Below are 60,948 nucleotides of genomic sequence, written 5' to 3'. Positions count from 1 at the left end.
GGTCGGCCTGCTGAACCTGCTGCCACCGCGACCCGACCCCGGATAAGCGGCTGATAATGGATGGATGGATGGATGGATGGATGATAAAATCTGAGTATTAATTTCCTTTCTGACACCATCCAAGGACAGAGGAGACAGAAGCCTGGCTTGATTTATTGACCTTGCACCGTCCATTTTGTTCAGCATTCCGGATTATTGCAGAGGTAAATCATCTTCCCTGCAAGAGGCCCGATCAGTATTTTGGCCAAAGGGGATTAGAGAGGTTTTCTTTGAATCTTATAATGCGGAACAAATAAATAATGTCATAAATCTATTGAGACAGGAAGGGAAATGCCAATTTAGATTTTAGTATGTATTGCTGATGTAAATGGACTTAACACACTGCAGCTGATTTAAATGTTTTAGCGTGTAGGTAGAGAGATAGACAAGTATTATATATACTGTATATGTTCAATATCACCTCAAATAGGCACACCAGATCACACAAGGCCATGTAAAAGGAATATGAACACACCCTTTAAAAAGGACTGGTACAACCAGTTGTTCAAAAACAAAATTACAAATAATTCATTACTAATATCTCTAGTGAGTGCCATGGTTATTAGGAGCCAAGCCCAGTCTATGGAGTCATACCCCTGCTGACAGAGCACTAGAACTGACATGCATATGTCATATAACAAGCTTCTGTTAGGCTTATCAAAATAATGGACATCCTCTGATCTCACACAGGCCCACTGAGATCACCAGGCAGTGACGACACATTGGAAAATACTAATCAGATGTGTGCACAAATGTCCTTTTTTCTACGTTTGAAATGTTTTTCCCAACGCTTTGATTCTTACCTTTCCCTCCCACCTTTTTTATTTCCATTCCTAATATAACTCAAGCCCAACTTCTAAATGTTAAACACTTAACTTTGAAAAGTGTGGATGAGACTAAATCACGCACGCACAGCCCATGTCTCTGTTTCTAAGGAGATGTCAACATTGTGAAAACAGATGAGGGAACACGTGTGGAATTTTAAGACTGTCCACCACTTCATCCTCTCTTCTTCCAGCCTCCATCACTCGCTCTCTGTTACAAACAAATGGCTGCATGCGGATAACAGGCCAGCCTGAGAGATTTAAGGTTCTTGTTTATTATCTGAATGAATTATAAGAGCACATACAGTATCTGCGTTTTGCCCCAGAATAATAATAATAATAATAATAATAATAATAATAATTCAAATAACAAAGGTCCTGCACGGTAAAACAGCGTTGTCAGAAGGCCACATTATACATTTATTTATACCGTATACGTATTTATTGTGTCAGTTTGCAGATACATCAATACTCTGTCAGCAGTTTTTTTATTAAGTCATATATGTTGTCCCACTTACCAAAGCCCTGAGAAAATGTAAAAAGAAAAATGCAATATCTGACTTTTAAGTTAAGTTTTCTTGCATTCTACCTAAAATCAGAAGAAATTGTCAATATCTTTTAAGAAAAATACATTCACCGTCCGACAAGGCATCTGAAATCTATCCCGCTTTACATCAGGTCTCTGCAGACGCAGCCCTGTTTACCACTTCCTCCAGATGACACAGGACCAGCCTGTCAATAATTCTGTCCTTCGATGTACAACATCAGCAGCCATTAAAGAGGAGTGTCCTCGCTGTCCTCATTGTGTGTGCGTAGCTGCGTCTTCCTGCGAGCTGTGATGGCTGCCCAGATTCTACACAGCATGCCCCCTCTGAAACAGACATTTTGGATATAGGGAAATACAGTGTTACAAAACAAGCCATCTCCAAACACAACTGAGGCTTTTTTTTGGTTGACAGTCAAATCTTTACTACACCACCGCCTTTGAGGGCAATCCGCCCCTCACGTTTCTGCATGGACAGATGGTGTGAGGCTGATGTGAGGCGGCAGCTCACCTTATTCCACAGTACATCAAGTCTTCCCTGGAGGCAATGTAGAAGAGACAGTCCAAGGTGAACTTGTGAGAGAGCAACTGGAAAAAAGGTTTGGATTAACAGTGGGTAGATGCGTGATACCAAATAGTCAAAAAAGAGAGAGAAAAAGGCCCGTCTTAAATTGAGTTTACCTTATTGATAGTGTCTTGATCTACAGGGACGGACTTGAGCCAGCGCACCAAAGCCTTCACTTCTGGTTTAGAGCTTTTCTGTGTGGTCAATCCACCATCTAATAATGTACAGAGATTACGGACATTCAGACTGGATGGTTAAAATAACAGACTGTATCTCATGGTTTTAATGCATCGTGTTACCGCAGGCAGACTGTATAATCATTATCCAAACAGAAAATTCAAGTTTAAGCACGTTAGCTGGTGATCTACGCCTCTGACAAGAACCAGTCGGGTAGACATCCAGAGCCGGAAGCCGAGGCGTGGTAGGGATTGACTGGCACAAGTGTGAAGCAACAATAAGGAGCATCACAGAGGAAACTGATGATCCAAAGAGGGCTTGGTCCCTTGATGCAATACTCGTCATGCTGCAGCTTGTGCAGTTAATCATCGGACAACTTACCGACGCTTAGATAAATCGCTCACTCCTCACAGAGGTAGATGCATGAAAGAGCAAGATTATCTATCTATTTGGGCTGAACATCCTCCATGTATTTTCTTAACCAAATATTGTAAGTGGAGGGAATCATAACAAACACATTTACTTTACCTGGAATCAGAGGTTTGACGATGGCGCCTGAACCAAATCAAATAGAGTGTGTGTGTGTGTGTGTGTGTGTGTGTGTGTGTGTGTGTGTGTGTGTGTATATATATACACACACACACACACCTATTATTTCACCTACTTGTATGTAAACAAGAATGACATGCTCAGGTTTACCAAACTTACATTTTGTTCTTGGAATTGTGTAAGAAAATTGAGAGCCACGAAAAAACAAGAGAACAATTATTGTATGTATAAACATACTTTGGCAATGAAATGGATATTGATACTTGATGTGCGACATTGCGTCTGTATATTCCAAACTTGTTTAAAATTCCCTATTTGTGTTTCCTTGGACAGAGTTTCCTCGCTGAACGTATGCGTCCCATTATGAACATTGACTATCAAAATGAAGACGGTGACTTGATTTGGCCTCATCTTCAATTTCGGCAAATTTAATAATGTGTGTTTTTCACAGAAGGAGTACTATGCATGTTTCCTACAATGTAGCTGCGCTACCTTCTCTCTTTGTTCCATAACTCTATCAACATACATTCAAAAAGTGAGCTTTGTATTAAGTTCAACTTAAATCTTCATATTCCATACTCAAACTCACCTGGCAGTAATATCAAAGTTATTGTGCCATCCATGCATGTAACAAAGTGTGTGGTTAAAATACAAACATTACCTTCAGTGATTGCAGCTTCTGTCAGTGCATCTATCTGCTCCTGCTTCCTCTGGACAGAGATCTTCAGTAGCTTCTGATACTCTAGCTCTTTCTCATTCAGCTGACTCAGCAGTCTGAAACACAAACACCCACCATTACGCAGGAGAAAGCAGTGCAACTTAAAAAAATCTTCTTAATTACTGTGCACTGCCAAAGAGAGATGCCATTGTTGGAGGGATTTGAATATTTTCCACAGCAAAAACATTTCATTTTACATCCAAATCTCAGTCCATCTATGCAGCCTTGAAAACTAAACAGACATGACAATACTGCCGTTCATCACAACATCTTTCAAATTTATCACAAGTAAATGAAGCATTTATCACGACCACGAAAGCTTCACGATAAAACAACAACAACTAAATGCTACCTGCTGGTCTCTAGTCGCAGGTCCTTCAGTTTCTCACTGAGGGGGCAGCTGCTGTCGAGGACGAGGTCTGGAGGGGAGTTGGGGCTCGCCGTGGGCGGGATCTCATATATGGATGTGGTCTGCCACGTGTCTTCTGGCGCAAACAGCTGGTCAGGGACGATAACTACAGGAGTGTCTGGGTCCGCAGACTGCTCCTCAGAAGTGCCGTCCTCCGTCTCAAATGAGGACTGCAGCTGGAGTTTCAGCTCTGAGAGGGTGATGGGGAAGAGTTGAATAAGCACACACACACACACACACACACACACACAAGTCATGAATAAATAAGAGGAATCCCAAAGTACTAAACTTTTACTGCATGAGAAGAAGCTGTACCTGGTAGGAGCACAGTGATGGCATCCTGTACTGCCTGTCTCAGCAGATTGTCCAGTGCAAACATCCAGTGAGGTTTCACTTGCTGCTGCCTCAACACCTTCTTTACCTTCGTACAGAGCAGAGAGTTTCACATGATTGAGACCCCACAAAGCCTGTAGCGGACAGGAGTGTCATCACCAGGAATGAAATTGGGGTGTGGACTCAGTAGAGACTCACTGCGTCTTGGAAGCTGAAGAGCACCGCCTGCAGGCTGTTCAGTGACACTGCGGCAGTGAGCAGCGAGGCTCGGAGTTCCAGCAGGCTGCTGGTCAGCTGCTTCCTGTCAGGGGAGCGGATGTTGTCTCGCAGGCAGCTGATGAGCTCCGCAATGTTGTCTGCAGTCAGCGCTGTTCCTCGGTCATGCTTTTAAGAGAAACATTATTGGAAAAAATGAGGATAACTGATAATAACTGAGGTCCAGATGAGTTTTTTGTGAAACACAGTAAAACTGTCATCATTAAAATTGCGTCATTGTTTGCAGACAAAGCAATGGCTTTTATGAAGGAAGTACATTCCAGCTCTCATTCTGGAAGTACTGGAGGCCTTACTCGCTATAGTGCTCTTTGCTTGGATTTTAACAGCCTTTTATTTCCAGCTCATTAGGGTTAGACAATACAAACAATAGTATCCGTAATATCAAATCAACTTTGTTCCTATATAATGTTTTATATTTGTAAGTTTTGAAATCTGCATCATTGCCCTGATGTATTATTATTTTAATATTTATCTAAATCTTGTTCAGCTATGTTGTCCTTGCTTTGAGTTATAGTTTTGTATTTCTGTATCTGTATAATAAGTAACTCCAAAAGTCAAATTCCTGGCATGTGTACTCACACTGGCCAATAAAGCTAATTATGATATTGAACCTCTGCAGTAACAGCTGTGGTGCTCTATGAAAAACAGTTTAGCTTAATTTTTATATTCATTACTCTTTGCTCAAAGCATTTAAGAAATAAGTGCACAAAAATCGTTCTGATTCTAACCTTTTAATCACTATGATATTTAAATTGATATAACAAAAAAACAACCGTTCTGGTTTACATTTTTATCACACAAAATAAATAAAATCTAAGATTTTAGGTTACAGTTATGTGACATAATTTGCTGCATTTGTTCTGGGGGTAAAATGCTTCTGTGCACAAGACATAAAAGCTTTTGAGTGGAAAACAAATGCCAAACCCAGAGTAAAACAAAATGGCAGAAATGCCCTTAGGCTCAAGATTCGTAACTTTAATTAAGCCAACTTTAATATAAACTTTGCACTCACTGCCGGCAGCCATGCCATGTGCATCACACAGGTTCATATTGTTAGTGCTTTGGCAATGCTAACGGTGCAACAACATGTCTGGACAATGTGATATTAAACTAAGAGGGGATCTGCACACATAGGGCTTATTATGTGTTCATTGTCATTTACACGTAAGAGTTTGCCAAGTACAGGGGTCAGCAACCTTTCGTATCCAAAGAGCCATTTTGCCCTTTTTTCCCCACCAAAAAAAAATGTGTCTGGAGCCGCAAAAGCTATTTGATATCACAGCTTATAAAGTTTTATATATAGTCATATTATATGTACAAAAAACTATAGTTTGTTGTATTTATGAAATTATAGAACAAGAATAAAGAATTTGTTTGACATTCTATTGCTATTTTACCTGTTTATAACTATCAAAAGTCATGTCGGCTACATTAAGGTCCATTAAAAACATAACTGTGCAGACCTTTAGTCTTATCTATACGTATGTCTTTTGCTGCATTTACACTGAGCGTCCTCACGACAGACTTTTAGAGCACCGCAAACGGAGGAGGACCGATCCGTCTTTATAGCGGACGCCTCACTGTCTCATGAGCTGACACAAAACCAGCAGCAGTAGTGGAGTTGGAGACGTGATCCACTTCCTGAAAGTATATCTACTTTACTCAGTTTGCTGCAGCAGTTGAGGAATCGCTCTTCTGCAGCTTGATACTTTTCATCAGAGTGTTTGTTCTGGAAGAGTCTTTCAACATTAAATGTTTTGTTATTTGCTAATTTCTCACCACATATCAGCAGATAGGTCAGCCTCAAACTACTTTTCTTCGTGAATTTTTTTCATTTGTTGATAGTTTAGCGAGGGCGGAGCTCTGTGAATCACAAGCAGCCACCTGCAGGGGAAGAGGCTTGACAGCTATACGTGACAGGATGTGATGCACATTTTAGTTAAATAAATATTTAAACATTTATGTTCAGTGACCCAATATCACCTCAAACTCCAAGATAAGGAGTTCCCTTTGAAATATTTTCCACTGGGCAAAAAAAAAAAAAAAAAGAATAAAATAAAAACCTTTTTTTTTTTGGTCAAAGCCTCAGGGAGCCGCAACAGAGGGGCTAAAGAGCCGCATGCGGCTCCGGAGCCGCGGGTTGCCGACCCCTGGCCTAGTAGCTAAGACACTGATCAACAGATCTGTGGAATTTAATAACTGGCCAATAACTATTGGTAAATAATAATCTGATTTACTGAAAGAATTGTTCTGCTATTTGTATTCTGAATCTCTTTGAAAATTGCTTATGTATTGTTTAAACCTTGAAACCTAATCAGACAGAGGGACTGCTATTTAGCTTTAGTTAGATGCCCTACAAAACACAATTAAAAAAAAGATCTTTGTACTGTACCTGTACTGTGTATAAAGTCATGAAGTTAATAGATTTTACAATACTTTGACCTTTGTTGTCGTGCTTTTTCTTCACCCACCTGAGACACAGACTCCAGTATATTATAGACGACAAGGCTGATGTAGTCAGTAAGCACTCGGTGCAGTGTGGCTCTCCTTTCACTGTCCTTTCTCAGCATAAAAAGACCAATATTCTCGTCTGCTGAGGCTGGACTGCTCATGTCGGATATGGCGTCCTCTGGTATTCTGGACAGTAGGGGGCAACAAAGAGATTTATCACACCAGACCAAGATAACAACAAAACCAAATAATGTCTATGTAATCTACTGAAAAGGAAACCCACAAAAAAATGTCAACCAGATATCAATGATTTATTTTTTTGTGTATGTGTGTGTGTGTGTGTGTATGTACCTGAAAACTCTTGCACAAAGTTTGCACAAACATCTGAGTCTGCGGAAAAAAACAACCACTTGTCTGTGGCATTTAATACAGTGGCAATATGCCTGTTTTATGCTGACACAGGATGTAACCTCAAAAGACTATCTGACTGAAACCACCTTGTGGTTTTTCACTGATGTAAGAACCTGTAGAACTGTGGCTGATACAGAGATTATAAAGTGTTTTGATCTTCTGTTGAGCAATATTCTAACTCACGACAGGAAGCTGCTGGTGCTGGGCGGACTCTCAGAGTTTTCATGTGCTGTGAGGGTGGACTGGTGACCCCTGAGGTCCAGGGAACAGGACAGGTCGATCGAACCCGAGTAGGAATCAGTGTCCTCCACAAGGATGGAGATGGGTACAGACAGGCTGCGTTGGTAGTCGGCTGCAACGAGATTGTTGAGATTGTGGTTAGATACGAGTGAGGGTTCATAATTCCTGAGATGAGCCAGGTTTCAGAAAAACACTTGCAATAACAACTGTTAGAATAACTGACAACCAATGTGAGGGAGAAGAGCAGTGTGTGATTTTACAGTGTCGGGAAGCTTCACCAGCAGAAAGGTTGTCTTTCGGTTCTGATTCCTGCGGAGCTTTGGTCCTCTTCCTGGGAGACGACCTGAGGAACGTGTCACTCAGCAGCTTTGTGGCCGTGGCTCGGTCGTCGGGGTCCGGCACGAAACAGATCATGATGAAGGCCTTTGCCTCGTTCGACATGCACTCTGGAACCTTGGGGTGGATCTTAAACATGCCCACCTTGGTAGGATTGTTTAAAGGAAATTGTTAATGTTCGTTTAAACCACTTTACTTTAGGGAGCAGAAAAGAGAAAAGGGCTGGAATAGTCTTTCAATAAGAGCATGCCCGTAGTTCTAGGAGGTTGTACTGATGCTGCGTTCATGTTATGGTAAAAATGACTTTCTGACTCACTTCAACATCCAATTTGTGTTTTTTACTGGGAAACTTTGATTTTTGTTTTGGTACGCCCATGTTAATCAGTGCCATGCTGGATATAGTAAAACTTTGATAAGAATCAAACAAATATGTATCAAATATTACATGAGACAAAGACTGCCGTTCATGTAATGTAATCAAATCCAAATTCAATGGATATGTTGCTAACTCCTCCTCCAATGAATCGCCACCTTAACGTGGTGGAGGAGTTTGAGTGGCTCAGTGATCCTGGGAGCTATGTTGTCCGGGGCGTCAGCCCCTGGTAGGGTCTCCCAAGGCAAACAGGTCTCGGGGGAGAGCCCAGACTAAGAGCGGTTCAAAAAACCCTGATGAATAGCAGCCCACGGTCTGAAGTTACCTCGCCCGGACAAGGGAAACCGGGGCACCCTCCCGGAGCCAGACCCAGGAGGGGAGCTCGTCGGCGAGCGTCTGGTGGCCGGGCTTTCGCCCATGGGGCCCGGTCGGGCTCAGCCCGAAGAAACAACATGGAGCAACAGTCAACCCGTGGACCCACCAGAATTATCGGGGTCGGGTGCTATGCAGACCGGGCGGCGGGCCAGGCAGGAGACCTGGGCGAGCCGATCGCTGGCAGCATAGACTAGCTCTAGGGACGTGGAACGTCACCTCGCTAGCGGGGAAAGAGCCGGAGCTGGTGCAGGAGGTGGAGCGGTACCAGCTAGATTTAGTTGGGCTCACCTCCACGCACAGCATGGGCTCTGGAACCAAGCTCCTGGAGAAGGGTTGGACTTTGTCCTTTTCTGGAGTTGCCCAGGGTGAGAGGCGCCGGGCGGGAGTGGGGATACTCACGAGCCCCCGGCTGAGCGCCGCTATGTTGGAGTTTTCCCCGGAGAACGAGAGGGTCGCCTCCCTGCGCCTACGGGTTGCAGGGAGTAAAGCTCTGACTGTTGTTTGTGCTTATGCACCGAACAGCAGTTCAGAGTATCCGGCCTTCTTGGAGTCGGTGGGAGGGGTCCTGGAAAGGGCGCCGCCTGCCGACTCCATAGTTCTCCTGGGAGACTTCAACGCTCACGTGGGCAATGACAGAGAAACCTGGCGGGGCGTGATTGGGAGGAACGGCTTGCCCGATCTGAACCCGAATGGTGTTTTGTTGTTGGACTTCTGTGCTAGCCACAGTTTGTCCATAACGAACACCATGTTCGAGCATAAGGTGGCTCATAAGTGTACCTGGTACCAGACCACCTTAGGCCGGAGATCAATGATCGACTTTGTAGTCGTATCATCTGATCTGCGGCCGTATGTCTTGGACACTCGGGTGAAGAGAGGAGCAGAGCTGTCAACTGATCACCACCTGGTGGTGAGTTGGATCAGATGGCGGGGGAGTCGGCTAGAAAGACCTGGCAAGCCCAAACGTGTAGTGAGGGTGAACTGGGAACGTCTGGCGGAGGATCCTGTCCGGGAGGTCTTCAACTCCCACCTCCGAAAGAACTTCTCACAAATCCCGAGGGAGGCTGGGGACATGGAACCCGAGTGGACCATGTTCAAAGCCTCTATTGTGGACGCGGCTGCTTGGAGCTGTGGCCGGAAGGTCATCGGTGCCTGTCGTGGCGGCAACACGAGAACCCGGTGGTGGACACCGGGGGTGAGGGAAGCCGTCAAACTGAAGAAGGAGGCCTTTCGGGCCTGGCTGGCCCAGGGGTCTCCTGAAGCAGCTGACGGGTACCGGCAGGCCAGAAGGGCTGCAGCTGCGATGGTCGCGGATGCTAAAACTCGGGCATGGGAGGAGTTCGGGGAGGCCATAGAGAAGGACTTTCGGTTGGCCTCAAGGAAGTTCTGGCAAACCATCCGATGGCTCAGGAAGGGAAAGCAGGGGCTACCCCAGGCTGTTCTCAGCAGGGGGGGGGGGAACTGCTGACCTGGACTGGGGACATCGTCGGGCGGTGGAAAGAGCACTTTGAGGAACTCCTAAACCCGGCCAACATGTCCCCCGGAGAGGGGGCAGCGCCGGAAGACTTTGGGGTGGTTTCTCCCATATCCCTGGCAGAGGTCGCTAAGGTAGTCAAAAAGCTCCTTGGTGGCAAGGCGCCAGGGGTGGACAAGATCCACCCTGAGATGCTGAAAGCGCTGGACATTGTTGGGCTGTCTTGGTTGACACGCCTTTTCAGTGTCGCATGGGGGTCGGGAACAGTGCCCATGGACTGGCAGACCGGGGTGGTGGTTCCCATCTTCAAGAAGGGGGACCGGAGAGTGTGCTCAAACTATCGTGGCATCACACTGCTCAGCCTCCCGGGAAAAGTCTACATGTGTTTTGTGGACTTGGAGAAGGCTTTCGACCGGGTACCTCGGGGGTTTTTGTGGGGGGTGCTGCGGGAGTATGGGGTGCCGGACCCGTTAGCACGGGCTATCCGGTCTCTGTACGCCTGCAGTAGGAGCTGTGTCCGTATCCTCGGTAGTAAGTCAGACACGTTCCCGGTGGGTGTTGGCCTCCGCCAGGGCTGCCCTTTATCACCGGTCCTGTTCGTGACCTTCATGGACAGGATATCTAGGCGCAGCCAGGGGGCGGAGAGGATCCGGTTCGGGAGTCTCGGGATCGCCTCTCTGCTGTTCGCGGATGATGTGGTCCTGTTTGCCTCCTCGGACTGTGACCTCCAGCATTCACTGGGGCGTTTTGCAGCCGAGTGTGAAGCGGTAGGGATGAGAGTTAGCGCCTCCATATCTGAGGCCATTGTGCTCTGCCGGAAACCGGTGGATTGCTCCCTCCAGGTGGGGACAAACTGCCTACCCCAAGCGAAGGAGTTCAAGTATCTCGGGGTCTTGTTCACGAGTGAGGGTAAGGTGGAGCGGGAGATCAACAGACGGATCGGTGCGGCTGCAGCTGTAAAACAGGCGCTGTACCGGTCCGTCCTGGTGAAGAGGGAGCTGAGCCGGAAGGCGAAGCTCTCCATTTACTGGTTGGTCTATGTTCCAACCCTCACCTATGGTCACGAACTCTGGGTCGTGACCGAAAGAACGAGATCTTGGATACAAGCGGCCGAAATGAGCTTCCTCCGCAGGGTGGCCGGGCTCACCCTTAGAGATAGGGTAAGGAGCTCGGACATCAGGGGAGGAGCTTGGAGTCGAGTCGCTGCTCCTTCGTGTCGAAAGGAGTCAGCTGAGGTGGTTCGGGCATCTAGTCAGGATGCCTCCTGGACGCCTCCCATTAGAGGTTTTCCAGGCACGCCCAACTGGTAGGAGACCCCGGGGAAGACCGAGGACACGCTGGAGGGATTATATCTCCCGGCTGGCCTTGGAACGCCTCGGGATCCCCCAGAATGAGCTGGAAAGTGTTGCGGGTGAGAGGGAAGCCTGGGTCGGCCTGCTGAACCTGCTGCCACCGCGACCCGACCCCGGATAAGCGGCTGATAATGAATGGATGGATGGATGGATGTTGCTAACATGGGAATCTTACTCATTTCGACTGGCCATCCCATATGACATGAACACAAGTTTTAGGTACGCTTGGAGTTAAAAACTAACCACCATAATAATATGCTCACAAAAACAATGCCAACATGCTAATGTTTAATGAAAAGAGAACACATTTATTGTAATTCATCCTCAGTGAGACGGGACAGTATGTTCCAAATCTAATGGCAACCCGTTTAATAGTTATTAAGATATTTCACTCCAAAACCCCAAAGAGGGACTTTTATGAATTTCACTCAAAGCCCCAAGAAAAAGTATGAAAACACCACAATCTGCATGTATTAACTTTCCCTTAGTTACCTTAAACATGGCTGCCTGAGGACTTCCCAGCTCATGGAAGGGTGGTTTGCCTGTCGCCATTTCTATAATAGTGCACCCCAGGGACCAGATATCAGCCGGCTTCCCATAACCCCGAGGCCCTTGGTCTATGATCTCTGGGGCCATGTACTGGAGAGTTCCTATAGAAAAATGATCGGAAAGCAATTAAAATGCCACTATTAATCAGTTCACAGACACAAATAGAGTATATCCTTTAAATGTAGTTAATACTTTTCAAATACACAGCACATTACCGGCAAATGTCTCAGTACACGGGTTGATGCCTGCTAATCGTTTAGAGGTTCCAAAGTCCGAGATTTTCAACACTCCACTATACGTGTTGATCAAGACATTGTCCCCCTGCAGCAAAGACACAGCAGAGATGTTTCACAAACACTACTATGTGATACCATAAAGGTAGGATGACATTGTTCTTGCACCCCACCCTTAAGGTGCTCCACTCACCTTAATGTCTCTGTGAACTATCTGATTGTCATGAAGGTACTTGAGTCCATCGAGGATCTGTTTGGTGTAGAAGATGATGGTGGCCTCGTTGTCTTTCAGGGGACCCCATTTGGAGCGCAGGAGAGAGGACAAACTTCCTTCAAGCAGAAACATTTTAAATTATGCAAGCAGATTCATTTTTAGGAAAAGTTTGTACCGTTTGAGTCACATTGGAAACTGTAATTCTCTGTTTTTATAGAAAATTAAGTAATTTCCCAGCTACATGTGGCAATATCAAACCAAGATTGGATGTTTTTTCTCTCTCCAATGAGCAGGATGTAGTAACCGCCCACTTTCTGGTGAATGGCTTCCAGCATACGTTACGCAATCACACATAAAAATCACATAAACATGAGACAGGCGCTCACTTCCTTGATGCTTAAAAAAGGTATCATCCTGTACCAAAGTTATACAGTAATTTGGGAAATGCAGGGGCAGGGCTTCCCGACGTTAGCCTTTGAAAGAAAGCCAAGAATGACTTCTTTAGAAGTCTGTTTTCATTCCAGTGAAAGCTTCAAAGAACATTATGTCATCTGGTGACCTAGTAATTTGCCAGTCATTAACTTGTGAAAAACTGATGTATAATTCCAGGTCTATGTGTAAAATAAGAGAAAAGGCATGAGTGATTGTATAAGCAGATAGAATAGAATTTAACTAAATCATCAAACTGTGTAAAGTTGGTCTTCAAGCTTTTTGATTGAATGTTGCCAACAATTCATTTTAAACTTGAGACACTTTCCTGTTTTTGAATATAATGTTTTAAAATTTCATACTGCAAGGTGTGTGATTTCAGTTCAATATTTTTGAAAAGTTATTTTATATATTATATAGCCAGTGTATGTTTGTGTAGATTTTGGCTATGGATGTACATCCAGTAATGGATGGTTTCCCCGCTTTTTGAAGCTGAAAGTATTCAAAGTTTACATTTTAAGATCCATACCTCCAGGTACTTCCTCCATAAAGATCTTGATGAAGCCATCCTGACTGACGGAGCCCAGGTACTGGACAATATTTCTGTGTTTTAGCCTCTTGTGCAGACCTATCTCCTCATGAAGGGGCTGGGAGTACCTGGAAAAGACGGAGACATATGGTGTGACTGTGACATGTCACAAGGTCAACAATACAACATCCCATAAGATTAGTCAAGTTCGTTGTTTTAAAACCATGTGGGATGGACAAACAAACACAAACACACACACACACACACACACACACACACACACACACACACACACTTATATATACACTCTATATACAATCAACATCTACACAGTGTTGGTCAAATGTGTTTGATATTGGTCAAGAAAAGGTCTGGGGGATACAGAAATAAAAGTAAAATTAATTCATTTAGAGTTGGTAGAAAAGAATGTGGAAGGTTCAAAGAATTATCCAGTTTAGACTTTAAGTAAATACATGAAATGGTCAAGGGGATTTGAACTCCTACTAGAAAAGCTTGAAAAACATGATGTCACATGACAGCAGCTATTGCACCACACTCGATGAGTCTCTCCTATCCCTGTCTCGAGTGCAGCTCAATAAATACAACGATAAATACCGCGCTGCGTCTTCGATGCTTATGCTTTCAAAAGTTATTTAAACTCTACTTTTCCTTTAATGGAATCTGTTATTTTCACATGACATGGTAAGCCGAGCCGACGCTCTTTGTGCCCATTATAGAGTAACAAGCAAAGAATGACAAGAAGTGTAAACACTCCTCCAAGATTCCTAAAGAGCACTGGGGATCCGGAGCCTGCCAGTGAGCGGCATCTCTGCCAGAATGTTTCCCCATTAAGACTATTATGGAAAACAACATTCTTGGTGGAAACGGTGTGTCTCCCAGTAAGGGATGAGTGAAGGAAAAACAGTGCAAGTGTTGGTTTCTCTTACGTGCGGTCCTTCTCAGGGATTTCCTTGATGGCGATGCGTACGTGGTTGCTCAGGTCCCTCCCAGCGTACACCACACCGTACGTGCCTTTACCCAGAACCACCTTGTCGCCATTATCATTGGTCTCATAGACGTACTGCAGGGAGGAAGGAAGACAGCGTGAATCAGAAAGTATGAGAACTGTGAGGAATTTCACAAGCAGAAGAGAGAAACACGAGGAGTGGAAAGAAGAGGGACTTCTACCATTAAAACAGAATCAACAAAGTCCAGAATTCTGAGAATAAACATACAATCAAATATGAATGTATACGTACATAAATGGCTATTAAACACAATGCCAAATGACATGGAGAACATGACACTATTTTCGGGGAATATTTTTATGTTGATAATTGGATTTCCACAATGATTGCAGTTGTTTTCTACGTGTTGAGGCAAGTGAGAGCTAAACTAGAGCACACACTGCGTCAGCGGAATGGAAGACTGAGACTGACCTCAAGTATTCCCTCAGCGAGGTGGTTCAGGTCCTGGGCCGGCTGTTCAGCCAGCTGAAGCAGAGAGTTTACCAGCTCGCAGAAACTAGTGAGAGAACAGTGTGAGAATATGCTCTTAATCTAGTATGTGGTTGAATGAAGTTTCAGTGAATTTCCGTTAAACCGAAGAGAATACCAACAACATCAGGCGTGCCTGTAGACTTTTGCCAAATAAGTTACCCATAAAAGACCAAGGCCCATTATGTGGAAGAAAGCATCCCCTTTGTGCATAGAATGGTCTTTTTGCAATTTGGGTCAACTAAACTCCTAGGGGGATTTCCTAAAGGACAATAAAAAAAAATATGACTGATATAATGTGATTGCAACACAGTCATTTCAGAAAATCTAGTTGGCCTTTTGGTCTGACGGTTGATTATCTTCCTGCCCCTTATGTTGAGGGTCTGTTTTTCTCTATCTAGGTGCAGATGCGCGCACACACGCACACACGCACACGCACACGCACACACACACACAGTATCTTTGCCAGTGTATTAGTCACCCTTTACAGTGAAGCTCAGAGGGGAAGCAGAGCTGGAAGTCATCAGAGTTGTAGTGGACATACAGGAAGCAGCTCCGCTCATCAATCTTTGACGCACTTTAGAGGGAAAAAAGGCAAATTTAACTATTCAAATAGTCCCAATGCTAAATGTATTTGTTATGAAAATGCATGGCAGTGTCAAAAACTGTATATAGAACTCTGCTGAACCTAAAGGATGTTGACACTGAATAAAACAGACCATGTATGTGTCCATCAACCTCTTTTCTGTTCCAGGGAACTAACCAGTGTTTGCATTACAAAAAGGTATCAGCTTTGGGATTGATTCATTCAGTAAATACTGATGAACAAGACATTGCACCAAACACAATACACGCTGATAAAGTTGTTTGCTTGCTGTTTTTCAGTAGCCCAGCAGCTGACTGTTTTGGACCCTCGCTTAAAATTGAACAAGTGGCAAATCGGCAGACACGGCAAGGCTAAAGTACACGGCAACTCTGATCAGTATGCGGAATCAACAAAAGCCGACAAATAACAAAGACGCCTGAATCCATATTGACACAACAAAAATCGGATTGACAGGCAAGGTTTCCCAGACAACCGCCATGTTTTGGCTCCTTTGACTCAGCTGCAGGCTTGAACACACCCAAATGATTTGAGAGATGTTAGCACATGATGTTCTCCACTTTACCTCACTCCCCGAATTGCAGAGGCTGGGAAAGTCCACTGGTGTAAGCCTTTCTGTAGAATCAAGGAGGAAAGTTCAAACACAGGACTAAGACAGCTGGACTGCTGAATACACAGCGCGTTACACATGATGAGCAGCTTTCATCTGCATTCACGTAGACATGCAAGAGAAAGGAAGCAAACAGTCCTGAGGTATGAAGTTGTTGTTTTTTTCCACACACAGTGACACATACCGACCTGATAAAACACTCACTGGACCATAACTCATTGTGACTAAAGTTTGTTCTTCCTTTCATTATGCAATTTATTCTGCATTCTGTGTGTATGGCAGGTGCTCAGAAATATGTAAAAAGAAAAGAAGGTGGCTCTGTGGGGGACAGAGGGTATATACCTTTAAGGGTGTGACGTGTTTCAACTGGACAGTGCGACTTTCGTCGTCCTCGCTCACACACACAATAGCTGGTTGGAGGACTTTACTGGGCTCCAGAATGAGCACCTGGAAAGCAGAAAATGCATTTATTTAATTGTATTCATGTAATGGTAGCTCAAAACTGTTTCCATCATTTCCTCACCATAACCCTCAATATTGTTAACATAATTACAGCAGTGCGCGTTAACTTTCAAATGAACAAAGCTTGGTTTCAATTAACAGATAGGGGCAACCGGAGAAGTTTAAAGATTTTTCGTTTTTTTTTGTGTTGTTATGGTTAGTGTCAAAGTTATCAGTGGCATCTTACTGGGCAGCGGGCTGTGGAGTTGGTGGGTTTACAGGCCTGCAAAAGAAGCTCCATCCAGAAGTCCATGGTGTCCTGTTTCAGAGATTTCACCTCAGGTAGCTTTGCAAATTGCCGGTACAGGATGTACGTCTCCATGATGGATGCCACATACCTGAGAGAAACACGAAACTCATTAATCCGCATTAAATGAATAATTAAAAAAGACCACAATCTCTCATTACTTTATAGTGCAAATGGTCTGCATGATTACTACTAATGAAGAACTGCCTCACCACACAGGGGCCTGGAGCCTGTAGAGTTTGTCCGAGGCCAAGATGACTTTTCGCTGCTCGTTAACGAGTATATTGGCTCCGAGGTAGAAGCCTACATCCCAGTAGTCCTTCATCTTCTCCAAACTGCCTTTTCTACCGAGCAGGGTGCTTAGAGTCACACCTGAACAGCAACATAACGCAGACCAAGACAATTTCAAAATTACAGATACGTTTCCAAACTAATAGGCTCATATGTGCATCAACAGATGAGGGCCCTGTGCACAACTAGAAGCTCACTCATCTTCCAAGATGCTGAGCCGGAACAGGAACACTGTAGTAATATATGGCCCTCATGAATGTGCCAATGGGGATGTAAGACTACGTTAATTCTAATTGATAAATAATAGATAGACATTCTGAATGTTTCTCAAGTACTATTTGTATAAATATCTCCTACATCATACAATTAGCTGTAAAACGATTGGTTTTTTACATATTGCAATGCGTAAATAAAAAGTGTAAACTGAAACCAGAATTGTAACTTTACAAATTCACAATATGGATTGTATAATCGCAAAACCTATGGATTATACCCCTTAAACGTGAAGTGTAATGCAGAAGTAGTATACATTTTGACACACTAAATCTGTGGACCATAAACATGTTTTCTAGCCAAATGATCAAAACTCGTGTTTGTCACAGATTCTCTCTGATCAATAAGGAAGAAAGCATTAAGCACCTATTTTGCGCAGCTCAATAGAAGTGTCAAATTCCTGTCCAGCAACCATCAGGAGGACCACGTTGTTGATGCCCGAGTGAAGCGTTGGCTCCATCTCAAAAGCTTTTCCATACCTGTCGAATAAAATAAAAACAGAGCTGATGGAGAATACTAGCACACTGACAGATAGTTGCAGCAGAACAATAATGCAACATAAACGGCAAACACATACAAATAAGAAACAATCATACGAGTACTATTAAATAGGATCTGTCATGACAAACTGTAGTGTAAATACAAAAGACAGACACATGCCACTTCTAATTAGGTGTGGACCAGCTTATAAGACCAGATCCCAGAACACTAAGTGCTTGTACCAATAGCAGGCCCGGTCCCTGCTGCCTTGATCAGTGAACCCAGAGCTCATGAACATGTCTTTGTAGATCCGTCCACACAGGCAGTAGACATCTGACACCACCTTGATCCCCGACTCCACAATAGGCAGAATGGCCTCCAAAGCCTTCGCGCGATCTCCGGGGTGATTTCTCCTGGTGTGGCAAAAATTGACGATGTCATCAGTGAGGATATTTAACAAAACCCTTTATATCTTGTATAAACACGTGACAAATAAAGGCTACTGGCAGTGGAATTGTGTTGACTTGTAAAACAAAACAGGAATAGGAGCAATCTGGGTACCTGTTTAGAGCAAATATGTAGTTAAATTTGATGTTCTGATGTTTTGCTACCAGACACATGGGCAGGTCGTTCAGGGTCTCCACCAGTTTGATTATGGCATCGTAGTCCTGAGAAAAGAGGGTATACAATTCCAATGTATTATTTACTATGCTGGCATCCAATGACATCTAATAATCACCAGCCGTCTGGCCAGCATTGTTTTTTTAATTTGCGAGTCTGTCTTTGTGTCATCATGGCATAATCTGGTCCTGGAGGTCTACACACCTGTGGTTGAGATCCAAATGAAGGCTGAGTTCCAAGATGATGTGGTCAGAGCAAGGGCGCCAGAAGTAAGGGAGGAAGGAAGTGGGGAAGGGGCCACCCCCTTTCCGCCCCTGACCCGATTTGGCATCGCAGATGGCGTGATCTCTTCGCAAGTCTCTAGTTTGCATTATTACAACATTTATTTCTACTAATAATAATAATAATAATTCAAACCATAATGGTCGTTTTTTGTTAGCATCTACACCCAACAGTAAAACAATGGGTGTTTCAAATTTGATGTCCAGCAAAAAAATCCACATCTCTTGAGGTTAAACGTTTTGTCAATGAATAAGTTAGTTGATGCATAGACCATTTTATAAATCTAATAAAAACACCAAACATCTTGAAGACGTCGTGAAGATGTGCGTTTTTTTCTTTTTTTAAGATTAACAGAACTAGAGACCATCTTGCAGTGGGATCACACCATGATGACAAATTGAGCCAGGGGTGTACAGTAGGGGGCCAATCCTATACTCCTACATCTGGTGCTCTTGCTCAGACAACACTCATTTTTAGAACTCCGCCTCTACTTTGAAAACACACGCACACGCACACACACACACGTAAAAACACACCTGAATGTCCCTGTAGGACAACAGCAGGTTCGTGACTATGTCAGGGGTGAGCAGCTCGACACTGTCCAGGCGTTTCTGGATGCGGCTTAACTCCTCGCTCAGGGCTTGGCCGCTGAACCGCTCCCGAGCCATACGAATCTCATGCCTGATTGACTCCCGGAAGTACTCACTGTCAGCACAAAGAGCAGGGACATCATAACACCGCACACTCTCACAATCTTCAACCAATCAGCCTACAGGGGAAGCTGTGAGTTAGAGCAGTGGTTCTCAAATGGGGGTACGTGAAGGCACTCCAGGGGGTATGTGAGATTTTTGTTTAATATATTTAAAATTAGTATCCATTCAAAAATCCTTTAAATGTCTTTTTTTATATATATGTTTATTGATCAAACCTCAGAAAAAAGTGATACAAGCTGTGATTGTAGTTAACAGGGTTTGACCGGCTTTTCTTTTTTTTTTTTAAACCCACAAATTCAAAGGAAATGGCAGACAGAGGAAAATAAAACTACATAGTAAATTAAAACACAAAATAATAGAATGAACAAAACAAAAAACAACAAGTAAACAAATGAAAAGGGGAGGGGTTAGCTGTTGGCAGAGGGCTGGTTATTTACATAAGAAAGGAAAGGGTCCCAGGTTTTATGAAATTTCTTCAGAGATCCTCTGACAGTATGTTCGATTTTTTCAAGGTGTAAAAATGACAGTACCTCTTCATACCCGGAGTATGTGCTAGGCGGCTTTGGGTTCTTCCAATGTAGCAGTATCTGACGCTTGGCTATCAGAGCAGCAAATGCAATAACATCAGCCTGACGACTAGTAAACCTTCCCACAACAGGAGACACACCAAACATAGCAATCAAAGGGCATGGAGACATACGAATATTAAAGACTGCAGAAAGGGTATCAAAAAAGGATGTCCAGAAAGAGTGTAGTTTAGGGCAGGAGAAAAAAGTGTGTGTGTGATCTGCTGGAGATTGAGAGCACCTAACACAGAGTTCATCTGTTTCAAGAAACAGCCTTTTCAGCCTGGCCCTTGTGTAGTGAATTCTGAAGACAAACTTGAATTGGATGAGACGCATACGTGCACAAATACAAGTAGTATAAATTCTGAGCAAAACATCACTCCACCAGAATTCATCTCGTGTAACACCTAGTTCCTTTTCCCAAATATTCATCAGCCCTACAAGAGGAGGAATTTGAGATGAGAGAAGACCATGGATTGAAGAGATACTGTTTTGTGAATCTGGGGAGGACATGATGTCTTCTAACAAAGTTTTTTCAGGCAAAACCGGGAATAAAGTGAAATGTGTTTTGGCAAAATTGCGCAACTGAAAATATCTGAAAAGACCCAAATTAGAAATACCAAATTTTGTGGTTAGGTCAGTGAAGTTTCCGAAGGTCCCACCTACATAAAGGTAATTAAAAGAGACAAGGCCCATATTTTTCCAGTGTGCAAAGGTTTTGTCTATGCTTGACGGTAGAAACAGGTGATTATTGCATATGGGAGTAAGGGCAGAGGGGGATTTTAGCCCATAATGGTACCTGAACTGTTTCCAAATTTTTAGTGAGGAGAGAACAACAGGATTATTAGTGTATTGGGAGGGCCGCAGAGGGAGGGGTGCAAAGAGTAGTGCAGAGAGTGAGATGGAAGTACAAGAGTTAGCTTCCAAGACACACCAGACAGTATTTGGACGATGGCACCATTTTTTCAGCATTTGAATGTTAGCAGCCCAGTAATACAACAGCATATTGGGTAAGGCAAAAACCCCTGCTACTTTGGGTCTTTCTAAATTTCTTTTCGGAATTCTTAGGATCTTGCCAGCCCAAATGAAAGACAGTACAACGGTGTCCAATGACTTAAAAAATTATTTGGGAAGAAAAAGAGGGAGGGTCTGAAAAAGCAATAGGATTCGAGGTAACACGTTAATTTTGATGGTTTCAATTCGGCCAACAAGTGAAAGGGGTAATTTGTGCCATCTTTGAAGGTCTGATTTGATATTTTCAGTCAGCTTTATGAAATTATCTTTATGCAGGGACTTGAGAGAGTGTGAAATATTGACACCTAGATACTTAAAACCATTGGGGGAAAAGTGAAAGGGCAAAATCCCTGGGGCAATGAATTTGGCTGGTTGATTAATTGGGAAACAGAGACTCATAGCAATATTCAGTTTGTACCCTGAAAAAGTACCAAACATCTTCAGCAGATTCACTATTTCATCAACGCAGTTCACAGGATCTTGCACATATATCAATAGGTCATACAATGACACCGCATACAATGACACTCTGTGCTCCATGCCTCCTCTGACTATACCTGAGAATGCTAAAGAGCCTTTAAGGGCTATGGACAGGGGTTCAATGGTCAATGAAAATAGTGAAGGTGACAGGGGGCATCCCTGACGTGTGCCACGTGTGAGAGAGAAGGGAGAAGAAATTTCAGAGTTAGTTTTAACGCTAGCTACATGTGCAGAGTATAATCGGCGAATCCAGGAGATGAGTTTGGAGCCAAAACCAAATTTGTGTAGTACCGTAAACAGATACTGCCACTCAACGCGGTCAAACGCTTTCTCTGCATCTAAAGAAATCACCATCTCTGGGGTTGGGGAAGCAGAGGGACATAGAACCACACTCAAAAGTCTACACACACTAGATGACAGTTGATGGCCAAGGATAAAACCTGATTGGTCATCTGAAATTATACTTGGAAGACAAGTCTCAAGTCTGCGTGACAGCACTTTTGCCAACAGCTTTACAACATTGTTCAAGAAGCTTACCACATAAATTAGGGTCCTTGGATGGATGGATGGTTGAGTGATGGGGGCAAAACACCCCTTTCTAGAGAATCATTATAGACTTCTAATAGTATAGGAGCAAGTTGTGTTGAGAATTTTTTGTAAAATTCCACTGGATAACCATCTGGGCCAGGGCTCTTGTTACTCTGCATTTGAGAAATACAGGAAATAATTTCTTCCAAACTCAGGGGTTCATCTAACCGTTTTGAAAGTTCTTCACTTAAAGTTGGAAAGTCTAGATTATTAAGAAAAGCATCCATAACAGATGTGTCAAGAGGGGGTTGTGATTTGTAGAGCGTAGAATAGAAGGAAGCAAACTCTGAGTTTATTTTTGATGGGTCGGTAGTCACAGTATGAGATGAATCAGAGATTTGTGGTATAAAATGGGAGGCACATTGATGTCTAAGTTGTGAAGCTAGAAGGCGGCCGGCCTTATCCCCATGCTCATAGTATGTCGCCCTTGTACGTTTTAGTAGATATTCTGCCTTCCCTGTTGCTAGTAAATCAAATTCGGTTTGTAATTGCAGACGGTTGGTTGTTAAATCTGGGTTAATTGTCAAGGCCTGTTGTCTGTCAATGTCAAGTATTGAGTCTAAAAGTTCCTGCTGTTTTAATCTCCTGTTTTTAGTTATATGTGCACTGAAAGATATGATACCCCCACGAATAAATGCTTTTAGCGTTTCCCATAAGAGTAATGGGGATACCTGATCAGACCTGTTTGTTTCTAAGAAAAAATCTATATTTGTCGACACAAAGTCACAAAAATCTGTGTTGGCAAGTACGCCTGAGTTAAGTCTCCATCCTCCTTGGTGTCTGTGCGAACTAGACGGGAGACAGAGGTCTAAGATGTGAGGTGCATGGTCAGAAATGACGATGGCGGAGTATTGTACAGAGTTAACAAAAGAAAGAAGGGCCTTGTCAATAAAAAAGTGATCAATGCGGGAATAAACCTGATGAACAGTGGAGTAATAGGAGAAATCTTTAGCATTAGGGTGAAAGAAACGCCAGGGATCAACACAGCCAATTTGGTCCATATAAGCTGATAATGTCTTAGACATTGCAGTGGGTCTGACTGATTTAGAGTGAGAGTGATCCAGTGCAGGATTTGTAACACAGTTGAAGTCTCCTCCCAAAATTAAATTATGGGTATCCAAATTTGGAAGATTGGAGAACATTGTGGATATAAAGTCTGGGCTGTCCCAGTTGGGAGCATATAGGTTTGCTAAAACAACAGGTGTTTGGAAAAGCTTTCCTGAAATTATGACATAGTCCTTTAAATGTCTTGATGTAATAAATATTCAATACAATATAAGTGTAAGGTCATAAACTGAAAAAAAAAAAAAAAAAAAAAAATTATATATATATATATATATATATATATATATATATTAAATTCGGATTCGGACACTGATGACACAGTGCTCTGTATTATATATATTTTTTAAACCAAAAATGCTTTGTGCTTTTTAGGGGGTACTTGGCTGAAAAAATATTTCACAGGGGGTACATCACTGAAAAAAGGTTAAGAACCACTGAGTTAGAGCACACAATCAAATGCAAGCACTATCTGAGATGATAGTGTTTTTTGGCTACCACCCGATGGTGAACAAAGCCCTCCAGTTAATGCCTGACCTGGACTGAATTTGTACGTTGTTCAGCAGATGCACCAGTCTCTCCACCAGTGGGGTTAGCAGGGGCTCCAGCTGGAAACTGGGCTGCATCAGCTCTTTGATACCAGACATCATGATCGTAGCGTCACAGGCAAACACTTTGCCCTGAGGTGACACTATGTAAGGGATGAATGTGTAACTGCCACACTGCTCCTAAAGGAAGATAATACACACATTATACAGGGACAAGTACACACACGGAGACCTTGCATGGCCTCAATAGAACTGAGGCGCCATTTGCAAGTTGTCAGTGCTTTTGCTTTTAATGCTTCATTCGTTATATAGTCTTTCATGAATGCCATTGATTTGCTCCTGACTTCAAATTATCTTTGGCCTTTACTATCGACATAATATTACCTTCGTCAAATCTCTCATCTCTAACTTCTATATGAATTGCATTTTTTTGCCCAATAAGAGCTTTTCTCTGTTTTACATAATCGTTAATTGACTATTTGGGGATTTTGTGCCATAACAAAGCATTTGATGATGTCACATTTACATCTGGGAAACAGTGATGGCAGTTTCACAGAGTCAGGAAAAGGGCAAGAGGTCAATACAAAAATCAGCAGATGAATTGAGAGATTAACATGCCAGGGGGGTGGCAACAATCAACCCTGAGTCTCTATTGGCTCCATCATCTCACTCCCATTAACTACAGTGGACACAGATATAGTGTTTTGCATTGAGCCCATGCAACAAAAGTACTGCTAAACTGGCAAAACGTCTGAGGTTTACTGTAAAATAATGAATACCCAGAAATTGTGCCCCCTCTTCAAGATAGGACACCCAGATTAGTTTATAATGCAGGACTTCCCTTAAGGTCATCTTTATATATACATTCTCATTTAACTTAAGTGGTGCATATTCTGACACAATTAGTGCAATTATTACACTAATTATTACGGTCGTTTTTGGCACCGTGGCAATTTGTAATCCATGGTTGCAGATCTAGTTTAATTGTGACATTCATTCATAACAATAAACACTGTAGTTACCTTGAGATTCTGTAGATCACTATCTTGCTTGTAACAGTATAGGATTATGTTATTGGTCATGCTGAAACTTTCTCTCACTCCCAAGTGATAGTAAAGGGAAGGCTGGCAGAAAGAGTCAGTCATCTCAACCACTGCTACATCTGTGGGGCAAATGCATGAGGGCTGGTTAGTGTGCGTAAAATGGCATATAGTACTGCGCGCATGTGTAGCCCCAATTACCCTCCAGTCAGCATGCCTGCACTTGCCTGCATTGTAGAAGCTATCCAGAATGTCAGTGGTGCCCAGGGATATTCTCTGGAATGGAATTGTTTTAAAAACCGCGTGTGCGTCCGCGCAGGCTTCCTGCAGGCATTTCAGGGTTACGTTCTCCTCAGTCTGCGGCACCGATGCGTCCTCCTCGTTCACTATGTATGCCACGGATACAGGTCTGGTCCGGCTCCGCGGAGAAACGATCAGTTTGCCCCCAGCGCTCGGGTCTACAGCCGAAGAGTCCTGCCACAAACTTCCAGCTGACACCCGGACGGGATCTTTCCTCCTCGACTCATGCAGGCTCATTCGCCTGCGCTCACTCGTGTACATGTTGTTCTGATTTATTCTGCAACTGAAGTTCCGGCGGGTCAACTTCCATTAAAAACGCAATGGCACGGTTGCGTGTTGTCGTAATTCCCCAGGTGTGTCACCGCCCCCGCTCGCAAAACATATCCACTGTCATTCCCGATACTCCTCTCCACTGGACCCGCCCTACTCCTCCACTGCTCCTCCTCCACCCGCTGACATTTTGAGAGTGAAACTAAAGGCCACTCCGCCTCGACTCTCGCATGACCTCTGCTGTGAAAAACTATTATTCAGCGAGTGGTATATGGTGTCATTACCGCAATACCACCTTTTAAATACACTTTATTTAATTACCCTCCCCCTACATCTGTCTGAAAATCAGGTGGGACAGGCTGGGACAAGGGCAACGCCATATTCCGATAATATTCTCCAGTCCTATGAGGAAAGCTTAGGCTTCCAGTTCCAAGCCCAGACCGAGCTAAACCAAGTAAAACAAAAAGTAGATAGTAGCAGCAAAGATGTATGAACACGTGTCCAGTAAATAAATACATTCAATACACAAATGCTTAATCTTAATGTTTATTCATCTGTAATAGAAAAATAAAAAAAACACTTGTACAAAGCTCTGATGAGGCGTTTACATTTAAAACTCTTAAGTCCAATCCACATTTTTACTGTCTTTATTTACAGTACATGAATGAAAATTGACTGAATGCTGTCGGCTCCCAAACAGACTAAAATAAAAAGGGGAAGTCTGTGGATACACACAGCATTGGCGCAAGGAAATACATAAGAGCATTAACTATTTTTTTTCCTGCACTACAAAAGCAAAAAAAGAAAAAGGCAATATCATTACAAGTTGTATGTCTGTAATGTTTTACTTTGACAATATGCGATTCACATTCCACGTATCGTACATTGACATATACAGTTGGGACATAGACAAGAGAGTAGTCTTCTGCTAAACGTTGTACTGAGTGCTGTGATCCAAAAATATATAATTAACTATTGTATTTAGCAAGATATCGATATCTGGCACCGAGCACTTTGTATTGTGAGCACTGTCAGATGTGAGATCAGTCATGCGTCACACAGACATTAGACAATCAACCTGAGAATAGGAAGTCTTCTTTGAGACAGTTGTGGCAGGTTTAAGCAATAGTTCAGTAATTACATAATATACAAACCAGCCTTGTTCCGACATTGTAATGAAGTCCCACAGTTACCAGTTCCATTAAGTGTCCAATCCCCCACCGAAACCGCTATTTGTTCAACATTGATTATGATATTGTAAAATCTGAAGGAACTTTGGGAAACGCCGTGGAAGCAATTCACGCATCGAGACCCTCGTCGTCGTCCTCTTCCCCCTTGACGTCCACCTCGCTTGTATCGGAAAACTCATGCAGGAGGACGTACTCGCGGCTGCTAAAGCCAAACTTGATCACATCTTTTTCTTTGAGCTCGTAATAGCGCTGGGCTTCGATGCGCTGATTGTTCAGGTAGGTGCCGTTGCCGGAACCCAGGTCAATGATGTAAGGCCTTACCCTGCGGCCACCGGTGCCGTCTTCACGAGTAAACGCCATCAACCTACAGACAGACAGAGAGACAGAAATTGTTACTGATTCATCAAAGTGTAATGCAACATGGAGTGGAATTGATCTTAATATATTATTATTATATTAATTGAAGTTAAGGCACAGCAAAGTAAAATGCCGCAGCTGAGAATTGTTATTCTTACCGATACTGGAATACTGCATGTTGCTTGGAGCAGGATGGGTGGTCAATGGGGATATCAGCAATTTTGCGCTGACGACCCAACAAATAGGCACTCTGTCTGTGAATGTACATGACTGGAAGGGGCTCGTCATTCTTGAACGGGTACAGCCGCCATCTGCGCTTCGGAATGCGAGCCTCAGGTGGCTCGTTGTACTTGATCACCACCCCCCGGAATGTGTTGGTATCTTCGGTTAGAGCCCCCGACAGTCCAAAGTTGGGCTTCTCTTTCTCAACAGGTGGTTCACTCCCTCCTTCGGACTCGCCCATATCCTGTTCTTGAGTTTCATCGCGCCTCTGGCGGTTTTCTCTGCGCCGCTCATCGTGCTGCTGTCTTTCAGCTTGCTGAGAGGCGAGTGCGCCTCGCTCTCTCTGTCGATCTCCGCCGCTCTCTCTCTCCCGCGGCCTGTCTGTTTCCCACCTGCTGCGCCGTTCCTCTGGCTGATCGCTTCTTCTCCGCCGCTCATCAGCGTTAGCCCGATGCTCCTCCCGTTCCTGGGAGAGTTTTGATAAGACGACGATCATTAGTCCAGGACACGCTTGCAGTTACAGTGGTTTACAGTCATTACCATATATTGTATTACATTCAGTTGGAGTGACCATTGCTATGTGATCACCGTTTCTGGCATATAACACTGACGGTTATGTTGTTAAACTGGCATATGCCCCTTATAAATGGTGAGTTACTGTAGTTACAATAGCAGCTAAAAACATCACATTGACATACACCATTTAAGACGGGTAATTATGAGACCATTACACGCAATTACCGCTTGTAGGCAGTTTGTCATGTGCTAGCCAAATATTTGAAAGAACAATTCAATTGTTGAACTATATTTTGTGTGTATTCCTTTTGTCTAAAGCTCTGAATGTGCACGTTTTGGTACCGTTTTTTTTAATTTTGTTATGCAGAACATGCAACTGGTTGGCATTAGATGCCAGTAGCCATTGTAATACCCGTTTCAAAAAGGCTGTATACCAATGAACCGTAGACCACAGGTGACATACTCACAACCTAACCTTATGTCAGTCCAGCAGCAGAGTGAGGTACAAATGACAATCTCTATTAAAACTGTAAAGCATATTTGTTTTCTTAGTTTAGAACCTAATCACCCGCTTTATCTTGACATCAGCACCGCGATTTGTGGGAGAGCGACTTCTTCTGTTTCTGGGCGATCTGCTGCCTCGTCGGACAGGAGAGGTCTCTCTCCTCCCAGGTGAACGATCCCTTGTCCTGGGGGGTGACCTACACGAAGAACACAAAAGACGGTTAGACGTGTTCATATAGGTTTGTACGCTGAGCATTTATTAAAAGGCTGTTAGCAGACAATTAAAACAAATGGCTGAGAAAGCGTTTGTTTTGTCCGTCAAAGTAAAACAAAAACACAGCAAAACTAAAAGCACGTGGTGACTATTGGTCCAACATACCTGCTCGCTCTTCTTCTCTGTGGACTCGAGTTGCCGCTGGATCTCGACCTCGAGCGGCGTGATGTCTGTGGCCTAACGGGGCTCTCTTGCTCCTGCTTTATCTTCACGTTGGGCTCACGCTCCGGTGACTCCCTTCTCTTGTGTCGCTTTTCTTTAGTCATTCTAATATGTCTCCCAATCCAACCGGTATTTCGCTAAACACACATCGCCCAACCAAAAGCGCGTTTCTAAACAAAAGCTAACTCGCGATTACAAAACTTCGACTGTTGTGCTCAAATTACAGATATCCGCTTCCGGGGGTACGCCGAGAATTTCTGTCCCCACAGACACAACCAACTTTTCACTTTGGTTCCGTATGAACGAGTCTCTCACTTACGGGGTTTTAAATGAAGCGGGTATTTTAAAAAATAATATTATTTTCCATTAAACCTGCCCAGGGCACATTTTAGACGTAAAATGGGAAAATGCAAACCCAGTAACGCTTCAGCTGTCTTCGTTTGTCGTGTTGATTATTATATATTATTTATAACAAGTCACCAAAATGAACGGTGCATTTCTGAAACAAACCGCCGACTCCACCCGGACGAACAGAAATGGTACACCAATACGCTGTTACCATGACAACTCAAACTTTTGATCATTAACGTCCATCGATATTTGTGTAACTGAAGCCCAAATACTACTTACTATTCCAACATGGACCCGACAATGGCGACACCAACCGAGTCTCTCCTGAGATACGACAATCCAATTTCGGTCAGCAAAAGCACAGACCGGAAGACATCAAAGGTGAGTTTATAAAGTAACTAAAGAAAGAGTCATTCACGTTTTACGTTACCGTTGCCTTGAGGGAGTTGTGGCAGAAAAGGGAGGAGGAACATAGGACAGCAATACACAATAAAATACATTTACAAACTGTTTACAAACAGATGGACAGTTAGACAAACAAGTATGTACTTAAAAAGCTTAAAGATGTAATGCGAATCATTTATGTGTATTCATTTAGATATAAGTAACGTTCATATACAAAACCTTCAAAATGTGTTTTACAGGAACAAGCTTGATTATATTCATATTACTAAAAGTGATTTAGTGTCAGTGAAGTCGGTAAACTCTGGGGAAAAAGGGTGGAACAATATATACTGACAGCTGGCTGTACAGGGCAGTGTATTTAAAAGGTATCAGCCATTTAAAAAACAAATATATATATATATATATATATATATATATATATATATATATATATATATATATATATATATATATATATATATATATATATATATATATATATATATATATATGGTATTAGCACCAGTGACGCTAAGGAAATGGAATATATACACTGTGTTAAATAAACTACTTTTCCCTACAGGCCCGGCCTTTGAAAGTGAGCCCTCAGCAGCCTGCAAACTCCAACCCTGTTCCACCCCCTCCTAAGCCAAAATCAGCAACTGCAGATGCCGCCATGCAGGAAAATCAGGACATCCTGAACTTCCTCCTTCCACCTAGGTAGAGCCCAGACCATCAACAATATATTGTTCAAAAAGTACAAACCAGTAACCACACACACTCTCAACGTCTGCAATTGCAGGGAATGGATGGAGGGAACACAGATGTGGGTGCAGCAAGTGTCTAGTGTACCGTGTACTAGACCAGACGTTATTCACCTCGAGGAACTGCTGGACAAAAAGCTGCAGCAAAGGCAGGCCAGAGAAACAGGAATCTGTCCCGTCCGCAGGGAGTTATACTCCCAGTGCTTTGGTAAGGAGGATCCAAAGATGCTGGCGATCACTGTGGTTACAATGACTGATCAATACTCTGATTTATAGACAGACGATACATACAGGGCTAAAGGACACTTATTATAGTTTGTTTTGGGATCAATATGGCTGGATTGATATCTTTATTAGTTTTTTTTCCTGATGGAGCCATGTTCCTGTATTCCAATGAAAGCCCAATTTTCACCCACATCAACATTAGCTTAATTGTCCTATTCTCCTCATTTTCTATTTCTACTGCAGATGAGCTGATCAGACAGGTGACCATCAACTGCGCTGAGAGGGGAGTGTTGTTGCTGAGGGTCAGAGATGAGATTCAAATGACTATTGTCGTCTACCAGGCACTGTATGAGAGCAGCATTGCTTTTGGAATAAGGAAAGCACTGCAGGCTGAGCAGGGCAAGATTGACATGGAGGAAGAAGTAAGGACATTTAGTAATTTATTATGAATTACAACAGGTTTGCGACACTTGTTTACCTCATCCAAAGCATAGGAATATAGTGAATAACTGTTTTTCAGTAAGGTATCCAGCAGAGAGCACCATTTCCCCCTTGAGTGTAAAATAAGGACGGTGGAAGTGCTCTCTGCATAATTTACTTACAAGTTCGTCATTTTTCATGACTAGCTTTCTGATCTGAAAAAGATGAATGAAGACCTGAAGCAGCAACTGATCACAGAGAAAGCTAACAATGAAGCTATGAAAGAGAGAGCAAACGAAAAGCGACAGGTGGAGGAAAAGATGACCACTAAAGAGATTGAGTTCCTGAAGAAAGTCAACCAGCAGCTCAAGGTGATGTTCCTTTTTAATAAACCAAAGAAAAAAATATACATTTTAGATTTAGATCCAACCTATGTCGTCTTAAGATTGATATATTTGTCTTCCTGTTCAGGACCAACTGGAAATGATCATTTCAGCAAAGAAGTAACTTCGCCAAACAAGAACTGGGTTTCCATTTCCCAGTACAGGATGTTAGATTTATTCCTTGTCTTTTATGAATAGATATAAACTGAACCGATTGTAATTAACAAGTATTTTATTATAGCATGACAAGTACAGTTCACAAAAACTGTACCTTACTCTTAAAAATCAAGAGTGCATTACACCTGCAAATGATGAATGAAATGTCATTCAAAAACAGTCCCGGGTTGAAGGGGAAAAGAAAGCTAAAAAAGGCAAGATAAACATTTCATTTTCCCAAAGGGATAGTCACGGTCAAGATAAGGCATCAAGTGGCCACTTGATAAAGACCATTTCACACTTAGTGTAGAGTTGATAGAAGATGGAATGCTGACTATCAATACAAGTGTGACTTTTTTGACTAGTTTAAATAAAGATGTATTCCACATTTTACGACTCCAGTCTAGTGCTTTGATCTTTTGGCCTTTTGGCCTGCTGTGGCTGATACTGGGATCTTTCTGTTCTTGTTCTTGTTCTTGACATTGTGTGTTTCGTAATAGCGTGCACCAACTTTCTTCACCTTCGTCGCACGGTCCATTGCTCTTCTCTGTCGAGATGGATAAAGAGAACAGAGGAAAAACATGAGCTTTTCAGTTGACTTGACATACAGGAATGTGTGTATATATTCCTGTAATAATTAATATATATATATATATCCATCCCCTGCCAAATCCCACAAGAGGTTATTTGATGATACTTTTAATATAGAGCAGGTCTACACCGCAGTACTTTATAAGAGGAACAGAAGTTCGCCAAACGTGTCGACACAGAGAGATCTGTTTGATGTTAGAGAGGACAAACACTGCATACCTGTTTCGATGTCAGCCTTTGTGATTGGTTGGACTCCTCGTCCTCCCCAGCTTTCCTCTTATTGCTCTTCTGAGTTGCATCTGAATCCAAACAAAGATTGACAAATGTGATTCAGTGCCTGGCTGGATCTCAAATGTCAACTTGATCAACCCAATTTGTGAGGCTACAGGCAAATACCGTACCAAACGTGTTGAACTTGGGAAAATACATCATCATCATCATCATCATCATCATCATCATCATCATCCCAGTAAGATGGCATGCTTGTGTGCTTTTTATTTTGTTTCTGAGGAACTGTGAACATTTTGTTGGAACCCTAACCAGGTCTGCTACATCTTCCAAAAAATTTTTTATACCTTCAGCACCATACAAAGTCATGACAAACATGTTGATCGACTACCTTTCTGCTGAGCTTCCTTTTCTGCAGTCGTCGCCGCTTGTTTAGTCTTGATGTCCGTGAATGCTTTGTCAGACAGTGCCTTAGGTATCCTGTCCAAAGAAATACAAAAGTAAATAAATTCCCGACAAAGCAAATGGTTGGGATACTGTTGTAATGAACAGTGATTATCTATTCAGCTAGCTCTTGATTTGAAGCTGAAATTCAACGAGAGATTAACGAACACAAAGACATTGAAAAGTTATGGAAACAGGCCACTGATCTGAGATTAAAACTAATGAAGGATTTAAAGGATGGTTAGCATGGACCAACTAAAATGCGTGGCATCTCTGTGCATGACAACTTTACTGGATAAAAGAAATTAGGGCAAAACAAAGAAAATATCTCAGTGAGGTTTGGTGGGGAGCAGACTGACCGAATTGCAGAGAAGCGTTTGGATTTGGCCCGGTCCAGGAAATGCTTGTACTTGGAGATCTTCTCATCCAGCTCACGAATCACCTCCCGGGAACTCTTGCTGTTTGCTTTGCCAGTCTGAAAGGCTGCGGGCTCGGCGTCCTCAGTCTTTCCATCAGCCGGTTCAACATTTGCCCCGTCTCCCTCGGCACCCTCCTCCCCTTCTTCTTCACTGCCTTCCTCGCCATCGGAGTCAGAGAAGTCAGACAGCTCCAGGTCAGGCATCTCGACGTTAACCAAGTCTTCCTCGTTGAACTCCGGTGCCACATTGATCTTGCCAAAGTTCTGTCGCACGTTAGACAGAATCTTCGTGACCTGCTCCTTCTTTCTCTGCTGCAGCTTTTCATGTTCCTCCGAGATAGCATCTGGATTGTCTGCCTGTTCCTCCTGTAGAGTCTCAACTGCCTCTGAGGCTCCTTCAACTGGCAATTCTGCCTTGTCCTAGAAAAACAAAACAAAAAATTACAGACAAAAAAAACATAGGTTGACAACACAGGGCCCAGGTTGGTGCAGATAAAAAGTTATTCACCATAAAACAGAATAAACTCTTACCGGTTGTTCCCCCTGAGGCCCAGGTGGCTTCACAAAGAAGGGGATACGTCCCCTCTGCCAATCATTCAACACCATTTTGGAGACTGCAGTGATATCTGGCTCACCACCCTGTAGGATGCCAAGAATACATTGTTCAAGTTAAGGATTAACACTGGTGGTTCACATACACTTGACCTTCATGAGTTTTCCATTCAGACCTTCATGAGTTTTCCAGTTCGAAACGCCATCTTCTCAAGGAAGTCTTCAGCAGAGGTCCAACTGGGGATGCGGTAGGTCTTCTGAATGTATTCTGGCTTGGCCCGCTCCAGTACTGCCCCAATGTGCTCCTCTGGGTTCTTGATCTTCTCCACTTGAACCTTTGTGAGGAAAGGGAAGAAAAAAGGCGTGCAGTTCAAGATATGGATCTGCAACCTTTTAGTTGCAGTGTCTACGTGGCCTAAATGTTAAACCTAGGATCTGAAAACCGTATCTGGAGGATCAGAACCGGCGCTGATTATGGCATTTTTTTAACAGCCGGGTATTAGCCAAAGGAATCCACTTTCTTTGTTCATCACGTTCCAGGTACTAGAGCTGTCAAATATCCCACATTAACAGGTTCTGGGACAGTGTGTCTTTCAGCTGCTACTGTTTTTCTGTGCTACGAGGAGCACAAGTGATTCACCTCCATTGCATTGGGTTGTAGCAGAAGTATGTGCATATCATAGAACCTAAGTACAGGAAAAGAATATATAGACTTACCACTCCTTTCAGGACAATATCAGATTCACTGTCTTCTGAAGGGTAGACAACACCCGGACAGTCAATGAGGAAGATGCGCCTCATCAAAGTGATGTACTGCCACACCTAAAAAAGAAAGGAGATTAATGTTGTCTGAATGATGCAATCATTTCAGGTTCACAGGAGATGTTAAGATCTTGGCAAACTTTCTTCAAAACGATCTTTTGGCAGAGCAAAACAAAGACTGTTTTGAATCTGACCAAGAACTATGACAATGGCTTCCTTTCTTTTCTCCATATGCTACTAACTTTTCACATCTTAGACAGACAGGACGAGATTCCTTGCTTTGTAGTGCCTGTCTGTCTGTCTGTCTGTTCTTCGCATATCTCGAGAACCGGTTATCCGACCTACTTCACACTTGGTTGGTGTTTTGCTGCGGACGCCATGGATTGCTTTGTCAAAATGTGATGGATTTGAACACACAATGCATTTAATATTATTAAACCATGACTACATTAGCCAACAGTGCTCTGTGTAGGAGCTCTAAAGCTGTGCAGACTTGAGCATGTTGTCGGCTGTGGATGTTGGCTGCAGTTTGCTTTCGCTGCTGGACACCGGACTTACTAACACGCCAACCAAACTCTTCTTTAGTCCCTCCAGCACATCCGGTACCGGAAGCCAAGCAATCGGCGTGCTCCGAAGGAGTACGCGTTGAACGGCCACACACGAAAGAACGAACATGCCACCCAACAACACTGAGCAGCAATAGCAAGAGCCGAGCAATAGGCCCTTTCCGAACACGGCAAACATAAGCGCACATCCATTTGAACAAAAGTAAGAACGAGGGTCATGGCAGTGCAGCCAGTATGTGGTGAGAAAGAAAGACAAAGTGAGAAATAAAGGAGGGTTGGCAGCAGGCCCATCAGATTCACTGGCTGGGTGTGCAAGAGAAAATCTCCACTTCTCTCTTCTTTCCCCTTGACCCGGCTGTGGACATTGGGGTTTTCAGACCCGTGTTCATTTCCATAGAGGATAAGCAGCCCCAGACATAGGAAATTAAGGATGAAAATGGGTGTTGTTCTTTCTCTTGGCCCAGTCTCTCCGTAGATTTTCAGCTATATAGTTAAGAACTCTGAGCCCACTACTTCTGTTGTTGCAGCTATCAACAGTTACCAAGTTAAAAAGAGGAACATGCATCTTTTCACCTCCACATCACCTTCCCACTGAATCAAAGCTCCTCTTTCCTTTTCACTGTATACACAAAAATACCATTCCCTTCTTTGCTCTGATCCCTTTTTTATTATTAGTGTATAATACTGGGCTAGGCTTTTACATTGTCAATATAGCGTTTTTTTCCTCTCTTTGGCAGGAAAGGTTCAGAGATTTTCAACAAGAAGCACTCATTTGAACACTCAGCATTAAGCTTTAGAATTCAGATTAATAATTTTCCTTAAAAACAAAAAAGGATTTCAAAACAGTTTCCTGTACACTCCAGTGCAGTGCTTACTAAACACGCTTTCAGTGTTGCCATACTTCAAATCACATGTTCACATGTATTATGCATGGCTGAGAGGCGACTTGAAACTTACCTTTGTTTCTCCGGCGAGGGGTGCCACATTGCAAACCTTCTTCGACCGCAGTGTGTTGATGACCGAGCTCTTTCCCACATTAGGGTAGCCAATGAAACCCACACTGATCTGTTTCTTGTCTGTGTGGAGCTGTGGGAGGCAAAAAATGATGTCAGAATGTGGTGTTTCCTCAACAACAACAGTCCCTCAGTGTTCGTGGAGGTAATTTAAGATGGGGCTCTGTTGCCATGAGCAATGAACCAAGTGAACTTGTCATCACTCCAGAGCCACAATGTAGTTTGTTCAAAACACATACCAAAAGATATCGGAAAAAGAATTTCTTATGTAAACAAGAAAATCACGCAACCTTTGAAAACGAGAGGTAAAGCTAACTTTTATTTCTGTCCCAGGAGGTAAACTATCAGGACTGTTTTTGGAAAAGGTTTTTCATCTCGTTATCTCCAGAATTTTTGGTGAACGCAGTCCAGAGAAAGCTTTTACAAGGAAAAAAATCTTGGACGTTTTTTGTGATTTTCTCATAACAGCCTCTTTAAATAACAATATTCAATTTAACCAGAACATACCACAGTCACTACGTCACAGTACATGTTCAGGTCTACTTTTAGAAGAGAGCTCATTTTATGTCGGCTTAGCGATATATGTCATAATGTAGTACAGGTTTTGGAAATTTGATTCAAGAACTATTTATAGAAAAATATTAAAAGGAATGTCTAATAACTACTACATTGAATTAATTTGAACAATTCACAGTACTTAACACATTGATACATGCAGTAAATCCTAACTATGTTTGTGATTCTGCCATCCTGTATATCGAATCTCAGCAAAGCCCACAATGGCCTTAGACAGCAGTAGATATAAATTGATATCTACCCAAGTCTTAACTCAACAGTATCTTGTATATTGATCATACGCTCAACTCTATATCCTTGTTTATGATTATACAGAAAGAGAAAAAAAACACTCAATATATAAGTCCTTTACTGTGGAGCTCTTATTGCCTTTATATATTGCAATATTTATACAGTATTAAGAACTCCCACCCACCCCCTCCTCTACCTCCTTCTGCTTCATGGATCGTGGTTATCTGGATCGTGGACCATGCCTACTACTCATTATATGAATCATTTCTGTCATATTCATTGAATGTGCTGTAACTCCGTTACGTTATTCATTCTGGACACATGACATCTATTGCTTCTGTCCATCCGGGGAGAGGGATCCTCCTCTGTTGCTCTCCCTCAGGTTTCTTTCCTTTTTTCCCCTGTGAAAGGGTTTTTACTATCTTTATTTGGGGGAGTTTTTCCTGATCCGATGTGAGGACAGGGATGTTATGTGTACAGATTGTAAAGCCCTCCGAGGCAAACTTGTATTTGTGATGTTGGGCTATATAAAATAAACTGAATTGAACTAATTACCTTTTATAAATATAGCATGTCAATAATGACTGTGGGACTAATAAGAGATTAATTATTATGAACGATTCCAATCAATACACTATATAAACACACTTTTGGATTGGGCAAATAAAATAAAAAGTACACTCATTAATCACAAGGCGTGCAAATTGAACATCCAAGGCCAAAAGCAAATAAACAGTTTTGTTGCAGATAAAAAGATTCCACTGAGTGGACAATAATTTGAGCGACATAAAAGGCAAAAAGTGATGGTATCTGATTCAAGCAGAAAACCCTTTACCGCTCCAATAGCAATAACAAAGATTTGTTGAAGTTCAGGCATGTGCTTACCTTGCCAAACTGCCTGAGCAGCTGGATGAGGGCGCCCTTCCCGAACGAGTTGGTCAGACTAGCATGGAAAGCCAGAGTGGGATACTCCTGGGATAAAACAGCTACCCAACGTTTCTGGTTCAAAATTAAGTGGAGACAACGAGACATTTTTTTCCATCATACAATGAAAAAGAAAAAGACATTCACTCTAAATAAAATGGAAACTAAAGATGAACGTGTTGTATGTTTTCTTACCGTGACCCAGGAGGGGATGAGGTCACACTTGTTGAGAACAAAGATCAGATGTTTCCAGGATTTCTCTTTCTTCATATAATTCTCAATGCTCTTGGAGCGCGTTCCAATGGGATCACGGGCATCAAGCACTTGGATGATGACATCAGATGAGTCAATCACCTATTACAAGAAAACAGTTAAGAACGCAAAATGACCCCGTAACACGTCACGTGTACAACTCGACATTAGCACAATGCTGAGAGAAGAATGTAAGTGATACCTTGTAAAGTTCTCCCCAGATCCTCTTGGACTGACCCTTTTTGAAGATTTCCTCACGTACTTCAGCTCTGTTGCAAAAATGAGAATACAACTAGGATTAGTGTGTAAAATGGTCATAGTTAGCAATTAATTAGCAATTATTGAATTGTAGTCAAAAATATGTTTTGTGGGATCACAGTGACCTTAACCTTTGACCTCTAAATTCTAATCAGTTAATCCTCGAGTCCAAGTGGACGTTTTCGCCAAATCAGAAGAAATCCGCCAAAGGCATTCCTGAGATATCGCATTCACGAGAAGGGAATGGACTGACATACCAAAAACATAATAAAAAGCATTTCTTTAACAAATCATGCTTGTCAGTAGTGGCTTGATTATAATATATTCAGAGGGTCTTACCGGACCCCTGTGTCCTCAATCACCAGGTCTTTGTCCTTGTCTGCACTGTAGGTCAGGACTGAGGCCTCCGCCTTTTCTACGAGGTCCTTCATATCCTCCACCACGAGACTGGGCCTCTTCCTCTGAGCCTTGGGGCCAAATGTGGTCTCAAAACCTTCTGTGTCTAGAATGTGCACCTTGGAGTTCTGCAGGTGTAGAAACAAAGAACAAGATTATACTTACAGCTCTATAAGATTAGACGTACAGCTCTATACATACATACATCATACCTGCAAACCCACTTAACATACACTTAACTTTAACCTAAACACACGTCACTTTAACATACACTTACATTAACGTTATCTGTTTGTCTGAGCACTTTATCTTTATCTTATAATTGATTTAAATATCATTGCACTGTTGCTGTCGTTGGCTGTCGATGGTTGCTTGTCTCGTCTAATGTATGCACCTTCCGCCTAAATATATATATACACACACACACACACACACACACACACACACACACACACACACACACACACACACACACACACACACACACACACACACACTTGGGGTTTTTATTTGACCATATTATGTCATACTGTTACACCACTTTTCCTACACGTAGATCTTAAACCCTTAAATATAAACAGTAGCCCGGCCACCTTACGGAGGAAACTCATTTCGGCCACTTGTTTTTAAATTAAAATAAAAGTTGGATAAAATCTCCACTGGTCCTTTCCTTAGATGTAGTTAGGTGTCGGTAGGTAGAACCGCCAGTGCCGCTGAGTCGGCGCTCTCCTGCACCTGGCTGACGCCACACGCTGCCACGGACTCGCCGCTGCCAGTAATCTCACTCGCTGTCTCTCCCAACAACGTTAGCTAACGTGATAGCAAGCTGAATAGCTTGCTATTAAAAAAAACTGGTGGGAAGGAAATTAAGCTGCTGTAGACATCTTAACGCTGATTGGCCACACAATTTACGTGGATGACATTTTCATTTCAAAACGAAAGGTGACAAGTTTGCAGGTATGAGAGAGATATAGATATATATACACACACATATATATACACACATATACACACACACACATAAAATATGGGATATGGGTCTGTTACAACCAATTGTTGATACCGTTGAAGTGATGCAGTCATTCCAGAAGTTTCAGACAAAATCACAGAACAAATACATACAGTAAACAGAACAAGCAAATATGCAACAGCCATGCCAATGAAACAGCTATTTCAGTGCCAGGACTAATTAGGTGTTCCAATGATTTTTATCACGAGTCATGCCTCTATTGCAACACTGCCATGAAAGATGGGGAGACAAACAGTTTACAGGGTTGTCAGAAACAATGATCTTTAAGGATTCAGTTTGCCTGACTATCTCCCAAGACCTTCCCCAGGGCTCTCCGGTTCTTTGAAAATGCATTCCACCTATCGAACCACAAAATCTGGTTCAACTCATCTGCCTTTTTTGGAATAAGATCTTTCAACAGGTCAGTCAACAGTTTGACATCCAGATTCAAGAGCAATGGGTTCAACAAATTGTTTTATCAAAAATCATCACGATCATGAATTGGCTATTAGCCCGTTGGTAGATGATTCACTAATTGGGGAAAAATAAGGCTCTGACTAAGCCTGCCTCACTGATCTGAGACACTGCTGGTCAAGGAAACAAATCAGTATCTTCAGTAGCTTCAGTTCCATGAGGGAATATAAAAACAAAAAGACTGAAACAGACTGAAACAGAAAAAACTGGATGTCATTCAGAATCGTGTTGGTTGTGGGGTGGATAAGTTAAAGCCTGACTGAGTGCAACTCTCCCAAGCCAAGCACAGTGCCAGTCTACTCAGGGTCGCAGAATGAGATTAAAGTTCCTCACACTTCATAAACTCACCAAAAAACAAGCCACTGAGGGAAACCAGGATTATCTTCTGCACTAAATAATAAAAGCCAGGTAAAAACGCCAATAGCTTTATATGACAGTATACACATAATAAAATGTATAAACGGTGTGAATTCCAACAAACAACACAAATCTCCTGGAGAGTCTTCCTGGGACAAATGGACCATTATATAGACAGCAAAGGAATAAACATTTAAAATAATGATTTCTTTACAGTAAAAGGAGCCTTCTACATTATATACTCACATGAGCTTTGACTCTATCATGCAAGAGGGACATGGGGAGTTTGCTGGGTCTCATCACCACACGATACGGATCCTTCTGTACCGCTCCCATCTCGTCTTGGAACTTCTGGAGGGAGGACTGCTTGATCACACGGGTATTTGCTGAAATGCAAAAAATACAAAATACGTAGTTCAGAATTCCCAATACCTCATCTGATTAGTTTCCCAATTTACCATCATACTCTGCGATGAGTTATTTAAAACGTGTTAATTAAAAGTCCACATTAATTTAACATAACATTATCAAGAGATGTCTCTCAACATGTGCCATCACATTGAGGCGAATGTCACCATTAGCAGTTTAACTATTTCATTAAAACAAAGTTATCCAATATCAGATAGACCTATTATCGCGAGACCCGATGCAACTATTTGAGTCAGCATCGGACTGATATCCGTATCGGTGCATCTCTACTACGAACACAAATGGGAGAGAACTAGTTAAGTTGGGCTGAATAGACACATATTGACACCAAACCATATGATAAGAAACATGAGTATCTATTTTTTGATTTGATGCCACAGATGAATATTGTTACCCCCATGGGGGTATGATGACTTCATGAAATGCAACTCCCTGACAGTAACACGAGCATACCACTCAAGTGAAGAAAAGTGAAAGCCCTGATTCCATCATCCGACTCTTCCTCTTGCCATTTATTGTTCTTTATTTAAATATTTTGTCTTGTTATTGTATTTTTGTAGATCCTAGGATGACATGCTACCACACTCTGAAAGCCAATGACGATCTAAATAAAGAACATTGCATCTTCCTAAAGTCACCAAAAGGTGTTGGCAGTGATGCATTTAACAATATGCTCTTGAAATATATACATTTTTATATTGTCAACATAGTCAGGCTTTTAAAAAGGTGGCCTGGAACTTTAAATTATTTAAGCAGGAAATATCCTATTTGTTCAGTGTTTTCTTGCTTATCACTAAACGGAAACAGATTAGTCTATAAACACTACTACAGTCTCAAAGTTGTTGTTGCTTTTGTTTAATGTCTAGCAAGTATGCAAAAGCACTGCATTGTATGTGTTTCCTCTTTAAAAAAAAAAAAGGCAAAGAAAATATGATATATATACACAACATATCCAAAAAGTAAGGAAGTGCACTTACTAAACCATTTGATGTTTGGTTCCACTCTGGCTACAGTCCCTGGAGTCACTTTCGACTGGAACTGTAGAGGTCTGATGACTTTCCCACGGTCATTACTGGGAGCAGAGGATCAGTCAGTGTGAATATTATATTTGAATACATTATTGTCATATTTCTCTGGCACTTAGCGGCCCATAAGAATAATGAAAATAGGTATCATCAATTACCATCTCTGCTTTTGTCTGTACATATTCAGACGCTTGATCGTGGATCGGTCCCTCATGTTGTTGCCCCCAGCACCCTTGGCTCGATCTGTGAAATACAGACAGCTCATTTAACAATAGCTCAACAAACATCACTTTAGAATACATCCTATGACAGATTAATAACAGCAGCCGAAACTTCAACTTCACACAAACCCTTCCCTAAAAGTGTAATACTTTAGTGTCACATTTAAATGGCCTCACGCTAACTCATTACAGTAGCAGCTAAAGTACAATTGAGTTAACATAAGTGTGTTTGATTTTGAAACACTTGCACAATTATTGTCAGCGACTAGCTTAAACTAACGAAAGTTAACCTATGAATGTATTTTTAAGAAACATGCTGTGAAGCAGCTAGCAACAGTTAGCATTAGCTGTAAACAAATGGGGGTCAGCTCACCGGGGTTGCTGCTGGACGACGAGGGGTTGATGGACATCTTCCCCTTGAAAAGAGGCTTCACCATTTTGACCGCTTAGTTGGCGAAATCTTCCCCGCAAAAAAAAATAAGGAGACCACACGACGGTGTCTGACAGCCGAGTTTTAGACGCTGTAGTTCCCTTCAGCTCTAAATCTTACACACGTACACGTGCTGTTACGGTGAAGCCGGAAAGACGTCATCGAAAGAGCGACGGCGACAAGAGCCAATCAGAGAGCTCCTGGAACTGTACATCATGGATGTGCTGTACTGTATAAAATACAACAAATTATTTACAGTGAGTTATGTGGAAATTACGTAATCTGAATTTTAGCAACATGAGTATGTGTTCTGAAATCAACTATATATTATGTAAATGTTTAATTGATAGTAAAAAAAAGAAGAAGTTAATTGTTACTGTATTAGTTAGACCTTCAAGTTGTCAATGTTGGGGGAAATAGAATAACGCAACAGAATCGGGAGCCATAATACTGCTCTTCATGTTGTAAAGAAATGCATTGCTATACTCTTCTTATTCCAGAAGAGGGTGCAATACTGTTTATATTACGGTATGAATGCCAACGTTCCCTGCAGAATATCTACGGCCTCCCATGCTGACTTTAAACCTTCATTATCTGGGAGGCTGCTGTCTGCAGCTCGAAGTGATTCATAAGGGCCACAGGAGGCATACGACTTAAAAGAAAAAAGGGTTGTGCATGATGAAAGAGGCAAGGGGGTTGAATAAATGTGTTTTGGCTAAAATAAGGGAAGAAAAATAATTCATGATGAGGGATGTGGCAGGGATTTTTATATATATATATATATATAGATATATATATAGATATAGATAGAGGTCATAAGTCCATTTTGCCCAGTTCAGCCAAAAATATTGTTCACATTTTATTTATTCAGTTAGCTATTCCATCATATCTTTTCTTAATCTCCACACATCAGAGCACAATTATGTAGGAGAAATTCAGAATATTGTATCAGCGTCCTTAGCATATGGCCTTGCTCATTAAACAGGTGGACAGTTTAATTGTATTGCTTTTTATTTTAGTTACCCTGACTGGGAGGCAATCTGCAAAAGAGAAAAATACTCTCCGGACAATATGATTTTCATCAACTCAGAACTGATGCAGCCCTTCAGCAGGCCTATTTGACACCAGGATGTGCGAAAAACAAAGCTTGTCTGGTTGTGATGACGCTCCCTTCACAGTGTGTACGATACGTTACACGAGTATGGACCAGAGCCAAAGCAGGCAAGTTCGTAGAGACTCAGGTCTGGAGAGGCACCATCCAGCATTCAGTTTATACAGCAGGGGGACCAAGGAATGTTGTCTGTTCATTTTCATACAGATGAAATTGGAACTGACTTCATCAGCAATCCATTACAATAAATTATTTCTTTTTATATTCACAAAGTAGATTATATTTCCATCTTTGCGCTGGGAAAAGACAAGAAAAAAAGCTGTTTAGATTCAATCTAAACATTCATCGTCCATTTTAAAATCCACATTTACAGTAGAAGAAGGTCCATCCAACAAATTATGTTTATGCAGAAACAAATGTCAAATCCCTTATATTAAAATCCAACTTCATTTAAATCAAAACTGTTACGGTTATAGTTATGGACAAAGACTGTGCATTCTTCGACATTCTTCTTATCTTTACCTTTAAACGTGATCATTCTTTTGCCACAATCTTCTTGTTTGGCAAGACATTCACAGCACTCAAGTGGTATGGTGTATTAAAATGTTCAAATGACACATATTGCCAATATATGTGTCTCGTTACCTGATGCACCCAGTTGAATGCCTTTCAAAATAAATATTGTTGCTTGTTGAATCAATCAATTTTAAAGTAATTTAAAGCCACCACTTCTTCAAGCACTGAACACAGTTTACAGCAATTTCAGTCGCTCTTGTCAACACGTTACATCAGTATTCAGTTTGTACATTTTTTACAGCTACCGAACCAAAAGGTTGGCTGAACTTCATACCTTGATTTGCATGAAAGCATATAGTAAGGCAAGGCATTGCCCCCCGAAGAAAACAACAATAATTTGACAGCATTTGGACAGGACAAGGATGGACACAACACGCAATTCATGGTTGATGCCTTCAGCTGCAAGAAAAACACTAGACTTAAGCAAGGGGTGTACAAGCAATTTATACCAATCCAATTCATAACAGGGTACATGTGGTGCTTAAAAAAAAATAAAAACTCACCAATGTACTTGCCAAGAAGCAGAAAAACATATTGAACAATATGAAAAATATTACTTCTGTACCACTCAAGTAACTCTTTTTTACAACCATTAAAACATACCACCTCACAGCAAGAGGGACCCAGGGTTCAATCCCCGATCCCGGGCGGTCCTTCTGTGTGGAGTTTGCATGATCTCCCCGTGGCAGCGTGGGTTCCTTCTGGGTTCTCCGGCTTCCTCTCACAGTCCAAAGACATGCAGCTCAGGTTAATTGGACTCTAAATTGCCCGTAGGTGTGAATGTCAGTGTGAATGGTTGTCTGTCTCTATATGTGCAGCTACATGAACAGCTACATGAATGAACTGAAGGTAGAGACAATTATATTTCAAAGAGACAGCAGCAAGATCATAAGCTAGCGATGTAATTGTTTTATTGTGCTTATTGGATAGAGGAAACTAGCTGATACAAACCGCTGGTGTCATGATTGACGGCCCCGAACCAGACAGCAAGTAAATAATGAGTGAGCATGCGTGAGAAGTGGTTGGCAGATGTATGAGAAATAAATGACGGGCTTGCAAGAGTATGGTCTTCCGACTGAACTCACGTTATAGCTTCATTAAGCGTTACAATAGCGTGTTATTTCTATCACAACACACAGTTCTGTTAAACATTTTGTAGACCAATATAACAGGGCAAATGTTCAAAATAGAGCACCGTGTTCTTTGGCCTCCATCAGGGTGCTGGAGTGAGAACACTTGACAGATGATGTGAACATTCTCCCCATTGCCTCTGATCTTTGGTCCTCTCGCCGTGGAGCATGTCAGGTCGAGCTTGTGTGTTTTTGTCGGACTGTATGGACAGCCAACCTCTGCAGTCAAAGCATCCATCTTTCAGGCAGATAGTCAGGCAGCTGATCAGTCTTCACCATTTATGACTGACTGCTCAAGAGTTTGGGATTGGGGCATCAACAGCTAGCACTAGTATTTGATACGGTTATGATTGATACTTCAGGTCCAGATGGTGCCTTACAGATTTGCTGTATTCAGCAAAGAAGGTTAATTCAAAATGATATAACTGATGTGAAGTCAAATGATTCCAGTCCAGTGATTAATAAACCATCTAAAAGGTGAGGAGAAGTTTTAACTTTGAAATTGGAAAGCGATCTATTTATCAATTGATCTATTTTTTTGAACAGGTGTTCAAGTTATTAAATATAAAATATCACTTTAGATTTACAGAATGATTGCTTATCCTCGGTATATACTGTATGTTACTTTGATCCTGTCAATGTTGGCGAGGTTATGATATGCGGTGGCAGGAATTATAAACATTTGTTTTAAAAACATTTGTCCACCCTCTGTCCCCCATTCAGTTGGTGAGAAATACCAGATGTCGAGGATTTCAGTGGTAAAGGTACTCAAGTCTTTCTTTTTAAAGCTACAATACACAGTGAGATGGAAATAAATTAAATGTGGTTAGTGTGACGGATGCTGCTTCACAAGTCAGTGGCGGTGTGTTAAAGCTCCCCATAACTGTTCATGTGAATGTGTGCATTTGTGTGTGTGGATATAATATTTCAGCCCGGCTCACTTTCCGAGTCTCTGCTTTGAATCAAAACTGGAACACAAGCTAGATGATGGAGCGCAGAATGCAGCCACCGGTCTGACTGAAGAAAAAAGAGAAAAATTGACGAAGGTCTGAAATTCTCTCCTTCTAGCAGCCTTACTGTGAAAAAGATTTGCAAAAGATGGCTTACATTTCTGATGAGAGTGCTTCATGACTCAACTGGTGGGCTACTAACCTGCTGAAGGCTGATAGTCACTGTGTCATGAGCCATTTCCTCAAGTTATTCTGTACTTAGACAGGGGCCACTGCTGCAACAAAAGTTTGATAATGTAAACATACTTAATATTAGGTGGAAACAGGACTAACAGCCGACAGCCATGTTAGTGGCTCAGTCCTTAAGGGCTCGACACAACAGGCCATTGGCCAATTTGGGGCCATCGGTTGTTGCTCTAGTTTTTTCAAAATTGAATGGCAAGCCAGCCAGTTGTTAAGATATTTCAGTCCAGACCAAAGGTGGACTGACAATGGGGAGTAAAAAATTAAATCATGGCAAATAGTTTCCATTGAATACTGTAAACTATTTAGTTGACATAAACCCTTGATGTTGCAACATCCTCATGTAATTTCTCAGACATTAAATATGCCACTCTCTAAATGTAGGCTCTGAAGATATTTCGAAATATCCTTTTCTCCCATCACAAAGCGCTAAAGAGAGAAAAACACTCTTGCCAGGAGCTCCTGTATTCAGATAGCAACCACAACTCATTTATATATAGAGATATTATGGCCAGTTTCAAGTGGAGATTAGACAGATTTAAAATGACATAGATCTAAAAGAGGGAATGATGAGAAGAGAGAACCATGACTGATGTAACAAATGAAAAACAATCCTGGAAAAAAACAGCTGGAGGTAAAGTGATGCAATATGTTGTTTTTCAACAGAATATGTTTGATGAATGCACAATATCCTCTGTGTTTATTTTCACCAAAACATAATCTTTTACTTGTTTAGTTCATGGCTTGTCGTGGCCACAAGTTTCACACCACATAAATCATAGCATAATCTGTTGGCGAGGACCTTTGTGAGTTGATCCCAGAGCCCTCTAATGAATGGTGTTTATGAGTGCTAATCTGTGGCATGTAAACCACCATTTTGGGTTGAGATAAGCCACAATAAGGTGAGCATGTATTTCAAAGTTCACGTTGCACACTCACTTGGCTCACAGGTCAGTTTCCATTGACCTTCAGTTTGAGTTGTAATATCAATGTGAAGCCAAAATATGTACTATTATCTAATGTCATGGTGAACCTCAACATAGAAACAGTTAGAACAAATTTACAATTTCATTTCTCACTAGAAAGTCATGCATAATCTGGTCATAGCCATTGACACGCAGCTGTGAGCCACTTCGGATAGTGAGAATGTATCCGTGCCATGCCTCCAGGTGAAGGTAATTATTTAATGGGGTTTATAGAAAAATGGGGTTTCCAAGAAATTATTTGGTTACATTTCTTTTCCCTTTTTGGTAACCTGATAAGGTTGATAACTCAATAAACATGTGAGAGCTATTACAGAGAAATAGGCCTGAAAGGTCTAAATAACTATGATTTAAAGGGATTTTAATGGTACAACGTTTAGGGCTTCTGTAACAATAAACCAAAGGTCACGACTGGCACGAACAGAGACAGGCTTGTGTCTAACAGTTTCCAAGGCAACAGAGCATTAACGAAGAGTTCTCCCACACGCTTGAAGGCAGGACAAGCAAAGTCGAAGTCTGTCTTTCTTCCTGGTGCCTAAAACAATCTTGTGGCCTGAAATGTCAAATAAATTGCACCAAGACAGCCAAGAATACAAGTAATCCCATGGTGTTTAACGGAACAATAAAATGATTACCTTCCGATAAGACAAATATGTCTGTCAAGTGTTTCTCAGAAACTTAATACCAATCTTAAGTGAATTGCAAGATTGCTCCCCTTCCCGCAATCTTGATGTACCAAACCCGCTTGGTTGCTGCTCAAGCACTTGCTCAGAGAAGCTGGCAGCAGGTCCGTCTCTAGTCCTTCCAAGACAAACACACTCCTCTCGCTCGTAAGGCCAAAGATGAGCCGCCATGGAGTTCAGGCCACTCTTTGCACCGTATCTGTGCATCTGGTCCGCAGCACTAGTTTCACCTTGCCAACGCAGTGGGTTCGTGCAAACACAGTTTGGACCTCTACTACACTTTGAGTGTCAGCAACTGGACCGCGGTCAAGGCCATGATGTGAACTTGACGGGTCAGCTAAAAATAAGTGTTGCATGGCAAGTTTCAGGTGGGCTGTGGGCCATCATGCTTCTTGCCAACAATTTTCTCCACTTGAATCGAAAGAGTGTTCACCGGAGGTGGGCACCACCACCCCTCTCTCCTCTCTTTGCTTGTTTTTCTGTGCCTCACCATGGCAGCTTGTCTTTAACGTTTATCAGCTGCCCTTTCAATTTGATAGGGGCAACAGAGAAGCCTATTTGGACGGAGGTCTGTGTCACCTCAAAGCTATGGTTGCCACTGCTGAGGTCATTCCATGAAAGGGAAATGGAGCAGTACTGTTTCCTCTGAGCACTCTGAAACACAAGTGATTACACTGACTGATCTGTCCAAGGGACCCTGGTTGGTGAGGATCAAAGGCAGGCTGGAGACCACCTGGAACTTCTCTTGGCAGTAGGCTTGGCCTGTAGAGGGATGAGAGGCTCTGGGAAAAGGCCCAGAAGCCCTGTGCCTCTCATTCCCATCCTGATCTTCGTGAGAACACAGGCTCTTTGATTGAGGAACCTCCTTTGTTTCCAATGTGATTTTTTTCGAAGCATTTAGTGTCACATAAAAATATAATATATCCTTGGCTTTACTTTGACACGATGTAAGTAGTCGAGGGCTGATTGGGTCGCCATCGTTAAATAATTGGTCTCTGTGGCCTTAACATCTAGTCGGTCTTCTTCGACCAGCATGAAGGCTGGATAAATTAGTTAGGACCGGACACAAAAAGGGCACAAGAACGTCAGAGAAATCATACCTGCATATCACAGCAATATCTCTAAGCTCACTAAGGTCTACTTCATTTATTATAATAAAATTAGAAATTGTATTTCACGTTTTATACTCACATTTCAATCTTTACATTTTGTTATACAACTCATTTTTAATAATCTATGTAATCATGACACAGATAACAATATTACACATTTAAATCACATTTCAGAATAATAGCATTTCCAATATCTCTACACACAACTTAAGTCTATAAAATGTTGTGAAAGTTAAAAAAATATGGAAAACTACAAATCACAGAGGGACATAACAAGAGTAAGTCAAATGTTGGACCATTTAGCTCCTAAATTCCTATCTATGGGCCAGTAGTGTGGTCTGGCAGACACATTAGCTCTCATTTCTATGACAAACATACCCAAATGTGTACTCAGTGCAAGAGAAAAGACAGGATAATTTGGTGCTGAATCGCAGGGTGAGTGGACTGAAAATATGTACAAAATATTCATGCATAGATAAAATGTACATACGGCAGTGGTGTACATAGTCTTCACATGATCCTCAACATCCTTTTTGTGAGCTTTGTTACAGCCTTGTTACCTAAATGTTATGTCCCCATACAATAAAACTGCACGTTGTGATTTTTCTAAATAATGTCATGGGACACGGGCCAGCTAAATCCGTCTGGTCTGTTTTGGCACAAACATTATACAAAAGTACTAAAAGCGTTTGGAAGTGATGCAGCCACCCATGTTTTTTATGTAGATCATTTTTCTATCAATACATTTTTAAAGAAATAGTGACATTGTTTCCCTGAAAACACAAGTCAGTATGCAGTTTAGTTGTATCGGAATGTACTTCTCTTTGAGGCCATTCCAAATTATTTAACAACATATTGATTGCATCAAATTGCGGTTTGGGGTGGCAGCGGTTTGATCAGAGGCTCCTATTGTCTGCACATCGGAGAGTCCTTGAGCGCCACACTGAGCCACAAGTTGCTCCCCGGGGGTTTCACAGCAGCCCACTGCTCCTTAGCAGAAGGCTGAGGATGGGTTCAGTGCAGAGGTCCGATTTCATGTAAGTATAACGATATAAACAAGGTTTAAGTGTTGATGCTTACGTGGTCTGGTGCAATGCATGCAGGACAATTGTGCTCAGAATTTGCAGGGAAAAGACAGTAAAAGAGTAGTGGCAAATGTAATAATTTATACATGTAACACACTTGTATCCAGGAAGAAAGTTAGTATACACAGACTCTAAAAGTGAGATCTGTCAGCTAATGGTTTAGCTTGTTTGTCCATGACACTGCTGCAGATAGCGAACTAGGCTTGTGTTATTTCAGTCCAGCGGAAGTAAATGCTTCATATTGTGACGAGTTATGAGTTACCAATGCAAACAGACATGGAATGTTTATTTCCACCAGCTCAGGATTTTAATGCTCTGCATCCCACAATATTACCAGATATGATTGCTTCCCAACCATGTATCCTTGGCAAACAATACAGTGTCACTGTGGTTTGAATGTTACCTTTAAAGGGCACAGCAGCTTGGATTGAGCATCAGGGTATTCTAACCTGCAGCAACCAGACAAGACAAGAAAAAGCAGCAAGTCTTTATTGGCACCTTTTTACATAGCTCTCAGACATGTTTATCAAAGAGCTGTCTTGCTCCTGCTAACCATGATGCTGTGGTTCTGGCGGCTTCAAAGGTGATCATAAAAAAACTACATCGTCCACTCCACCAGCACCATGTTTATGAGAAGCGCTTCCCTTTTTCTGCACTGAAGCGACCCTCTCTCTCGTGGCATTTCTCCCAGCTGATCAAATAATATGATTCATTGTGAAGAGAAGGATTTATTTATCTTTCAGTGGCTACGTATATACTATGTATATGGGAGACCAGGTTCGATGGGATACTGTGTGTCGACACCAAATAAACTCCCATTACCCGCAGACTACTTGAACAGCAATGAAAATAATGTGATAGGTCACCAGATACAGATGTCTGCTAAGAATTGTTCAAGTTCTTAGAGCCAAATTTAAACATAAAAAGGCACAATGTTGTTAAAAACGAGTGCATTTTCCCAAAAATACTGCCTCTCTGGGATGGCCGGGACACCTCGGTCTGGTGTTAAAAATTACAATTTGAATGAATTTTAACACCAATTTTAACAATGTCACCTGTTTACGGGTTTCTGAATTTCTGAGAAAAGAAAACATTTGTACAATTGTCTTAAATTACAGAGATATCACATTTTGGAGAAGAAAAACATTGTCTCAGTGACTTCACAGTGGATCTTATTCAGCAAGGAAAAGCCTTAGTCTGTTTTTTTTGTTGATTTGTAACAAGGTAGGAAATATGATACTCTGAGTAACGGTTGCAGATGTCCCGATAAGACTCATGTGCTAGCTACCAACAAAAATCCAGACAGCTAACACTAGCGTCAATCAATCGGCCACAAAATAAGTTTTCCAATAATATGTTTTTTTGTGTGCGGCATGACTAGAAACCGTTTGGTAGAAGGAAAAAAACAAAAGAGCCAAAATAAGGAAATGCTGACCAGGCTTTTCAAATAGAAAGATACAATTGAGTGTACTATGTTCTGAATCCACCGTTAATGACTGAATCATTGTTGTGAATTGATTTTGCACTTAGTGGGGAAAAATAAACTAGAGCAGCTCTACAGTCAGAGGCCACAACTTTCTAAAACATCATAAACACATTCTTGTCATGGAGCTTAGAGTATTGTCCACAAATATGCAAAAACAATGACAAACAATACTGCCATGGCCTGCCATACATAAAACCAGAAAGGATATCTGGCACCCAGACAGATTAACAAGACAGTCTTTTCAAAGAATGTCCTAAAGAGAGGCTTAATTCTTGCCTTACATATGGGGAGAAAACTTAACTTGAGTTTGAATTGAATGCTTTGGTCACCTTATTAAAAAAGTGGTCCAAAATTGTTCTGCAAATGATGACCGCCGCCCCCCTGCCATGAGCTATGTAAGATCTGAAATATTGGCTTCGACAGGGGAGTTAGGATAAAGAGCCAACCTGCGTCTGTCTCCAGGAGGAACTAAACCTGAGTCTGAAGGAATGTTCCAGACCATAGAGAGTTTCTGTGGTGCAGATCAGAACCCAGAAGCGCAGACTATTGTGAAGGGATTATTAGTTCCCATGTAGTCCTTATGCCCTCTAACCCCCCTTTCACTTCTCCACACTCGTCTTTGTGCCTGACTCTGCTCCCTGGGACCATTGAGCAGAGAAAATTAAGTTCTGCTCTTAAAAGATTCATGTCTGTTAACTACATGAATCAGCATTCGTAGTGTTGGTTTGATGTGTTGGTAGGATAAAAAAGAAAGAAAATGTTTCCATGACGTTGGCCGACTGATGCTCGTGAGTGCCATATTTCTCAAGAACACTTTTGACCTCAGTTATACTTACTTGCCCTTCCTCTCTAATGGTTTCAGTTCGACCTGAAGAGAAAGGAACAATTTGCCATTGGCTGCAGTTTTGGCCCTGAGGCATCCCCAACCAACCGCAACACTCTCTCCATAGAGGGCCTGAGAGGACCTGTAAATTAGACAAGCTACCCCAAATCCCCTATTTTGTGATGAATTGACTGAAGCAATCTAATGGTGTTTTCTAACTGGGCAGGCAAAAACGGCGGATTTGGCATCACCCTGACTGTCTCGCTGTGCAGGGTCCCATAAATTTTGCGCTGAGTTTTGGTGTTACTGAGGTCGATCTGCCTTTCCCCTCACTCCGTTTGTCTGGAGGATGAGGAGAGATGAAGACACTCAGCTCACTCCTGTGTTGTTTTGCACTGGGGTAAAGTTGCATTGAACCTATCCCAAACCCTGGGCCTGGTAGCCTATTTATGGGCTCTTTCATGCCTCACCTAGTTTCAAAAACATTCCATCATTTATGCACCATTAAGTTTGGTGTAGATGGATGTGAGATTCCTTAGATCACTCTTTCCAGTCCAATCTTGGATGCAATTTTGACACATTTGTGACAGCATTTCTTCTTTGTGGTCATACAGTGTTCGCAGGCAAACATAAAATCCACAATAACGTAAAAAGAAATGTTTATAGACAGAATCTGGCCAATATAGCTGTCCATCAGCTACTGCGTTTATGGTACATGTTGAGGGAATACCAGCACAAAGACGATGGTGTTTTCCGGAGAGTGGTAGGGTTTAGATAAAAAGGCCTGACAGTCACATGCATAACTGTTACTCTACCAATTTTTTCCCAAGTAACAAGTCAGGCTTTCTAGTACAATTTACGAGATCGATTATTATGCCCACATTTTACCATCTTTTGACATGAGTAAATACTCAAGGAAATAATCATGCTGTAAACATTATGCAGTTGATTATTGGTTAATAAAATAATGTTTTTTAGCAGAAAATGTAGGGTTTTAGAATTATGATTACTGCACCTCTTATTCTTGGTTTATTTTATCCCATTCTAACAAATGAGGAACACTTAACTCTAACAAACCAAAATATATTTATAACGTGTGATTTATTTCTGTTATTTGATTTATTCCTTACCCTCCAGGCAGGCTCTGGTTTGAATTCAGTACAGTCAGTACAATGTGAAAATCAACCTAAACAAACTTGATATTGGTAATAAATCACAATGATTTGTCACTTTTTGGCAAGTAAACATCTTGGTAGGTTTGAATGGCGATGCATTTGCAAGAACACAAAGAAGAAGCTTTTGTGCTCAGCGAGCCCTGGCAGCCGAGACTACGTGGTGGCAGCTGAAAAAACATGATGTAAGTTGGACAAAGGATCATCTGAAGTGGCACCTAAAATCTTGCATTATAAATTGTTACGTAGCAGCTGACTCTCTAATCTTGTAGTCAGACACCAAGCATGTGTTGTTTTCTTTCTAAAAAGCAGACAAGAAATGGAAGCTGTCTGAAATAGATTAATTATTTCAGCTGATTTTCGTGCTGCACTGAAATAAAATGGAAGTAAATGGTGTTAATTCATTAATGTTTGACAGTAAATCACAATTTTGTCTCTTGAAGTAAAACTCATAAAAAATATATTAAGCCAACATCAACACAATTGGTGGCAAAAACACTTTCTACTGAATGAGGGCATTCCCTCGTGTTTGTGACTGTGACCTTTTTGGAATTGGTCATCCCACCATCCGTTGGTTTGAAACAGAATGATATTTAACTCCAAAGCGGATAAGCCTTGAGGTTTTCTGTACTTGATCAAGATATGGCATGTCTGCATTCAGGGATTGGCCAATGCGGCAGAGTTTGTGGTAAGTCGATTGAAGCAGGGATCATTTTCCCTCCTCCGTTTTTGTGATTTTTCAGAAAGCAAGTTCATCTGTTATTCCCACAGAATTTAGGAAAAACATCGTAAGACTCTCATACCCTTGCCTTTGCATATGTGTATCCTTTTTGGGTGTATCTTTCTGACCTGAAATGGAGAAATAAATAAAAGGATGAAGCTAGTTAACATGACCGCTTGGAGTGTGTGGTGCCCATATGTGTGTACAGGGCAGAGTGCCTTTGCCCCGGCTCCCTCTCTCACCTCCCACTTGAACCACATCTGGAAGGGATCAGTTGGAAGGGCTGAAGGCCGTAAAAAATTAAAAAGCACTTAAAACTGAGCAAAATATTTCAATTGAGCCAGCAGATAGGATGTGTGAATTACACCTCCTTGCACTGCAGGAATGTGGAACTGGATAATCTGTGAAACACGCATCCCTCGTTTCCTCTCTCTCTGCTACTTGTACTCTTTGGTTTTGTTCTAATACGCACAATCAATGTTACGTCTTCTTTAGAAAATAGCATGCAATGAAAACCTTGTTTCCATCTGTTTACCACTTATACTTTCCTGTGAAGTGCCAAGTTTATGTCTAAATCCATTCTAAGAAAATATGAACACAGATTTTGGGATAGACAAGCCAATGCCTCTCATTATTTAAAACCTTTTAGGTAGATCTATGTCTTAAGCTAATTAGCTCAACATATAGCAGCAACATATAAACAATGCCATTTTTTTGCAAGAAAAACATTTGATAACATCAGAGGAAATGTGACATTGCTTTACGAAGATTTTCAATGATATCATGCCAAAAGATGGAAAATATAAATATGGCAATATCAGAAAACATGAGTCCACATGTATAGCAAAGGGATCACAGGGTTAAAGGTCTGCATATGTGAAGTAAGTACTGCTTTTGCAGTATATCAAACCCCCGTTACAGGATATTGAATGTTATCTTTAGCAACATAATAGCGGTTCCATTTGAGACAGCTGGGTTGGATTTTAGAGAAACCGAGATCAGTGTCCTATTTGTTGTTCTTTAGTGAGCAAGTCTGGGATTTCATTTACGTCCCAGTCTATTTGTATTGTACTCAGTTTTTTTCTTTTTTTGCATACGTTTAGTCATCTCTGCAAAACAAAGTGCACTTAGGGAATTCTTACATTTACGCTTGCCGTTTTTTCAGAAATACTTTTAGTCCCTCTTACTTCCATTGACGACGTTAAGTTTTTATTTGTTTGTCTGTTTGTGAACAGGATTGTGGGAAAAAAATACTGGCATGAAATTCATAAAACTAAGTGGAAGGTTAAAGCATAGGCCAAGGAAGAACACATCGAACTTTGGAGCTGATCGGAAACACACTTATTGAAATTGCCTTGGTGGAGGCCTGCACATTTTTATAAATGTTACAATTCTGCAACCACTTCTTTAAACTATACATCATGTTGCACAGTTGAGTCTGTGAAAAATATTCTGGAGGTTAACCACTTATTACAGGGTTGCATGTAGTCAAGACAATCTCACTGGCGGTTTGCAATGGCTTAAATTTCCATCAAATAGCTAAGTTTAAGTGAAAGCTGACAACATGTAATTTGGCTTAAGAAGCATTTGACAGAAGTTGTGCATCTGAATGTGCAACCACAACGATGGCATCCTTCTCCAAAACCTTCATCTCATACACACAAGATTTGATTTAGATTTGGTTCCTCAATAAATCCTCACTGGCACCCTCACCTTCTTTTAGTAATAAGTAAGTAAGTAATCAGTTATTTGATCCTCCATATAGGATCTGACTTCTACTGCAGCACTTGAGCTCAACCATTGGGCTGAGAGAAATTTGTAGACAGTTAAACTGTCTCTCATGCCCTTTGGGAGGAACCAAACCTTGTTGAGATTTCCCTCTTTTCTTTCCCTCTGGTACCAACAATTTCACAATTATGTCATTCTTTGAGGGTCAATTTGGAGTTGTTCGGACAACTGTGGCAGTTTATTTAAGGGCCATTGGGAGTGCATATGTCAGCAGCAGGTGTGTGATCAGTTCTGATTTCTGAGCAGTAGGGGGTCATGTGGGGTTTTGAATCATGGTGTTTACTGCACAGTGACATACAAAATTACTAGCACATTCAGATTTCCAACACACAGCTCCTCTGGTGTTTGTCTTGTACAGATGGGAAACAACAAGTCCCATTATTAACTTCTGCTACCAAAAATCGTACGAGTGGGAGAAACGAGACACATGTATATTCAAAAAGTGAGTCTGCATCGGAGCATACTAACACTTTAAATGTCCAGCTGATGATAATTGCTCTCAAAATAAAATAAAATCATGCTGCCACCTGTAGCACTTGACCCATCTGCTTTATTAAGACGGTCTTCTTCTATGCTGGTAAACATGTAGGAATTCTTCTTTGAATGTACAGAGAAGCTGTACATGTCATGTGTCTTGTCTGATGGCGATGGCTCTCAAAACCTTGTATTTAAACCAGAGAAGCAGAATATACATTATTAACCAACATGTCCGTTTAACATGTCTGACAGACACAATACAGAGAACGCACAAGTCAACAGCTCTGAAGTGGCAGAGCCAATAAAAGACAGAAAAGAACTCCCTCCTCCTTCCATTGCCGGAGGAGACACTACCACCTCTCTCAAAATCTGGCTTTTGTTTAACAGTTGGTGAGAAAACCCTGTAATCCTTTAAACAGGCTATTACAAGCATGTTTTCTGTAATTGTGTCATTGAAGATCTTCCGAAATGTTTTTCAATATTATGAAAAGATGAACTTCTATTGAGTTAGGTGGAAGATTAAGTAGCTATTGTACACAAGTATTCCTAATTGGCAAGTTACTCCAAAATAACCACAACAGCCTGTATTGTGACTCCACGTTTTTCCCGTAAATGTGTTGAAAGGTAAATTTATTGAACTACGGCTAAAAGAGTTGTTTCAGATGGCTCCGTTTCATCAGCCAGATTGGACATCTGTTCTTGGCTCAACCAAGAAACTTAAATGTGTTTATTTTGGAGTGTGTTTTCAATGGCCTGTCCAATCCTAACAAGTTGTCAAGTATATGCAACAGGCAGGTAACTTGCACAGTGCTGCCTTCAGACTTGCTCAAAGACCTGATTGCCATCTCAAGCTTATAATAAGAAACATGTTTTCACTTGGACTGCAAACTGAGATGAAAAATGCAACTTTTATGCACTTTTATTTACAGTTTATACAAATTAGAGGTCCTACAATGCCACGAGAAGAAAACATTTTAACATTGACTGAGAGTGCACTTATTATGTTAATAAAAAAAAGAACAACAAAGGGTGGTTGGATATAATTTCATGGTGGGTGCAGGCATTTGGACTATTTAGTATAAATAATTTGAATTGTGTAACTGCCAAGATTTGGACAGCAGGGGAAGAACCCAAACACAGACAAAAGCAGACTAAATGACAAATGATTTATTAAACAAAAGGATAACAAAATGGGAGTCCAAGATGCGGGAAGGTAACAGGTAACCAAAACTCCATGCAGCAACAAAAGACGTGCCGACATAGACGAAGCTCGTATAAGTAGTGGGAAAGTGGGAACAGGTGAGCAGGAGGTCTGGTGACTGCGGAGCTAACGAGGGACAGGTGAAACTAATCAGGACAGCCAGACAACCATAACTGGCAAGAAAACACATCAGGGTATGAAAATATCTGAAAACACAAGGGAGGGGAGTAACAAAGTAAAACTGGAAACGCTAAACACGAATGAATGGCATTAAACAAAACAAAACATAACCTCAGAGCAGAGCGAGACTTGATGGTTTTGATGTTCGGCTCAACAAAGCATGCTGGAATGTCACATGTCATTAATTGTGCACGTTTGAACGCGGACCTCAGCATGTAATCAGTGATGATCAGCGGGCACAGAAAAGACAGGAAGAGTGAAATTACGCCACATTAGAGGAGCGATTTAACCCAAATATAGGTTTTGTATCTGAGAAAAGCATTAGTGTGAGTCACAGCTTCCCTCAAGTGCAGAGCGCTTTGCTGGCCATGAACAGGGCCATTTCCACATCTCTATTATTCATTCCTTATCACTACATTATCAACAAAGCGTGAATATGGGAAGTGTTTCCTATGATTAACAGCTGAGTTTAGAAATGAAGAAATATTATACTGAGTCCTTCTGCCAAAAACATTTGTTCATGTAGATGCTTTCTATGGGATTTCTACATTATATTGTATCAATGACAGACAGTGAGTCTGTTTTTTTTTATTGTGTAATTAAGCGATTACAGAACAAGTACACACAGTCTGCCACCCACCACAATCCATTTCATATTTTTGGGGATATTTCAGTCTGGACTTAAGTGGTGGACTGACGGACCAACAGATGGACTTTTCCATAGAGCCACACTCATAGAAGGGCTAAAATGTATACATTGTCAACAGTACATTATTCTGTACACTTTAGAAGTATAAATAAGAGTGCATGTATTAAACCAAAATGTTTGTCCTGTAAGTTGTTTAATACCCGATGAAGATGTAACACATTTGGCTCTGGCAATAACGGCCAATTACTAATCATCTCATGTCAGCTTCAATAAACAACTTAAAAGATGATATTACCGTTTTTATGATGTGGTTATTTCTGTGAGTCATCTTGTACTGTTTTAAATGTGTGACCTTTAAAGATCGCATGAGACAGTTTTTTTTTCATACACATCTGAAAATCTAAAAATACAAGCATCTGAGAATTAACTGTTAATATCTAGACACTGTTATAAATTGGAAAAGGCAGAACTGGCAAGATCCTTCCAGTAACCAGTACTAAAGAGAGAACTAAAGGATGAAATATTTCTTGCTCCATAAATCCATTAAGTAAGTCAGTAATTGCTGTCACAGCAGCTGCATTCTCAAGTTATTTAATAAATGTATTTAAGGGCGATGCACGTTCTCTTAGCAAGTGCTATTAGACCTGTTTGATCATAATAAAAATATTGACAACGTGACAAGTTGAAGCTTCAGATAGCTCCAGATTAATTTGTTCCATCTGAATACTCTTCCATAAAAATGTTATTGAGTGTCAGTGGTTTTTACAACTACAAACATATGCATGTTGTTGTGATTTATCTTGGGGGCAATAAACAGCAGTAATAGCTGAGAAATAGAACAATCAATTTCCTCTTGCAGCAAAAGTGACATATAAAACTAAGCCGGACGAGCCAACTTTGGAGAAGCCAGATAGCTATTTTGTAATGATCCAACCAAAAATGTCCCGGCTCCTACCCTCAGGCCTTCCCCATAAAATGAACGTGCATTGCCTGAAACTGCGAAAAGACGAGTCCACGAGAGAGCGTTGATAAGGAGCGCAGGGCAGCGTTGTCGTCACTGACATCACATGCAGGTAGAAAGGTAGGTAGGAAGGCCATTGAAATATTTCATGCAGGATGAATGAAATGATTGGACACCATTATTACAGGCCAACGACAGCCATTTATTGCGGTCGGGATGTACTGAGAATTTCACATATATAAAAGAAATGTTTCTAAAATATATATCTAACCTAGCTTTAACACAAGTGCATAGAAAAGGTAAACATGTGTGTGTGCCCTTCACTGCAGCTGCTACATCTTTTGGTATCATCTGAATCTTAGTGTCGACCTACATGCTATATTTTTTCTTGAAGCAAGTATAATCACAGCGGAAATGTACCCTGATCCCCATAAAATGTCCCTTTTCTGCTTCAAATAAATATTTCTGGAAGCATCTATTATTAAACTAACTGCTGGAAAGGACATGATTTTTGTGTCTTTTAAACTGCATGTCTCTGCAGATCCATTTAGCCTTCTGGTGCCCCGAGAGTGTGTGGTGGTCTTACCACATTGCCAACAGCCACAACGTCTGCCCTCAATGCTCCCTGAAGCACAATTCAACCCTAATGAGAATAGTTTTGCAGCCATGGATCAGAAAAGGGGTGATCACCAGACCTGTGGCTTCTAACTGTTGTTCAAGGAGGAGTGGATGTTAGCATGGAGGATAGCAATCTGATGTCTTTGTGCTGACATTGGGCCATGCCATTAGGGATTTCCAATAAAAGCCATTACTGCACTCTTTGTTTGTTGTGCTAATGTTGGGATCTGGTAGGAGTGTGTTAAGTTATTAGAAAGTAGGAAAACTAAATTGACATTAATCAAATTATTAATATCAATAAAACTATTAACATATATTAACAATAACGGGGATCAGGGAGAAATAACCAAACTGCATATAAAGACTCAAAATTGGTGTTCACATTCACTCAGAATGTCTATAGTCAAAGTAACTCGCAAAACTCAGGCTCGACAGTCGTGGTACTGGACCTTTAACTAAAAAGCATAACAACACTATCACAGCAACAGCAAGCACAACAGTTACGTTACACAATTTCTTCCTACAACCGGCAAATGTCGACTTGAATAGGAA

The 60,948-nt window shown here is 41.6% G+C and overlaps 4 protein-coding genes across 4 annotated transcripts; 1 reads left to right on the top strand and 3 right to left on the bottom strand.

Moving 5' to 3' along the window:
- Window positions 1–1,269: 1,269 nt before the first annotated feature.
- LOC306745288 (mitogen-activated protein kinase kinase kinase 5) lies at window positions 1,270–25,374 on the bottom strand (the record flags this gene model as incomplete). Its single annotated transcript, XM_079228040.1, has 28 exons — window positions 1,270–1,734; window positions 1,919–1,995; window positions 2,089–2,186; window positions 3,360–3,472; window positions 3,769–4,015; window positions 4,141–4,246; window positions 4,357–4,542; window positions 6,906–7,071; window positions 7,480–7,648; window positions 7,815–8,016; window positions 11,936–12,093; window positions 12,208–12,313; window positions 12,419–12,555; window positions 13,398–13,525; window positions 14,345–14,478; window positions 14,837–14,921; window positions 15,375–15,470; window positions 16,063–16,112; window positions 16,450–16,554; window positions 16,796–16,946; window positions 17,068–17,227; window positions 17,786–17,898; window positions 18,142–18,312; window positions 18,461–18,567; window positions 19,339–19,507; window positions 23,763–23,953; window positions 24,796–24,935; window positions 25,041–25,374. 28 exons carry the CDS (start codon window positions 25,372–25,374, stop codon window positions 1,638–1,640), a joined length of 3,996 nt encoding a protein of 1,331 aa, XP_079084166.1. The 3' UTR covers window positions 1,270–1,637.
- A 548-nt stretch (window positions 25,375–25,922) lies between these two features.
- Window positions 25,923–28,712, bottom strand: snip1 (Smad nuclear interacting protein; the record flags this gene model as incomplete). The annotated part of the gene is made up of 4 exons (XM_079227025.1): window positions 25,923–26,937; window positions 27,089–27,618; window positions 28,237–28,369; window positions 28,552–28,712. 4 exons carry the CDS (start codon window positions 28,710–28,712, stop codon window positions 26,682–26,684), a joined length of 1,080 nt encoding a protein of 359 aa, XP_079083151.1. The 3' UTR covers window positions 25,923–26,681.
- Window positions 28,713–29,259: 547 nt separating this feature from the next.
- Window positions 29,260–31,333, top strand: dnali1 (dynein, axonemal, light intermediate chain 1; the record flags this gene model as incomplete). Its single annotated transcript, XM_079227919.1, has 6 exons — window positions 29,260–29,340; window positions 29,927–30,063; window positions 30,146–30,315; window positions 30,576–30,754; window positions 30,959–31,123; window positions 31,224–31,333. 6 exons carry the CDS (start codon window positions 29,260–29,262, stop codon window positions 31,257–31,259), a joined length of 768 nt encoding a protein of 255 aa, XP_079084045.1. The 3' UTR covers window positions 31,260–31,333.
- A 352-nt stretch (window positions 31,334–31,685) lies between these two features.
- Window positions 31,686–41,991, bottom strand: gnl2 (G protein nucleolar 2). Its single transcript, XM_079227918.1, has 15 exons — window positions 41,955–41,991; window positions 41,749–41,843; window positions 40,589–40,728; window positions 38,446–38,630; window positions 38,051–38,117; window positions 37,792–37,950; window positions 37,558–37,671; window positions 35,810–35,938; window positions 34,242–34,346; window positions 33,701–33,859; window positions 33,504–33,611; window positions 32,914–33,392; window positions 32,502–32,590; window positions 32,102–32,181; window positions 31,686–31,838 (listed from the first exon to the last, which is right to left on the bottom strand). The coding sequence occupies exons 1-15, from the start codon at window positions 41,975–41,977 to the stop codon at window positions 31,695–31,697; spliced, it is 2,076 nt and encodes a 691-aa protein (XP_079084044.1). The 5' UTR covers window positions 41,978–41,991; the 3' UTR covers window positions 31,686–31,694.
- Between the last annotated feature and the right edge of the window lie 18,957 nt (window positions 41,992–60,948).

Source organism: Taurulus bubalis, assembly GCF_910589615.1.
Source record: "Taurulus bubalis genome assembly, chromosome: 12".
Taxonomy (NCBI): Eukaryota; Metazoa; Chordata; class Actinopteri; order Perciformes; family Cottidae; genus Taurulus; species Taurulus bubalis.
The sequence above is the reverse complement of the archived record's forward strand: the minus strand, read 5'-3'. Positions and strand labels throughout refer to the sequence as shown.

What these genes read in the sequence shown, in the direction of transcription:
- gnl2 (XM_079227918.1), bottom strand. Translation starts at nt 41,977, where the DNA reads ATGTACAGACAAAAGCAGAGATG. An exon ending in TCTGGGGAGAACTTTACAAG is followed by an intron (nt 37,951 to 38,050) that starts GTATCACTTACA and finishes TTCTTGTAATAG; the next exon opens with GTGATTGACTCATCTGATGT. An exon ending in CCCTCGCCGGAGAAACAAAG is followed by an intron (nt 34,347 to 35,809) that starts GTAAGTTTCAAG and finishes TTTCTTTTTTAG; the next exon opens with GTGTGGCAGTACATCACTTT.